This window comes from Myxocyprinus asiaticus, chromosome 19 (genome assembly GCF_019703515.2).
Source record: "Myxocyprinus asiaticus isolate MX2 ecotype Aquarium Trade chromosome 19, UBuf_Myxa_2, whole genome shotgun sequence".
Lineage (NCBI taxonomy): Eukaryota > Metazoa > Chordata > Actinopteri > Cypriniformes > Catostomidae > Myxocyprinus > Myxocyprinus asiaticus.
The window spans coordinates 12,044,724-12,116,812 of record NC_059362.1 but is presented as its reverse complement, the minus strand read 5'-3'; the positions used below and the strand labels follow the sequence as shown (position 1 = coordinate 12,116,812).

At 40.9% G+C, this 72,089-nt stretch overlaps 2 protein-coding genes across 5 annotated transcripts; both read left to right on the top strand.

Annotated features, from left to right (window-relative positions):
* Positions 1 to 42,412: 42,412 nt before the first annotated feature.
* LOC127410121 (actin, alpha cardiac muscle 1) lies at positions 42,413 to 46,714 on the top strand. 4 transcript variants are annotated; one of them, XM_051645185.1, is made up of 7 exons: positions 42,413 to 42,541; positions 42,777 to 42,887; positions 43,011 to 43,095; positions 43,193 to 43,354; positions 43,463 to 43,654; positions 46,237 to 46,418; positions 46,558 to 46,714. In XM_051645185.1, exons 1-7 carry the CDS (start codon positions 42,413 to 42,415, stop codon positions 46,699 to 46,701), a joined length of 1,005 nt encoding a protein of 334 aa, XP_051501145.1. In that variant the 3' UTR covers positions 46,702 to 46,714. The 4 variants fall into 4 exon arrangements, with proteins under 4 accessions (XP_051501145.1, XP_051501144.1, XP_051501143.1 ...); XM_051645184.1 differs by lacking the exon at positions 42,777 to 42,887 and adding an exon at positions 42,648 to 42,774 and having other exon boundaries at positions 43,009 to 43,095; XM_051645183.1 differs by having other exon boundaries at positions 42,648 to 42,887.
* A 1,154-nt stretch (positions 46,715 to 47,868) lies between these two features.
* On the top strand, positions 47,869 to 51,478 carry LOC127410127 (gap junction delta-2 protein). The gene is made up of 2 exons (XM_051645195.1): positions 47,869 to 48,170; positions 48,651 to 51,478. Exons 1-2 carry the CDS (start codon positions 48,100 to 48,102, stop codon positions 49,492 to 49,494), a joined length of 915 nt encoding a protein of 304 aa, XP_051501155.1. The 5' UTR covers positions 47,869 to 48,099; the 3' UTR covers positions 49,495 to 51,478.
* Positions 51,479 to 72,089: the final 20,611 nt, after the last annotated feature.

Sequence of the window (72,089 nt, the reverse complement as noted above, 5' to 3'; positions counted from 1 at the left end):
AAATTATTTTTTTTTTTTCCCTTTTCTCCTCAATTTGGAATGCCCAATTCCCAATGCGCTCTAAGTCCTCGTGGTGGTGTAGTGACTCGCCTCAATCCAGGTGGCGGAGGAAGAATCTCAGTTGCCTCCATGTCTGAGACCTTGTATCTTATCACGTGGATTGTTGAGCGTGTTACCGTGGAGACATAACGCGTGTGGAGGCTTCACGCTATTCTCCGTGGCATCCACGCGGAGAATATATATGCGTGTACACATACAGTACATATTATACATGCTATTTCTTACTCGAGGTGGCACTGATGTGCCAGTGATTGACTTGATTTACATTTGACATTGCTATTTGATGAATAATCAATGTGGAAGTAAACTATAGCAAGTGTAACACATGAACAGTATGATATAACTATTGTCATTTGGGTGTACTACTGAAATTATGTAAATTGTGCATCTATTTAGACTCAAAAATTGCCTGATAAAATTCTGTATGTACTGATGCTTTTATTTGATATTTTGTATTTGAGTGAAACATTATTTCTTGTATTCTATTCGAGACCTTTACGATCTGTATGATCTTTTAACTGTATTGTCACGGCCTGGTCATCTTATCAGGCTGACATTCTACCTGACTGGACCGTGGCAGTATCGGGCCGCCTTTGTGTTTTGTGTTCCCCCTTTGTGTGAGCGCACAGGTCCGGTTGTTTGGGACCGCCCTCTCTGATGATGTCATGGTCCTCTCAACCGGTCAGGTTGGGTTTTGTCTGACGAGGACCACGAGGTCCCCTGTCTGTCTTGTGTTTCATGTTTGTGCTTTGTGTGGGTGCACGGGTCCAGCGGTTGTTATTGCAGTGCGCGAGTGCCCTGGTCCAGTCAGGTAGAACCTCAACCTGATAAGGTGACCGGGCCGTGACAATATGGTTAAAAGATCATATAGATCGTAAAGATCTTGAATAGAATACAACAAATTTAGTTCTGGTCCTTGCCAGGTTGTGTTCGTCTGTGGAGGACCGTGGCATCAACGTTCCTTGTCTGTTTTGTCGAAGCTTGTATACGTTTTGTCCTCGTGTGTTCAGGTGTCGCTGGCATGCTGAATCAGTGTTTCCATGGGAACCCTGATTGTTTCCATGGGAACGCTGATCATTAATACCATCAGCTGTGAGCGACATCTGCCCCTTTTTTGTTTCTCTTATTTAACCCCTGCATGTGTCATGTCCGATGTCGGATCATTGTCTACTGTCGTTGTGACTGTTACTGTTGTGTTTGCAACGTTCACTGTGTGTGTAACTGTACTCTGTTATAGTTGGAGTCTGCTCTTGTTGAGTAGTTACCTTCTCGTTGGCCACAGCCTTCAGTATCCCTGTGGTGGAGGATTCCTCAGTTCTCTGCCCGGGTCTCGGGAGAGAGAGTTCCTGGGCTTGACTTTGTTTGAAAAAAGAACTTTTGTGTTTGTTTAATAAATCCACTTGACTTAATTCCTCTGCTCTTGGGTCCCGTCTTCCGTTCGTGACAGAATGATCCAACCATACACGGACCCAGCGGAGGGATCATCTCTACGCCCCGCCCTCTTGCAGCGAGAGGTCCAGTTGTGGCAGCACCAGATCCAGATCTCCACTACGAGCCTCATTCTGGGGAGGGTGGCATCGCAGCTGGTGGAGCTCACCGCGGCGGAGCTCACCGCGGCGGAGCTCACAGCGGCGGTTCAACGGCTCCGCCAATCATCTGGTCCTGGCTCGTCTCAGGACACGCCCCCATTCGGTACATGTATCATTTGTGATAGATATACATGCCGGATCTCTAAAGACCTGAGTATGTAATAATGTTTGGCAAAACACCCATGCATTTAAGGGTTAAAAACGAGTTCTTCAAAGAATCTGAACACGTTAAAATTTAGATAAATATTATTTGTTATACAAGTTGTACATATACTGCATGCTTGCCCTTAAGTCGCTTAAATAATAATACATCAATATTCTGGCATACTTAGACGCACCGTGTCGAAATTTTTTGTATTTTTTTATTATTATAACAACTTGCTTGACCAACCCAAAATGTGTGTCATTTTAAAGCTTAGAAGCTGGACTTTACGATGCATAAAGGCAATATAACCAACTCTTAACAGGTGCTTTTTAATATGCTGACAAATTAGAAGTAGAAGTGTTCTGTTTTCTTAATGAAATATGATTATTTACTGTACACCATACTGTCAAACATACGGTTAAAAGATCATACAGATCATAAATGTCTCGAATAGAATACAATCAATATTGTTTCACTCAGCTACAAAATATTAAATAAAAGCCTCAAGAAAAAAGCACAGAGATTACAGTTATAAACAGAAGTGACTTTTTGTCTTGTACCTTCATCTAATATTAACTAAATTTAAAAACAGCAGATGCTCCAAATATGATCCCAAATACAATGTGATAGGATGCATAGATCTTAAAATAGTTTTGGAGGAAATTCAACGCTACCTTAGATATATTTTTATCATCCTGGGGGATGGTCTGTAGTTACAAAGTGGACCAATCATAGCTGTTGTGGCCTGCACTGATGCAATGTGTGGTTTGCAAGTTTGACGCAGAAGTACAAATCGGCTTTAACATTCTGCCAGACATCTTCTGTTGTATTCCATGGTTGAAAGAAAGTCATACAGGTATGGAACCACATGAGGGTGAGTAAATGATGACATAATTTTAAATTTGCACATACAGAATTTTGTTCCTCGCCGCACAAGAACATTTCCGTACACACAGACACAAAAAACACACTCTCACACACACATCCTGAGGACAGACTATGGTAATTCAGCTCTCCATGTGGAGAATTACATCAGTATGGGTGTGTGGTGCAGATTCTGTATAAGTGGATGTGCCAGAGGATGATGAATGACTGAGTAAATACCCAGCATCCCAAGAGCCCTGATACAACCAGCCCAAACCCCCATCTATCTGAGCCTGGTCCGCATCACCTCATTTGTCAAGGAAAACCATTTTCTGTGCAGCCGAGCAGCCAGTTTGGGGTTACCGCTCGCTCCCTTATTACAACCGAGGGGATACGTGGAGGTCTCCTGCACTTCTCAGGAATTCCTTTCATGATTCTATGCAGCGTTTCTGTACGAGACTCGAAAAAATTGCATTTTTGTTTAATCGGTAGACATCCCTCGGTCCCTACTTATCAGTTTGCTTTAGCCACTTGAAAATGATATAGGCCTGCAGGTGCTACTACTGTATACTATGCACATGTGCATGTGTTTGTGTGTGAGTTGGGGCAAAAAAAAAAAAAAGATAAAGAATAAAGGCATTTGTGGCATAATGTTGATTACAATAAAAATCTATTTAAACTCGTTCCTCCTTTTCTTAAAAAAAAAAAAAAAAGCAAAAATTGAGGTTACAGTGAAGCACTTACAACGGAAGTGAATGGGGCCAATTTTTGAAAGGTTAAAAGGCAGAAATGTGAAGCTAATAATTTTATGAAAGCACTTCTGTTAAAATCCATGAGCTGTAAAGTTCTGTAAATTGACATTTTAGGGTTTGTTGACATTACATCGTCATGGTAACGAAGTTGTAAAATGGGCTGTAACTTTACACAGAAAAGGTCAGTAAGTGATTTTATCACTCTAAAATCATGTTAACACACATGTCGTGTGGTTATACTTTTGAAAATGTATTTTTAATGTTAATAAACTTGGCCCCCATACACTTCCATTGTAAGTGCCTCACTGTAACCTCGATTTTTATTTTTATTATTATTATTTTTTTTTTTTTAAAGAAAAAGAGGAAGGAGTCGAAATTAATTTTTGTGGTAATCAACATTATGCCACAAATGCTTTCGATTGAGCTTAACCTTTGAACCCGGAACATTCATTTAAGGGAATATTCTGGGTTCAATACAAGTCAGGCTTTTCTTTATAAAAAAAAAAAAAAAAAATAGAGGTTACAGTGAGGCACTTACAATGGAAGTGAATGGGGACAATTTAAGGTTTAAAGGCAGAAATGTGAAGCTTCTAATTTTAGAAAAGCACTTAAAAGTAATTCTTCTGTTAAAACTCGTGTTATTTGTGCTGTAAAGTTGTTTAAATTGTCGTTTTAGGGTTTATGGCAACTTTACACAGAAAAGGTTAGTATAGGCGATTTTATGACACTAAAAGCATTTTAAAATGTATATTGTTTATGTCTTGTGTCTATACTTTTGAAACAGTAAATATTTGAATGTGGACGGATTGGCCCCATTCACTTCTGTTGTAAGTGCATCACTGTTACCTCGTGTTATTTTATTATTATTATTATTATTTATTTTTTTAAGAAGGGAAAAGAAATAGCACACTTCTCCTCATAAAAAGCCGAACGATTGCGGTTTTATACACGTAGGCTACGTTTAATACCTGGATTATGGCGTGTTTACATTTGCGTCTGTTAGGCCTAATAAGCTAATAATATGCTTTGCTTACCAAATACCACTAATGTTATGACAGGATTTTACATTTATAAATGAAATAAACTATATTTCAGTGTAATTTCCTGGGAAGAATAAGGATGCAGGGTTTCAACTGTTCTCTTACAGTCTGTATGTATGTGGTTTTATCATAAAGTCTGGGTTTGTGTGAATGGTATTTGGGCACAGCTCGACACAAGCGCAGAGAAACAAAGACTGAGAGCCGTCGTCATTAATCTTAGTCAGTGGCCGGTGCTGGCGCAATCTGCATGACCGGGGCAGTGACAAATGCCACTATGTGACTGCAGCGTCCAATCTCCCCAGCTTCGTCTCCCGTTAATGTCACATCCATCAGAGGCGAGCCGCTCGCGCCATGTCGCAGAAAATTAAACTGCTTACAGATAAGGGCTAATTGCATGGACAAGCGCGCGATGATGGGCTGATTGCACAAACGGTGCTCTTCTTGCATGTGCCTTCTTTGAAATATGCACTTGCCAGTTATTTTGGGGGTGGTTTAAAAACAGCAGGATTCTCAAAGTGCGAGTTGTGTGATTACACCCTGAATATATATATATATATAGGGTTGGGAGGGTTACTTTTGAATGTATAAATGTTTTCCATCTGAAAGGACTAAATCTAAAATGAAACAAATGACAATAAAATGCAAAGTAATCTCTTCAGTAATCAAAATACTTTTTGAATGTAACTGTATTCTAATTACCAATTATTTAAATTGTAACTATAGTGGAATACAGTTACTTATATTTTGTATTTTAAATATGTAATCCCGTTACATGTATTCCGTTACTCCCCAACCCTGTATATCTTTCAAATTAAGTATTAAATTCAACGTTGTTTTAAGCAAATTGTGGATATTACACAATAGCTCATTTATTATGTCCATTAATATATATATCTATCTATCATATATATATATATATATATATATATATATATATATATATATATATATATATATATGGTGCTTTTGTTCCAGGTCTAAAACGGATAGCGTTATATTTGTTTAAACCCAATCCACTTTTTGCAGGGTGACACTAATGTATAGACAGTAGGCATACACAATCGCTGATTATGTCCATAAATATTTGTTTTGTTTGTTTGTTTGTTTGTTTTTGTTTTTTATGACTAAGACGGATAGTGTTAGTTGTAACAATATTTTTCTTTAAACCCTGTCCACCTTATGCAGAGTGTAGTTATAATTCATGTTGTCGCCTTTAGCCTGTCATGCACTGCGCCACTGCTGTATAACACTGCCATCTGGTGGTTAAGCACCAATTAGTTAGTTTCATCACCTCACTGTTTAGAATTTTTGTTTGAAGTTTCAATAACCTCATTGCTGTTTTGGGAAAAAAAATATATAATATATAGAACCATATGAATTCGCTGAATAATAGTAAAATGACTTTGAAGAATAACACACATTTCTTGATTGCCCCAGTTTGATTGCCACAATTAAAGTTACTACAGTTATTGTTAGTACAATACATCAGTGGTGACTTGATATTAGCCACTACTGTCATAAAAAAAATTAAAAAATTAAAAAATAAACTTGACTTTAATGAACAACAACAGAATTACAAATTGTTTCTGAGAGCTCCTACTTTGTTTGAGGGAGAGCCCACATGAATTTATTGATTTAACAAATGTAGCAGTAACTTTAGTAGCCAACCTATATCATTCTGGCAGAAACTATGCCACAATAATTGTCACCAATCTGTAATAATAGATATTATATTATATTATATTATTGTTGTTATTAGATTTTAGTTATCATCATGATGTGTGTTGGTGCCACTGGGGGTCAGCAGCGTGTTTGAGCGCATACTGTAGGAACCAGTGGTGGGAGAGAACCATTGGGAAGAAATGTTTCCTGATATCTGTATTTCAGTTTTTGAACAGGACTATTGGAGACAGTAGAGCATGTGCTGTTACAGTGCATTGGATATAATAATTAAAGAGCCCAGCTTGCAGAAGAAGTTAAGTCCTTAGGTTTAAGTGGTATAACAGTACAAAGAACCACCCTCCCCATAGAACCACCCTCACGTCTTTACAGATGCATCAAATGATCCAGAGAAAGGGTAGGTGGGAATTTCTTATACTATCCCAAAGATGAGAGTGGCAGAAGGTTATCTGATCATGTTTCAGTGTTGACAGGAGAACTTTTAGCCATTATAATAGCTATACAAACAATATATGAAAGGGGCTCAATTCATGCTCTCATCTATTCAGATTCTTGTTTGGCTCTACTAAGTCTGGATGTCCAACAGTCTGACACAAGACAGGATATTGTGGAGATCCTTCCGATCTTATATATAATGCATCAGTCAAACACAGAAGTTCGGTTTTTGTGGGTTCCGCTCATATTGGAGTGGAGGGGAATGAGGAGGCAGACAGGTTGGCAAAAGAAGCTATGATGAAGCATGACATTGCAAATAATGTATAGCAGATCAGAACTCAAATAAATAATTAGAAAGAAAACAAATAAAAAATGGCAATAATATTGGGATAATGAAGAAAAGAGAAGACATTTACATTCAAGAATGGTGGGAAGAGGAAGGACTTCGGGTAGAACAGAAGAGAAGAATGTATAATTTCAAGACCCAGATTGGGACATACAGGATTTAATATAACGCTGCATTTAATAGGAAAACATCCAACAGGATTATGTGATTGGTGTGGGGTCAGTGAATCTGTAGAGCATGTAATAATGCTGTGCAGAAGGTTTACAGAGTAAAGACCTAAACTATTAAAAGAATTACGGAAGGAGAACAACAAATAACATTAAAGAGTCTTTTAAATCCAGTAATGGGAAGCAGTATATCACCACTGATACAGTTCCTGAAAAGTACACATCTGATTGATAGAATATAGGTAGAAGTTAGACAAGTAATCAATGAAGGAATGAATAAGATTAGGTATATAGTATAGAACAGATAGTATGGAACAAACTATATAGGAATCCATTAAATTATATATATACAGGGTTGGGGAGTAACGGAATACATGAAATGGGATTACGTATTTAAAATACTAAATATTAGGTTTTAGAATACAGTTACATTCAAAAAGTATTTTGATTACTGAAGAGATTACTTTGCATTTTATTGTCATTTGTTTCATTTAATATTTAGTCCTTTCAGATGGAAAACATTTATATATATAAATGATGTGATCCAAAGTGCATTTGAACAGCGGTGAAACACTTTCTTATGATGTGTGACATTCATACGAGCAGACAGAGAAGTACGTTTGAAGTTTGTTTGGAGCAGAAGAAATAGAAATAAACCTTGTGTAAATTGTCAGCTTTACGCTAAGCTAAAATGCTATTTCTAGCCATTTTACATCCACGTTACCAGGCACGATCATATTTTTTTATCAAGAAAATTCATATTAGATCATACTTTCTTTTTTCTAGTAAGACCTTTGATATTTGGGCAAAAATCGTATTCTTGATAATAAATTTTGTATTGTTTTCCTGTAAAAATATCTAAAAATCCTTAAAACAAAATCAATTTGATTGATCTTGTTTTAGAAACAACACTGCATAAGATATTTAGGTTTTTCAAAGAATGTATTTTTAACGTGTATTTTGTCTTACTGTACTGGCAGAGTTTTTATAGTCAAAAGAAGTGAAAAAATCTACCAGTGCTGAAGAAGTAATCCAAAGTATTTAGAATACGTTACTGACCTTGAGTAATCTAATGGAATACTTTACAAATTAAATATTACAGCATGTATTCTGTAATCTGTAGTGGAATACATTCCAAAAGGAGCCCTCCCAACCCTGTATGTATATATATATATATATATATATATATATATATCCCCTTTCTTTCAGGGCTGAGAGGGGCTTGGAGAAAACGATGGAGGAGCTGAACACGCAGCGCCAGCGGTGGCTTTAGCCCTGATAGGTCCAGAGGAGGGGTTTAAAAGAGGGATAGTCTCTGATTCAATGCTTACAGTAGATAATGCACTCAGTTTCAGCACTCAACCTCAGTTTGCGAACCGCCATTAAAAAACTAAAGAAGTAGAAGTGGTAGTTTTGGAACAGGAACCTGTCCAAAATTACCACAAATTTAACAGCCTTCTCTCGATTTATCTTTACAGAATTTGTGGGGTAAGGTGAGTATTGTTAAGCTATAAATCATAGTATAATTTCCATTTGGATTTACATTTCAATAGGAACTGTTCCGATTAAAGAGCCGTAAATATGAATGAGAACTTTTGTGTTATATGTTATTATATAAATGTATTAACGATGTCATTTATAATTATTTATAGCTATTTTAACTTTGCTAGTGGAATAATTGAACAGTGCTGACCATGTGTAAGTCCATCACTAATACATAAATTATCCACAAGCCTATTTGGATTTCCCTTTTAAGAGATATGATGCACCAGAGTGTTTGGTCGTGGCCACGGCCAATCATCAGTGTCCTACTTGACTGAAACTATGTGAATTTCACTCAAAACATTAGCTTCATCATCTCATTCACTCTGGAAAGAGGCCCTTCACCTGTTCAGTGTGCAATAAAGCTTTGAGCTTTGTTCTTGCTTCCATAGGTAGCCTAGTTAACTTCCTGAATTCAAGACCTAACACTTTACAGTGGATATTATAATCTCAGTGACTCTGAGCTGGTTAAATTACCAGAACACTGACCAGGCTAATTGAAATATGTGGCATAGAGGGCTAGAATTTGGAATAACTACAGGTGGACACTGGATGGTTGATGCTACAACACATGTTGGAAAGGGTTTCCTTGAGAACTTCCCACATGATAAGGCCTTTTTGAAGACATGCTAACGAATGGATGTTATACTGATCTGTCTTTGCAGCGCATGAAAATGCTTAACCTTTTAAATGGAATGCCAACTGAAATGTGGCTTGTGTTCGGTCCTGTAAAACAGGAGACATTTACCAATAATGAACAACAAACCCAATCAGAGAGCAAGGCAGACTGTAACACTTCAAGAAAGTAAGCTCTAGAAAACATTAACACATCAAAAAACCACCAGTGTTTAACATGCCTGAAATGTTTTTCTGCACCATTAAAACTTAGACGGCATGTTCTTACTCATACTAATCATAGGCCCTTTGGTTGCAGGTTCTGTGCCAAGACTTTCCGTCAGTTACCCCACCTGAAAGTTCACTTGGCAACTCATTTATCTCAAAGTGCAGACAAAATGTGTCCCGTATTTCAATAAAACCCATGTAGTAGCTTAAATCCACAACTCCATTCCACAACTCCCTCCGAGGCTCAGTGGTTGGAGGAAAACCAAGAGTTTGAGGAGATACAAGACCCATGTGTCACAAAAGAAAATGCAGACAATGATGTAAATGTGAATGTGTATTCCATATCAGAGATGAAGCAAAGTGTTACTAAGAATCAAAATGGAAAGAAAAGCGTTTATGATTGCCCAGTGTGCCTTAAACAGTTTGGTGCACCATATATATTAAAAAGACATTGCCTTATTCACACGGATCAAAGACCCTTTCAGTGTTTCATATGCTGCCATGCTTTTAGGCAACTATCGAATCTTAAAGTACACATCAGAACTCATACTGACAGCAAGAAGAGGACAGCATCTCTCCAGAGCCATAGTTCCAACAGTCTACCTCTTCCCACGTATTCAGCATCCAAATCTAGGCTAAAAAACACTACATTTAATCAACTTGGCAGAACATTTCATACTCTCCAAAAAATCTTCCTCTCAAACAAAGCAACACATGTTCAACAGATAAACAAAGTTCAGCTGCAACAAACTTAATCAAAACTGAATCTGTTACTGCAAGCATCACAGTCTGTAAAAATGTTTCAGAAAGGGGCTTAAAAATGCTAAAATATCAACAATATCGATGCCATTTTTGGTCAAAATGATTTAAGGCGCCATCAAAGCTCTAACCTCATATTTTGATCCATACAAGGCAAAAATCTTTCAAGTGCACAATGTGCGCCAAAGCTTTCCAACAAAAATCATACTTGAAAATTCACAAGTGTATGGAAGAATTTAGACCAAAACGCTACTCCAGTTTGAGTGACGTTCAGCTAACAGAGAGCACAGTAAAGCAGAGCCCTTGTGTTCAAAATGCTGAAGAAGTTGTTGATAAAACTGGAGATCAGGGCAGCACCACAGTTGAGGACACAAATGTTCACATTAGCTGTTTTACACTAAAACTGAGATCTTTCCCATCTTTTCAGTCAAACCTGCTGAAAAGAGAGTACCTCCAATATTTGAATTTTCCAATCTCTTGTGTACATATCAATTCAAAAAGAATGGTGGACATCATTGTAGCATATGCTTGAAGATATTCCGATTTCCCTCTAAACTAACTCGATATCTATTCATTCGTACTGACATTAAGCCTTACACCTGCATCATCTGCAGGATGTCACTGAGGCAGCTCTGTCATCTCCAAAAGCACTTCAAGGTTCATATGGCAAAAATATAAAATCCTCTTAGCTTAGACGAAGACACTGAGAAGTACAGAACCAAATCACCAACACCTGCAGATATTGCAGAGATGTCTGAAGCTTTCAATGGTACAAAGAACTGCAAACAGGATAGGGGAAGTATTCCCTTACCTCAGATATTGGACTTTATCTTAACAGAGACCAAAAAATACAAACTTCTTGACCAAAAGCTTGACTAAATTGTCCCCTCACAATTGTTGGCCTTGACAGAGCTATCTGAGCCATGTACCACAAGGATTAAGAGCCCCAGATGCGTTAAGAAATGACAAAGCACAGATCATAACCTTCAGCACAATGTACATTAAACTAAAAGGTAAAGGTGTGAATCAGTGCAGTGTCTGTCTGAAGAATTTTAAGTTTCCTTCGAAGCTCTCCAGACATATATTGAGCCACACAGGTACTAGATCATTTAAGTTCCAAATGTGCTCAAAATCATTTCAACAGCAATGCAATTTGCAATGCCACCAGAGAGTACACAAAAAAAGAGGCCGAAACATAATTGCTGGTAAACATTTGGAGCAGCAAAGTGTGAATCCTTTGGTAATGATAAGATATCTGAAGACCAAGTTTTTGTGCTTTGCCTTTACCAAGAGGGAGAGGTAGACTTTACCGAGGACCACCAAGATCAAAATTTGGTTGCACAGAATACACTATCTCAAAACATTATTCATAAGTTGTTTAATCAAAGTGGTGACTGCAGTGATTTAAGTGGTACTAGACTTTTAGAGAATGTTGAGATCAAGTCAGAGGTAATTTTTCGATGCAATGACAAATCTGTTTGTAAGCCTCTGAGGCATAAATCTGACATCTCCTTGCTTGTTGAGAAAAAGACATCTGACATTATGCCTCTTGACAGGGTGAGTGACGGTCCACCCATAACAGACTCATCTATTAAATCGCCCTCTGATCCACTTGCTGTTCCGGTTGCTGCCGGCAAGCTGCACAAGTGTTTTCAGCTTGCTAGCCTGCTTAGCATTGCTTATTCTTATACATTCATCGTTTTATTCTTTGCCATTTTACCACGTGCATCGGGTTTGTCCGCTTTTCTACTGTTTCAACTGCATATATTTTACTGCGTGCATCCGTTTTCTCTCTTTTTTCTTTTCCCGCTTGTTTACATCTCACATCTCGACTGCGTGCATTCATTTTCTCCACTGTGTTTTACAAACCCTCAAACCCTCACCGCTCAAGAACAACCATAACAACAACAACAACAAATAATTGCGGTGAGTCATGGCATCTGTTCTTGTTATTTCTTCCTACATTGCATGCCACATGTTTTCTATAGCTTCTTCCGTCAGCAGTGAGGCATTTACATGTGTTTAATGTAAGGAATTATTCAGGCTGACGGAAAAGGTTAATGAGTTAGAGGCACGTTCCTGTTAGGGTTTCCAATCGATTCTCCCCACTCAGTGATGCACCCACTGAGAATCATGTTGAAAGAGCCGTAATAATTGGTGATTCTATTGTAAGGAACGTGGAAATAGAGACTGCGGTCACCATCATTAAATGCATTTCTGGGGCTCGAGCGTCTGAAATCCGATGAAATTTACAAGTGCTGGCTAATGCTAAAAGTAGATTTTCTAAAATTGTTATTCATGTCTGCACTAACGATGTCCAGCTTTGCCAGTTGGAGATCACTAAAGATAATGTTAATGAGGTGTGTGAACTTGCAAAAGCGATGTCAGATACTGTAATATGCTCTGGCTCCCTCCCTGCTTGTCATGGTGACTAGGTTTAGAGTTGATTAGTGTCACTGAACAGCTGGATGTCTGAGTGGTGTCTGGAGAATAGCATAGGATTTATAGACAATTGGAAGAGTTTTTGGGGTAGAACTGATCTGCTAAAGAGAGACGGACTCCATCCCTCCAGGGAAGGTGCTGCCCTCCTCTCTAGTAATTTGGCTCATAGTCTTAATAGTGATAGTATTTTATAATTGGGGCCCAGGTCAGGAAGCAGACAAACTGGTTAATCCGAACGTCTGCTAGCTGCCTTGAGATGTCACACAGGTCACATAAACCACAACACAGAGACTGTATCACCTAGATATCATTTAGAGACTGTGTCTGTTCCCCAAACTACCAAACACAAACCCCTCACTAAATCATTTAGAAAACAATGTGATTCAATGAATCTGCTCCCTCAGGTTGTTGTTATAAACATGTGCCTCACCTGAAGGGCCGAGGGGGAGGTGTTGCTACAATTTACATGTAGTTTTTGGTGTTACGCAGTTACTCAAAGTCTTTTGAACTAATAATACTTAATGTGACACCGTCTGATATAAATAAAAATCCCCGGGCCGTACTCAGATTTCCTTGGTGAAGTTGATAATTTTCTATAAGATCTAGTAGTTAATGTAGATATAGAATTAATTGCTGGTGACTTCAACATTCACATAGATAATGAAAATGACGCATTGGGATTAGCATTTATTGATATTCTCAACTCTCTTGGAGTCAGACAAAATGTGACGGGACCAACTCATCGCCATAATCATACACTAGATTTAATTCTGTCATACGGAGTTGATGTTGATACTATAGATATTCTACCGCAGGGCAATGACATCTCAGATCATTACCTCGTCTCTTATTTACTGCGATCAGCTAATGTCACTCAATCTACACCACACTATTGTTCAGGTAGAACTATTCTTTCGACCACTAAAGATAGCTTTACTAATTATCTTCCAGAATTGTCTTGCATACTCAGTTAGCCAAAAAGTCTAGAAGAACTTGATGTAATAACAGAAAATATACAGTCTTCTCTAGCACTCTTGATAGTGTCGGCCCCCTTTGATTAAAGAAAATGAAAGATAAAAGCTGCGCACCATGGCACAATGATCACACTCATGCTCTCAAAGAGCAGCTCGGAAAATGGAGCGCAAGTGGAAGAGTAAAAAATTTGAGGTATTTCGTGGTGCATGGAAGGATAGTGTCTGTAGCTACAGACAGGCACTAAAAGCTGCCAGGTCAGCATATTTTAGCAAACTCATAGAAAATAACCACAATTATCTGCATCAATAAAGCATCGACTGAACCAGATATTCTGTCGCAGCACAATAGTAATGACTTCAAGAATTTCTTTGCTGATAAAATTGAAATAATCAGAAATAAAATTGGAACTATACAATCAACTGTCACAGCACTTAAGAAAACAGTGTCTCATAACTTTCCTCACGAGCAACTTCAATCCTTCGCTGTCATAGGTCATGAAGAGCTAACAAAACTTATCAAAAAATCAAAAGCCACAACATGTATGTTAGATCCAATACCAACTAACCTCTTAAAAGAGGTATTACCTGTAATCTCAGAACCTCTTCTTAATATTATTAACTCCTCGCTATCCTTAGGACATATCCCAAGAAACTTTAAACAAGCAGTTATGAAACTGCTTATTAAGAAGCCACAGCTTGATCCTGGACAATTGGCTAATTACAGACCGATTTCAAATCTACCATTTATGTCGAAAATACTAGAAAAGGTAGTGTCCTCCTAATTTCTACAGAGAAATGGTATATATGAGCAATTTCAATCAGGATTTAGGCCCCATTACAGTACAGAGACTGCACTTATCAGAGTTACAACTGACTTGCTCTTATTATCTGATCGCGGTTGCATTTTCTTCTAGTGCTTTTAGATCTTAGTGCTGCCTTCAACACGATAGATCACGACATTCTCTTGAATAGGCTATAGAATTATGTTGACATTAGTGGGCTTGCATTAGCATGGTTTAGGTCCTATTTATCAGGCCGCTACCACTTTGTATGTGTAAACAAGGAATTGTCAAATCAAACAAAATTTAAGTAGGGAGTGCTACAGGGATCAGTTATAGGGCCTCTGCTTTTCTCCTTATATATGCTTACCCTGGGAGATATTATCAGGAATCATGGAATAAGTTTCCACTGTTATGCCGACGATACCCAACTTTATATTTCTTCTAAACCCAACGAAAATTCACAGTTCTCCAAATTAGCAGAGTGTATCAATGAAATAAAATATTGGATGGCCAGAAATGTCCTTCTACTGAATTCCGACAAAATAGAGGTACTAATTATTGAACCAAAAACCTCTAAAAATAAGCCACTAAACTATAATTTGACTCTCGATGGGTGTACTGTTACATCGTCTTCTACAGCGAAGAACTTGTGTGTTATATTTGATACCAATCTGTGCTTTGAAAATCTAATTTCCAATGTTTGTAGAACAGCATTCTTCCACCTCAGAAATATTGCTAAGTTATGACACATGCTCTCTGTTGCTGATGCTGAAAAACTAATTAATGCGTCCATAACCTCAAGACTAGATTATTGTAATGCATTACTGGAAGGATGTCCAGCAAGTTCAATAAATAAACTTCAATTAGTTCAAAATGCAGCTGCCAGAGTGCTGACCAGAACCAAGAAATGTGATCATATTAGCCCCATTATATCATCATTATATTGGCTACTTATTAAATTTTGTATTCATTTTAAAATTTTGTTAACTACATACAAAGTTTTGAATGGTCTAGCTCCACAATCCTTAAGTGACCTTCTAGCACGCTATATTCCATCACGTTCATTACGATCACAAAATTCTGGCCTGTTAATAGTTCCTAGTATATTAAAATCCTCCCTAACACTGTTCAGGACGCAGACACACTCACTCAGTTTAAGTCTAGACTAAAGACTCATCTATTTAGCAAGGCATACACCTAATTTATCCATCAACTCACAATTAGGCTGCTTTAGTTAGGTCTGCCGGAACCAGAAACATCTATTATGATCTATAACTCTGCATAAAATTGAATGGCATCTACGCTAATATTATTCTATGTTTCCATGTCTCAATCTTGGGATTCATATCCCGAGGTTACCAGAGCCAGCCAGATCCAGCTCCATTCCTGCTTGGTGTCGGACTCCACTGCTATGTGTCTCTGAGTGATGATGACTAAATGCAGCCGGTGCTAGCCAGACATCACTTCAGTCTTTTACGATGCACTTCAGAGGATGAACTGATGCTGACTCCAACTGTAAGACATCGGATGCTTCATATACCACTGTCTGAACCTTGGATTTAGGATGGACCCCACATCACCTTTGTCTATTGATGGACTACACTCTTGAAATGGAATACATAGACTATCATTTAATTGCCAACAAAAGCCTTCATCAGCCAACTAACAAAGGACAATGCATATATGTGAACTTCTGCAGTTAATCCAGGATGGACTTCAAAGACATTAGTCATTAAACTTACAGTTCATAAAAAATCTTTTTTTTTAAACACTGGACCTTAACACTTACTTAGTTTACTAATCTTAAACCATGACCTGTACTGCACATAAATAACTAACATTGGCATCATATTAATGCTGGTTAGCCAGAGGGGAACTGGCCCCCACAGTGAGCCTGGTTTCTCCCAAGGTTATTTTCTCCGTTAACCAACATCTTATGGAGTTTTGTGTTCATTGCCACAGTCGCCTACAGCTTGCTCACAGGGGTTCCTACAATTATTATTTAATTATTTATTTTTTATACACAATTTACAATCATATTTAATCAAACTACACAATGATCACTCTAAGACTTTATAGATATTACAGTTTCATTTATTTTGTTAATGCATGGTTTTCTGTAAAGCTGCTTTGAAACGATGTCTGTTGTGAAAAGCGCTATACATATAAAAATGACTTGACTTTTGAACAGAGAACCGAGGAAGAATGTTTTCAAGACATGGATGACACAATTAAATACAGTATGTCCCTGATAGTTATGTGCCTGGTTTTGATCAGTATAATCAAATCAAACTATCTCAAGTCCCTGGGCTAAAAAACAAAGTGGTTCAGGAGCATTTTGACTCCCATGTTCCAACTGGACTTTTGGTTGAACTACCAAAGGACCTCCCCAATTGCCCTGGCTCTAGTCAGTGTTTCCCCACATTAAAGACATTACATGCACATAAATGTGCCATCTAATGCCCTCAAAAGACAATTAAGAAATTCTACCAGTGTGACATCTGCTTCAAAGTCTTTGGGGCACCATCCAAACTGAAGAGACACTGTGTTATTCACACAGGCAAGAAGCCATTCCAGTGCACACAGTGTCTGAAGAGCTTTATACAGTCCAGTAATCTGAAAAGACACATGATGTCCCACAGGTGTAAGGGTTACCTGAAGAGTTGCCTACAGGAATGATCCACCTCAAGGGCTTTGACTGTAAATCAGTTGTAATCTCTGTGGTTTTTATATACTTTCTAAAATTACTAAGAATTACAAAGAAAACCAGAAGTAGCTTGCTTTTTTGTTTGGGTTTACCTTGTGATTTTTGTTAAGAAGATGATTTTATGTTTTGCATTTGACAGTTATGTAAAAATGTGAATGAACTACAAATATAGTTTGGTCATGAAACAGCTGTTAGTTTGCATATTCTGATTAACACTGTTTCAGATAAAAAAAGACAAATAATAATAAAATTGAAAACATTTCCAGCTTTGGAAAAAGTTTATGTCCAAGATCATTGCAACCACACTCAAGTTGTTGCAACTCGTTTGACCATCTATTTCTAATTTTACATACCTGGTAGCTAAGTCTTGACTTTATTCAGCCTGTACCTGGTAGTAATTTTAATATTCCGATATCTACGCAATGCCGGTGTTATGGTTATACCGTTGAAATAAAGTGTGGTATTATTTGTATTAGTTCCATTTATATCCACTAGATGGTACAATTTACTTTCTCACTTTTAAAACTTGATTATCAGAGTTCAAGGGAAAATTATGGAGCACTGTAAATGTTTACAGCACTATAATGATACATCAGTATAGCATTTACAGATTTAGCAGTCAGATTCCCCAAAAAATATGGTTAAAATTAAAAGCTACATAATCTCCGAAACTGAATTTCATTTTCTTTTAGATGCACATGTTGCTTCTTTGAGTCCTCAGTTCACCTCCATACAGGTCATGCGAGTTGAAACTTTGCTACCTTCTCTGTCATCAGAGTTCATGTAGGAAAGCGGGGGAAAATGTATCCTATGATTCATTTTTTTTTTCATTTTGACAATCTAACCAAAAATGTTCTGGAATGAGAAGTGTTTATTTATTAACTTATTTCATCACAGCAACCCAAAGTCCAATCAGAGTTATACCAAATCGCTAACAGCAGAGCACTGAGTGTACCTTTTCACTTTATCCAAATTTAATGACTGTCTGCTGTACTAGGGAACACATTCATCGCACAGGGCACACTGAATTATACCATGTCAAGTATTAATGCCATATATTAAGTTCTGATTGGTTCTATGATTTAAAAAAAAAATCTTACTTTTAATTTAAGGGAGAGTGGGGTAACATGAGCCTGTGGGTAAGTTGACCCACCCCTTGTATCTGTTCCTGGAGGGGGCACATTTTGTGTATCTCCCTTTTCGGACACATCCAGTTCAGTTCTTGGAGTCTCTACTAACGAGCTGATGAGTTGAATCAGATGTGTTTGATTAAGGAGCTATCCAAAATGTGTAGTGTTGGGGAGGGGGCTCTAGTGTGTGTGTGTGTGTGTGTGTATACATATATATATATATATATATATATATATATATATATATATATATATATATATATATATATATACTGTATGGAGAAAGTTGAGCCATTGGTTTTTACTGAATTTTTTTTATTTTTTTTTTTGTTCTAATAACTAACTGTTCTATTTATAATGTTTGCATTTAAAAGAGGTCCTAATGGAGTGGGTTTTTTTTTTTTTTTTTACTAATTATCTTTTTTTTTTCTCTCTCTCTCTCTCTCTGGCAAAGACTTTAGGTGTTTACTGTAGGCTATGCTAAGTGATTGATCCAAATAATTTACATGCAATAACAATCCTCAGTGTTAAAGGAAACAAGAGTAAAGTATGGAATTATAATTAATAAATACATTGATTATAGATTATAAATTATAGATACAAAATAATTTGTGGAATTGTATTCAGTGTATCACTGGAAAAATTCAACTAGTCAACTTACCCCCATATGGCTCATCTTACCCACTAACCAGGAGCAACTTACCACTAACCTGTGGCAAGTTGACCCAATGGATCACATTTTTTTTAAAGGCCAGTTGTTTGTGTCTTTCTGTCACAGACAAATTTTTATGATATCAAGTGATAGCAGACACCTTGAAATTAAGGTAGCTCTATTTATTTTACCTGTCTAATTTTTCCTTGTAAAGGAGACAACATATGTAAAAATCGGCTCGTCTTACCCCACTCTCCCCTACTTAATTGTTGTTGATGTTTGTGCATGTTTTATTATGAATTAACGTAAGTCTGTAAGAATTTACGCATACTAAATATATCTTCACAATACCCTTTTTTCTCAACAGACCTTAGTCAGAGTACATGGCATATTTAATTTTTCGCAATTGAAAATAAGGCTGTGAGGGGATGTAGGGTATAATGGAGCTAAAGTCACCACTTAAGGAAAGTATGCATTTTTATAATCAAGATCATGTAACAAGATTTAAAGGAGCAACATTATTTGTGTGAAAAAAAAATTATGGAAGTTTGTTTTTTTATTAAAATTTATCTTTAAATTAAAGGTGGCCTTTAGCCCCTGCAACAAGTGAGCTTTTACCCCAAATACTGTCTTTTCATTGAAAACATTTTTTATTTAATTACCTTGAACAAAACTAAAAATGCCAAATATGTATTTTGTCTTAAAATAAATTTGAACGTTGCATGGATTCCCACAAGCTTCATACATTTTAAAATGATTCAGTGTTAGAACAAATTACCTCAAAATCAGCATTTAGACATTGCACTCAGTAACATTATGGGTAAGGAAGATTTTGCCATGTATAGTGACAAAAATGTTTAGGAAAGTGCTGTGGTAGTTTTGTTGCAATTTAGTGTTTTGGGAGAAAGTTTAATAAAAAGTCCCTTTGCCCTTTTCTACCCTATTCATTAGGTGTAGAACAACCTAATCCTTTACAAGGTATCATAAACTTGAAATTTCATATCAAAAATCTGTTGTGGCATAGTTCACACTCGCCATATCAAGCTTGACAAAATCAAGTAAAATTCTAGGTCAATCACAGATTAAGCTTTGTTCTCATCATTTACTTTTCTCTTGAGGAGGTTGACACAAGGTCTAATCCAATGAAAATCTCTATTTGGTATGAGGACTCTGATAGAATCATGGAATCATTTAGGTCAAATGCATTGTTAAATGTCGGCTAATGATGTGTTGAGGCAAAGGGATTTCGTTTATCCCAACAAATGCTTCCATGCTGCCACAAATATGACCTGTTCAGCTGCCATTATTTCATAGTTTGGTAGGGATATTGCTTTCCTGCTCTTTAATGCATGACCCAGACCAGTGAATGGATATTGTCCTGCCAAGCAGATAAACATATAACATGCAACCCACAACTGGCAGGTCACTAAAGCAACAGCAAATGGCTTCAAACACTAATACCCACTGTTTCAGCTTGTGGTATTTTCAAACAGAGTGCTTTGGTTTTAAGACTAATTCTTGTTAAAATTCTTGACTATAATACAGTATTAAAATCATGTAGTAGTATTAAAGTACTATTCACAATCATAAAGTCGAAACCTCTGAATGGCTTACTTATAGTTGCCTGCATATTAAGCTGGGATTGAAAACAGAATTTTAACACTGAAAAAGTTACATACTGCAGCTTTTGTGAAATTATTTTTTCTGACATCCTCAGATCATGGTAGGATAACATGGATCATCACGTTTTGTAAAACTTTGAACAACTTTTGGATTCTACAGTATGCCAGTTGGGGTTTTCAACTCTGCAGATATGCCGACAGGTCCAAAAGGGGGTGCTATGTCGTGAAAAAAGTCTCCATGTGGTATCGTTTGAAAGCTTAGAATCTGAACTTTTCTTAGGTAATCACTTGTGTATTTGTGTTTGTATACATAAGATAACAAAATAAGGCCTGAAAAAATTTGCGTCACAAGAAATTTCTTCAAGAGGGACTGAAATCTTCAAATCATATATCAAATGAAAGCTCTCATTCACAGGAATACAACTGTAAGCACTAAAAACTAGCTAAAATAGCTAAAAACTTGATCTTCTTTTACCATAGGCAGTTTTCTAAAAATGAGCCATTGTTTACTTGTCTGTGAGCTTGCTTGTGTAAATAATTAAATGTTATATCTTAGATGTTCAGAACAACATGCTAAACAAATCATCAGAAATACTGTATATGTTATCGACTATTGATGATAAAATGTTATATATCATTGCAAAGGGGAGGATCTCATCTTTCTAATGACACCTAGATATTCAAAGAAACAATGGGGCGGTGCACGAACTGAAAATTAGACTGAATGTCTATGGGCAAGCACATCTTTGAGGGCTAAAATATGTTAAGAGCACCACCTACATTCCAGATCTGCATTTTGTGATGGAAGGTGTTAGAGCAAAAAGCTGGGTTTCCATCCAACGATTTTTATGTGCATTTCGAAATTGCACATTAGAAATCCTGAATTGAAGTGCTAATGCGATGGCATGCGAATAAACTCTCAAAATTCCCTTAAAATGTAATGCGGCAGGAGGTGGTGTATTTTGCAGAGTTTCACATAGTTAAAATGTGTATTAAGGTGAAGGAAACAGTTTATTCGCAAAACAATTATGTGTTTTGACCAGTTGTGCACATATTAATTGATGTGACTGGCCTAATAAAAAGGTCTGACCTTGGCACACAATTCTTCGAACATAGCCCTCGACACTCAGAAATGTTTAACCCACAGCTGGTCTTTAAAGTGGGTCCTTACAATCTGCCAGAACAGTTTTGAGCTCAGCCTCTCACAGGTATAGGGAGGTTGGCGGCTTGTGGACATAGCAGCCATTTCATCACTCGTTATATCAGATATTACATTTTTCTGTGGCGTATCATGTCAGCATTAAATAAAACGAGGTACAACTGCTCCAATCCTGTAAATAAAGGTAATTCAGCTGATCCATCAAGACAAGGCCCCTTACAAATATCAAAACTAGCAGCAAACTTGCCACAAATTCGCAGCTCGTTATTTTCACAGGCAAATGAGCTTTTGATTTGTCGAAAATATTTGCCAGAAGTTTGCAGCTCTTCACCGGTAGTGGTGAACATCCGGCAAACCTTTGGCAACAATGGACAATTTGCCACAAGTTTGCCGTAAAGCTCATTTGCATGTGAATATTATCAGTGCTGAATTTGCGGCAAGTTTGCGGCAAATTTGCCACGAACTCTCGATTTTCATAAGGGCTCCTGCAAGGTAATGCGCATGATGTAGTGGATGGAAACACGCAGCGATTCGTGTTTTTTTTTAGTCAAATTTTAAGAAATGCACTTAAAAATGCGAAACATTTCAATGAAAACTCATCTTAACATGTGTGCATCAATGCAAACAGAATGAATGACCAGGATCCATTTTAGAAGAAACAACAGTCACTGGTGGTCAGTTGGGACCATTTCTCAGACTCTATAATTGAAGTGAGCAGCTGAATGCTGTGAGGTTTTTCCTTGTGTTGAGAGCAGTTGGTAAGCACTGGCAGTATTTATTCATTTGCATCTGCTAACATGACCAAATGTTGTGACTCAGTCAGGACTGTAGGTGAAGGATGGACAAATGAAGTAATAATCTGTCCATTGTTTAGATCTGATAATCACCATTTATATTTTTGTCATTAGACTTAATGTCTTCAGTTGTAGCAAAGGTAATCATGATGTGCTACAGGGCTGTGAGTAGTTTAAACAGGTGTAATGTATCCCATAGTAGCCTTAAGAGGTACCTTTATACAAAATTGCTGCCTGTTAAGTCATTGACTCACTAGGGAGCAAGGCAGCAGTGGAAGATTAGCAAGCAATACATTTTGAATTTTAAAATGAGAAGTTTTAATTTTTTTGAAAAAATTGTCTAGAGTGGTAACTTCAGATCCTACTAATTTTCTGCACAAGTCATTTGAAAAAAGCCCTTTCTTTAAACAGACAATTTTTTTTAATCAAATATTCATTCAGCCAAAATCCCTAGAGCTCAGATGTTCTTATTTTCCTTGTTTGCCCAGTTGTGCAGACATGTTCAACTGCTCCCCCTAAAATACAGTTGAAGTTGGACATTTACATACACTTAGGTTGAAGTAATTAAAACTCATTTTTTAACCACCCCACAAATTTTATATTAGCAAACTATAATTTTGGCAAGTTGTTTAGGATATCTACTTAAGTAATTTTTCAGACAATTGTTTACAGACAGATTGTTTCACTTTTAATTGACTATATCACAATTCCAGTGGGTCAGAAGTTTACATACACTAAGTTAAATGTGCCTTTAAGCAGCTTGGAAAATTCCAGAAAATGATGTCTGATAGGAGGTATCCTAAATTGGAGGTGTACCTGTGGATGTATTTTAAGGCCTTCCTTCACACTCAGTGACTCTTTGGGGGCTTGGGTAGCTCAGCGAGTATTGACGCTGACTACCACCCCTGGAGTCGCGAGTTCAAATACAGAGCGTGCTGAGTGACTCCAACCAGGTCTCCTAAGCAACCAAATTGGCCCTGGTTGCTAGGGAGGGTAGAGTCACATGGGGTAACCTCCTTGTGGTCGCGATTAGTGGTTCTCGCTCTCAATGGGGTGCGTGGTAAGTTGTGAGTGGATCACGGAGGGTAGCATGAGCCTCCACATGCGGAGTCTCCGCAGTGTCATGCTCAACGAGCCACGTGATAAGATGCATGGATTGACAGTCTCAAAAATGGAGGCAACTGAGACTTGTTCTCCACCACCCAGATTGAGGTGAGTAACCACACCACCACGAGGACCTACTAAGTAGTGGGAATTGGGCATTCCAAATTGGGAGAAGAGGGGATAAAAAATAAAAAAATAAAATAAAAATAAAAACTCAGTGCCTCTTTGCTTGACATCATGGGAAAATCAAAGGAAATCAGCCAAGGCCTCAGAATAAAAATTGTGGACCTCCACAAGTCTGGTTCATCCTTGGGAGCCTGAAGGTACCACGTTCATCTATACAAACAATAGTACGCAAGTATAAACACCATGGTACCGAGCAGCCATCATACCACTCAGGAAGGAGACATATTCTGTCTCCTAGAGATGAACGTAGTTTGGTGCAAAAAGTGCAAATCAATCCCAGAACCACAGCAAAGGACCTTGTGAAGATGCTGGATGAAACAGGTAGACAAGTATCTATATCCACAGTAAAACGAGTCCTATATCGACATAACCTTAAAGGCTGCACAGCAAGGAAGAAGCCACTGCTCCAAAACCACCATAAAAAAGCCAGACTACAGTTTGAAAGTGCACATGGGTACAAAGATATTACTTTTGGAGAAATGTCCTCTGGTTTAATAAAACAAAAATTGAACTGTTTGGCCATAATGACCATTGTTATGTTTGGAGGAAAAAGAGTGAGGCTTGCAAGCCGAAGAACACAATCCCAACCGTGAAGCATGGGGGTGGCAGCATCATGTTGTGGGGGTGCTTTGCTGCAGGAGGGACTAGTGCACTTCACAAAATAGATGGCATCATGAATAAGGAAAATTATGTGGATATATTGAAGCAACATCTCAAGACATCAGCCAAGAAGTTAAAGCTTGGTTGCAAATGGGTCTTCCAAATGGACAATGAGCCCAAGCATACCTCCAAAGTTGTGGCAAAATGGCTTAAGGACAACAAAGTCAAGGTATTGGAGTGGTCATCACAAAGCCCTGACCTCAGTCCGGGCAGAACTAAAAAAGCGTGTGCAAGCAAGGAGGCCTACAATCCTGACTCAGTTACACCAGTTCTCTCTGGAGGAATGGGCCAAAATTCCAGCAACTTATTGTGAGAAGCTTGTGGAAGGCTACCCAAAACATTTTACCCAATTTAAACAAATTAAAAGCAATACTACCAAATAATAACCAATTGTATGTGAACTTCTGACCCACTGGGGATGTGATGAAAGAAATAAAAGCTGAAATAAATAATTCTCTCTACTATTATTCTGACATTTCACATTCTTAAAATAAAGTAGTGATCCTAACTGACCTAAGACTTTCTTTGATTAAATGTCAGGAATTGTGAAAAACTGAGTTTAAATGTATTTGGCTAAGGTGTATGTAAACCTCTGACTGTATGAGGATCTCCTTTCAAATCCCCCAATCCCCTTTCATTCAGGGGCTCAGTGTCAATAAGACTGTTCCATAATATCCTCAGACAGTGAGCGTGAAGGTTATATGTATTTATTATGGGTCTGTAAAAGATGTCAGGCAAGTACACCTCTCAGCAGGGCTCTGCCACACTTGGTTTAAGAAGCGGTGACAATGTCAAACTCCCTGCAGGTGACTGAATTGCATAGCTTTAATTTCCTTTCAGTAGGCCCAGTCATACAGAATAGATGGAAACAATATAACTGCAAATAAAAAAGTCTGATGACTATTTTTAGTGGTGCTTACCTGTACAAAGCTCACCACCACAATACTAGGGTGGTTGCAACTGCATTTCTTGCATTGTGTATTTTCTATGGATTTGCTAGGGTGTTCTGTGTGTTTAGCACATTGCTATGCAGTTGCCAGGATGTTCTGTGTTTTTTGCACATTGCTATGCAGTTGTTGGTGTGTTCTGTTTTTTTTTTTTTTGTTTGTTTTGTTTTTTTTAGCACATTGGAGTTGTTAGGATGCTCTGAGTGTTTAAAGTGCATTGCTATGCAGTTACTAAGGTGTTCTGGGTGTTTTCAGCACATTGCTATGCTGCTAGGGTGTTCTGGGTATTTGTAGCACATTGCTATGCAGTTGCTAGGGTGTTCTCTGTGTTTTTAGCAAATTACTATGCAGTTGCTAAGGTGTTCTGGGTGTTTTTGCACATTTCTATGCAGTTTTTAGGATGTTCTGGTGTTTTTAGCACATAGTTATGCAGATGCTAGTGTGTTCTTGGTGTTTTTAGTGCATTACTATGCAGTTGCTAAGGTGTTATTTTTAGGGCAGTGATATGCAGTGGCTAGGGTGTTAAGGGTGTTTTTAGTGCATTGCTATGCAGTTGCTAAAGGGTTCTTGGTGTTTTGGGGATTCTTATGCAGTTGTTAGGATGTTCTGGGTGTTTTTAGCACATTGCTATGCAGTTGCAAGGGTGTTCTGTGTGTTTTAGTGCATTGCTATGCAGTTGCTTACTTTGGTTACTTACTGGACGAAGTCAAAAGAACCCACACCCCAGTCTCTATTATATGATGGACCCTTGATACAGCTCAGGTCCCTCTTTCAAGTCCAATCTTTAGCAAGCACCACTAATAATGAAGTCCTTAGAAATAGACATAGTAGCCGCATTTCCACTATCGGGACAAAAGGGGGCATTCTAGTACATTCCCACTCTGACTTCTGGGGCTTCATCATGCCACTTCGGGGCTTTCTCGCCGATTACCCTTGGGCCAGACAAGGCCAACCATGGATTGAGGCGGGTTCAATGACAAAGCCAGAGTTTCAGGGAACTTCCCAGGTTGTGTATCCAGTGCACAATGGTAAAGGTTCTGGAAAATAAAAAATAAAAATTTTAAATAAAAAATGCAGGCACAGTACAAATCCATTAAAATGCCTAATGGACAAAGCGGTGCCAAAAGAAATTACTTTCCATGGTTCGGTGAACTTTCATAGAGGGTGTGCTGGGACATCGTTACAGTCGGTAAGTTCTCAAAGCTAAGCTGTTTACATTCGATATATACTCAATATTCTATATAACTGCATACATATACCTCAGCTTGAGCTTCCCTCTTGCTTGTGAAATGGTTGGGGTGTGTGACGTTGGCACGCAGCGGCATATTAAGGCAGGGTTTTTGGAAAACACTGAGTTATTGGCCCAATGGTGGGAACGCAGATCGACTTTGGTTTTGCGGCTCAAGATCCAAGGCTATTGGCCCCGGCTGGCCAGTTGATATCCCTGGCTCGCACTGGCCCAATAGTGAAAGAGTGGCTAGTGTAGACCCTTGTTGCAAGACTTGTTTTGGCATCCCTTTTAGAGTTGGACTTACACATCTATATTTATCAGTTACTGATACAGTTACTATGAAACCAGGATCATGAAATGAGTGACATCCATCCCATTTGTCATGTTATAATGTCTGCTCTCTGCAGCAAGATAAAGAGACTTATCTCCCCTTAGGATTGGCACCATATAAAGGTGCTCCTTCCACTACCTCACTCCACATCCGTTGTGACCTTGTCCCTATCCTGAAGACTCCCACCCACCCAGCCAAGCCCGGGATGAAGTTACACTCGTAGGCATTCCAGTGGTCTGAAGCCACTAGAGTCTCTCTCAGCCGAAGCCACCTGAGGCCATCTGCTGGCCCCAAGCTGTGTGTTTATGTTGGTGGTATTAATAGAAGGTTAAGTGTGTGATGATGAGTGAGACAATCTTTGGAACAGGGGTGAGAATGAGAAGCATCTGTGATGGGAATATATTTTGGCGAGGCCAGGCCAGGGTCTTTCACTTCAGCTGTGAGGGTTCTGGTTTCAAGGCCATCTCCTCCTCAAAGCAAAGAAACCCTACACCACAAGAATTTACATAATGTGACTCAGCTCCTCAACATCAGTGAAGACCATAGTGGGTCAGGTATTCAAGACTGGGTTGTCATACAATTGTTTGGATCTATGTGCTTTTTTACTGTTAGCTGATTGGTTGTTTTATTTGTATTTTTTATTGAACTTAATTATTAGGGATTTGGTAATTAATTAGTGGTGCTTGGTTAGGCAAGGATGACTCATGCATAGTTAGGAATTTGAACAAACCCCTAACCCTGTATCCCAAATTCTGTCATAATTTTTAAATCCTCATATTATTCCAGACACATGACTTTCTTTCATCTACGGAACACAAAAGGAGAAATTTTAATAAATATTCCAGTTAATTTTTTTTTTTTTAAATGGCAGTTGATAATGACTAGTGTTTGAACTGTGTCAGAGTTCTGAGCCAGTGTTAATGACAGGAAATTTAGATTTAGATTTAATCATATACTCATTGGTCTAAGAAAAAAAGAAAAGAAAGAAAAGAAAAGAAAACAGGGCCATTTTTATGCTTATAGTATTCTAATTAAAAAAAAAATAAAACAAAAACAAAACAAGGAACTCTCCAATTTTTGCCCTTATGGGGAGTCTGGGTAATGTTCCAGTGAAAATCTTGATATCCTTTACATGTTATTTTATTCATGACTTCCCTCATAGAAATGCACTGGAAAACTATGAATAAAATAACATGTAAAGGATATCAAGATTTTTCTTGACACCTCCTGCCTTCAGAATAATGTTGTTATACATGCACAGACAAAGGAAAATACTGTTCCCTATCTGTCACTCACTCGACGTTGTGTTGATGTAGTGACAATAGGGGTCACTCTTGGGAGCCCGAGACACCTCTGGTCTCTGATAAAAGGCCAATGAAAATTGGCGAGTGGTATTTGCATGCCACTCCCCCGGACATACGGGTATAAAAGGAGCTGATATGCAACCACTCATTCAGATTTTCTCTTCGGAGCTGAACGGTCATGCTCACTGAGCTGAATTCTCATGACTGTTCATTCACCTCTGCTGGATCTGACAGCGCATTCTGTGGCTTCTCCCTCCTCTGCACTGGTGCACTGCAGAGAACGCCCCTGGGTGCTTCGACAGAAAATAAAAGAGAGTATATTTTCCTGAAAGAGTATATTTCTCTAAAAGAGCGGCACACACGGAACGTCTTTTTAAAGACGCGTCTTTTTAAAGATGCCTTTCCGATTGTGTGTTATTCCTGGTTGCGGTTGTTACCTCTCAGCTTCAGATGGTCACGATCGCTGTCTTTCATGTCTGGGTGCAACCCACATGGAGGCAGCGTTCATGGATGGTTCATGTTCTAACTGCGAGAACATGACCATGGCAACGTTGCGGTCGCGGCTTGCTTTCGTAAGAGATTACGCGATTCGTAAGAAAGCAAGCCACCCCAGTGGCTCCCCGCCTCGGTCCTTCTACCTACGGGTTTGAGGCCAGCGCGGCTAGCACTGGGGGTGATTTGGGGACCCAAATGGGACCACCACCTCTGCTGGGTATCCCCCCCGCGGACCTCCCATTCCCCAGCATGCTCGTCTGCCCCGACTGGGCTTCCGGATGAGTCCGCCGGCTCGTCTCACGGCGAGTTCGACCTCTTGTTTGGAGCCTGCGAAGCTGATGAGCTCTCGAGCGCAGCATCGGAGAGCGGGCTTGTCCAGTCGGACGCAGAAGCCTCAGCTGGGCTCCCCATTTCGGGGACGATTTCCCAGTCACAGGCTGATGCAGAGATGATGGACATGCTTTCCAGGGCAGCTGCGAGCGTCAGGCTAGAGTGGAACCCTCCGATCTCCCCTGAACCCTCGCGGCTCGATGATTGGTTCCTGGGCTCTCCACGCTGCTCAAAGCAGCCATGCCCCACTCCGGTGCCTTTCTTCCTGGAAGTGCACGAGGGGCTGACAAAATCGTGGGAGGCACCTTTTTCTGCCCGGTCCCAATTTCTCAGTTCCCTCACTACCCTCAGTGGCCAGGGGCTATACGGTGATTTCCCCGGTGGATAAGGTACTTGCGGTGCACCTATGCCCGCAGAAAGCCACCACCTGGTATGGACGCCCAAAGATCCCATCCAAGCTCTGTAGGTTCACGTCGTCCCTGACGGCCAAAGCCTACAGCGCTGCTGGACAAGCCACCTCTGCCCTGCACACCATGGCTCTCCTGCAGGTCCACGAAGCCAAGGTGCTGAAAGAACTGCACAAGGGTAGTTCTGCCCCAGATCTGATGTAGGAACTGCGCTCGGCGACCAACCTCGCTCTCTGAGCAACGAAGGTCACGGCACGGACTCTCAGGCAGATGATGTCCACATTAGTGGTCCAGGAGCACCAGCTTTGGCTCAACCTGGTCAAGATGGGTGAGGCCGACAAGACACGGTTCCTTGCTGCCCCCATCTCCCAGGCTGGCCTATTCGACGACACCGTCGAGGACTTTGCCCAGCAGTTCTTGACGATGAAGCAGCAGACAGAGTCTATCTGGCATATCCTGCCCCGGCGCGGCTCAAGATCCCGCATCCCGTCTGCTCGTCACCAAGGGAGTCCCCCTGCGGTGACTGCACTGGCTATGCCGCAGCCCGCCCCTTCGGCCCGGCCCCGCCATGGAGCCCATCGCAGGAAGCAGACGCCACCCGTCTCGCGGCCGGCTGCCAAGAACCCATGAAGGTCGTCAAAACGCCCCTGAGACAGGCGACCCAGGGTCAACAGAACCCACTGCACTGGAGCTGGTAGTAAGACCACTCCATCCCCCGGTGGAGAGCCGGGGGCAGAATCTTTTGTTGCCTTTTAATTTGATTTTGCTGCATGCCCAAGTGGCTACGATACCCAACAGTTCAGCAAAAGAGTGGTTTCCTCCTTCCCTGGGTCACATACCCGGTGTGCACGGTCATCATCACAACCACCGTCCACCTTTTTTCCCTTGCAGGATTGGCATTCCAGCGGCGGTCTCCCTGCCCCTGAGCACCCAGCTATGGCACACATGTGACAGTCTCCACGGGTTGTGAGGACAGGCCTCTTCCTCCCCCATCCCAGGCTGTTCCGGGGGTGTTCACAAGGAGCCAGGTAAGTGCTTCGATGTCCCTAGACTCAGCACGGACACGACATGGTGTGGCACCTCGAGCTCCACCCTGCCGCGAAACCCCACCTGCCGGTATGTCCGACGACATTGTCCCTTTGGTCCCCCTCGCATGGAACTTGGATGCGTGACTTGCGCTTTCCAATCCATCACGATGGCTGGTTCAGCGGTATCCACTTCACCTTGGTGAAGGACGAAAATGCTGCTACCTTGCGCGCGGAGATTGCCACCCTCCTACGGAACCTGTCCCTCCGGCCGAGATGAAGAAGGGGTTTTACAGCCCCTACTTCATCGTACCGAAAAAAGGCGGTGGGTGGCGGCCAATCTTGGAACTGCGAGTACTGAACCGGGCTTTACACAGACTCCCGTTCAAGATGCTGATGCAAAAATGCATTCTGGCAAGCGTTCACGGCAGTAGACCTGAAGGACGTGTACTTTCACATCTCGATTCTACCTCGACACAGACCCTTCCTGCGGTTTGCATTTGAGGGTCAGGTGTATCAGTACAAGGTCCTCCCTTTTGGCCTGTCCTTGTCCCCTCATGTCTTCACGAAGGTCACAGAGGCAGCTCTTGCCCAGTTAAGGGAAGTGGACATTCGCATTCTCAATCTCAACGATTGGCTAATCCTAGCTCACTCTCGGGACATGTTGTGTGACACAGGGACTTGGTGCTCTCACATCTCAGCCAATTAAGGCTTCGGGTCAACTGGGAAAAGAGCAAGCTCCTCCTGGTTCAGAGCATCTCTTTTATCGGTTTGGAGTTGGACTCAGTCTCATGGACAGCGTGCCTCACGAACAAGTGCACACAGTGGGTGCTGACCTGTTTGAAGGTGTTCAAACAGAAAACAGCAGTTCCACTGAAACTCTTTCAGAGGCTCCTGGAGCATATGGCATCCTCAGTGGTGGCCACCCTGCTCGGGTTGATGCATATGAGACCGCTTCAGCACTGGCTTCAGACTCGAGTCCCGAGATGGGCATGGCGCCGCGGGACACATCACGTGGCCATCACGCCGGTCTGTTACCGTCTCTTCAGCCCTTGGACCGACCTCTCGTTTCTATGGGCAGGTGTTCCCCTAGAGCAGGTCTCCAGGCATGTCGTGATCATGACAGACGCCTCCAAAACAGGCTGGGGCACTGTTTGCAATGGTAAACAGCGACCACCCGACGGGAAGACCCCCAGAGATGCGCAGTCAGATCGGTGCTTTCCTTCTTGCAGGAAAGGTTGGAAGGGCGGCTGTCCCCTTCCACCTTGAAGGTGTACGTTCCTGCTTTAGCAGCACACCATGACACAGTGGACGGTAAGTCCTTAGGGAAGCACGACCTGATCATCAGGTTCCTGAGAGGCACCAGGAGGCTGAACCCCTCCAGACCGCACCTTGTTCCCTCATGGGACCTCTCTGTAGTTCTTCAGGGTCTACATAGAGCCCCCTTTGAGCCTTTGCAGTCAGCTGAGCTTAAGGCACTCTCCTTGAAGACTGCCCTCCTGACTGCACTCACTTCCATCAAGAGGGTAGGAGACCTGCAAGCGTTCTCTGTCAGCGAAACATGCCTGGAGTTCGGTCCGGGCTACTCTCACATGATCTTGAGACCCCGACCGGGCTATGTGCCCAAGGTTCCCACGACCCCTTTTAGGGACCAGGTGGTGAACCTGCGAGCGCTGCCCCAGGAGGAGGCAGACCCAGTCCTGTTGTTGCTGTGTCCTGTGCGTGCTTTACGCATCTATTTGGATCTCTGAGCAGCTCTTTGTCTGCTTTGGTGCACAGTGGAAAGGAAGCACTGTCTCCAAGCAGAGGATCACCCACTGGCTCATTGACACCATAGCTGTGGCATATCACGGCCAGGACGTGCCGCCAACGGTAGGGCTATGAGCTCATTCTACCAGGGGTGTAGAGGCCTCCTGGGCCCTGGCCAGGGGTGCCTCTCTAACAGACATTTGCAGAGCAGCGGGCTGAGCAATACCCAACACCTTTGCAAGGTTCTACAACCTCCGGGTGGAACCGGTTTTGTCACAGGTAGTGGCACGCAATACAATCGGATAAGCCTGGGATAGCCAGCCGGGTGTATTGCTTGCACATAGCGCCTTTCACCTCCTCTGAGCTGAAGACGTGTGCCATTAATTCCCAGTAGTGTTCACAAACTATGTTCCCTGGATGACTTCCTCCGAGCCCTGCGGCAGAGACTCGCTGCCGGCCCAGTACATGTGCTAACTAAGAGCCCTGTTCTGGGGTAGGTGCTCTGCATATGGAGGTTCCTTGTAAGGTAACCTCATGCGATGTATATCTTCCACTAATTTGTTTCCCTGTTGGCAAACTGCGTCTTCCTTGGGCAGAGCCCCCTCTGCCACAGTCTCCATGTTTGTAGTAACTCCTCCCCCATTGGGTAGGATCTGCCATGAGACTTCTCCACATGGTCGGCAAGACCATGTGACGTATTTTCCACTTAAACCCCCCCCCCCGGGTGAGGTGTGGTCTCTGCGGTGTCCTCTCCTTGGGAGGGACACCCCCCCGACTAGACCTGGCAGCCCAGTCGGATAATCCCCCTTGTTTTTTAGGGAGTGGAAAAAAAGAAGGGGGAAAGAGGCCACGACTGGGCTAGACTGTCTCTATCTTTTGGGTAGTCGACTTGTCCCCAAAGGGCCGTTCGACACTCATAACTATGTTGGGGGAGGTTACGTGTTGGCCTGGTGCACTGGCTACGAGGCACACAGTTGTCTGCCCGTCACACACCGCTAGTTCACATAACACAGTTCAGCCAGTTGCGGGGTTTTGTATTGGGACCCTTAGTGTCACTACATCGACACAACGTCGAGTGAGTGACAGATAGGGAACATCCTGGTTACTTGCTTAACCTCTGTTCTCTGATGGAGGGATCGAGACATTGTCTCAGCTCCTCAACATAAAACCTGAATGAGTGGTTGCCTACCAGCTCCTTTTATACCCATATGTCTGGGGGAGTGGCATGCAAATACCACTTGCCAATTTTCATTTATTATTATTATTATTATTATTATTATTATTATTATTAGGCTATTATTATGAAAAGGCATATACAAGGCATATTTTATTAATAGAATACAGAGACAGATACAGATAATTTTGCCATATGAACAGATACAGATACAAAATACAGATAATGGCTTCGCTGTACACCCCTACTAGCTAGAAAGTCTGTTCTCTTTTGAAGAACTCCTAGTGTTAAGATAAAAATCTTTGTGAATATGGGCCCAGACTTCCAATTTTGCCTGGTGGACAATAAAATGAGAGAAAAAAATGCCATAGGTGCTAGAAAATCATAGACATTTGGGCATGTGTTTCTGATTTGAGACCAGGGTCAGAAATGAAGGGGGGATCTCGGCAAAAATTGCCACTGAAAATGACAAAAATATAAATAAAATGCCACTGCAAGTGACAAAACAAATGCCCCTGCGATTTTATAACATCTGTTATAGTTCTTAATAGTCTATTATAGTCTTAGTTCCCCTCATAAACATAAAAAAATGCCCTGAAAATCATGTTCTGGGGGCAAATATTGCCCTTTCATGTAAAAGTTAATTTCTCTCATTGTTTAAGACTGCACAGTATATGTACATTTACATTTAGTAATTTATATGTAACCACCAGAACACCCTAGAAACATGGCGGCAAATTTTACAAGGGCAAGCAAGCACCACTTGCAAGGTTTTATCTTCCGTCATTGTTGGGGGGACTGTGAATTATAAAGGATTTCCTCAGTAACGGCCTTTCAATGGACCTTCGTGTGTGTGGTCTAGACACTTCATAGGAAAGAATTGTCACCATTTTGAGGACCTGTAAACAAACAACTAAGTGTGCACCTCTTAAGTCTTGGTGTTTTACAGTGCATGATAATTAGCTCTGTCAGACAGGTGTGTGTGTGTGTGTGTGTGTGTGTGTGTGTGTGTGTGTGTGTGTGTGTGTGTGTGTGTGTGTGTGCGTGTGTGTGTGTGTGTGTGTTAAGAATGGGGTTGTGAGTTAATATGGAAGATGCCCTCCTGCATCTGTCACTCTGCAAACACCCCAGCAGCTGTTCTTTAAAATCATTATTTCACTTCAGATGGTGTAGATATTCTTTGGTTTAGATATTACAACATAGTATGTCTTTATTCTCTGAATGTTGAATGTTTGGAGCTGATAAATGTCATGTTTTCTTCATGTTTGTATGTTTTTATCATCTGCAGTGACACATATATTGGCTTACATGAAGGAAAAGTTTCAAGGAAAAGATAAGAGAGAGAGAGAAGAAAGAGACAGTAGGTTATGAGTCCAGCTCTCCACACACAGAAAGAGATCACAGCGAGGGTTTGGATTCAACATTCCACACTTCAATATGAAATGTCTGACTCTCACCCAGCCTCTATTTAAGATTACATTTGACACAGACTGCTTAATTCCCCATCCATCAAACTAGTATCATATATTATCAATTTAAAAATATTGGTTAATGTTAATTTATGAAAATGCAACTGTTTGTTCTAGTTAATTCATAATACATGAACTAATGTTTACTTTTAATGTTAAAAAATGTATAAGTGGTAACACATTACAATAAGGTTTCTAATCCCTATTATTAATTAATACATTAGGTATTATTAACCAACAGTAAATGAACCAAAACAAACCATATGCATGGCATTATAAGTTCAACCCTGTTCTATCAGACAGAACATTAAACCCTCATCTAAATTATACAATTAAACAAAAGTATGCAGAGAGGCCAAACCTGCCACCATACAAATATTTTGCAAGGAAACACCTTTAACCAAACCACACAAGGATGCCATGCTCCTTGTAGAGTGGGCCCAAATACTCATAGGCGAAGGCAAACTGTGTGCCTCATAATCACTCAGAATTGTATCCACAAGCCAATGGGATAACTATTGGGATAGCCTCTGCTGCGGCCACCAAAACAAATAAACAGCTGCTCTGACTTGCGCCATTGGCTAGTGCAGTCAACATACTCTCACAAAGCTCTAACAGGGCACAGCATATGCAACCTCTCACTCTCATCTGACTCAAATGGGTAAAGAGTGAAGGACTGAAAGGTAATAACCTGCAAGCAAAACGAAGTAGAAACGGCCTTGGGTAAATAATCCACACCACCTTCGACAAACCTGGTAATATCGTACAGTCCCCATTGAGCAGTTTAAATTAAAATGTGAATGAAAAACGTCCTTTATTTGTCTTTAGGCCCCAGTGAGCATGCCAAAGGCGAAGGCAACTGTGGCAAGGAACCCAAACTCCATAAGATGTAGTTAATGGAGAAAAAAAAAAACCTTGGGAGAAACCAGGCTCAGCTGGGGGAGCCAGTTTCCCTCTGGCAATACAGCATGAATATCAGGACGATATTAATTATCTATGTGTAATACAAACATCTATTAATAGAGTAAACTAAGTAGAGGTTGGTGGCCAATGTTTAAAATGAAAGAATATTGACTGAACTGTTAGATTATTGATTAAGTGTCTTTGAAGTCCATCCCGAATTGACTATGGAAGTGCGAGTAGATGCAGTGCAATTTTTAATTAGCAAAATTTTAACATTAATACGAAACTCATCAGCCATTGTAGTGGCTGATAAAATTGGGCTGATATGATCATTAGGCTCGGGATCGATGCCTTTTTAACGCATCGATAATCAGAAAATTTTCCCAATGATTATAAATATATTTTGGCATTTTTCTGATATAAACAGTGTTCCTTGCACAATAGTCTTTGTCTCTTTAAACATATTTCTCAACACAACTTTGGTAAAGTGTGAGTGGCAAGGGTAACTTAAAGGGAGTCGCACACGGGACGCATCTGGCATACGACATGGCGCGTTCTAAAATTCGAAACAAATATTTTCTTATGAAGGTACGCACACATTGCTGCTGCCACTTGCCGTCTCCGGAGGCTGCTCAAAATTCTGCAGCACCACGGACCTAAACTCGCATAGTTTTCCATTAAATTCAACCCAAATTATTATCAAAGGTTTGACAGCTTAAATGAAACCTCTTCAAGGTTACATACAGAGAAATTGCATAATAATTTTGCAGTTACACCAGTTTCATACTCTAATCTGCAAACTCATCAACGTCACTTTGTTCATTCTTGAAGGACAAAAACCTTTGTAATGTTTGTGTGTATAGTGACTAGATCCACAACTAAGTTTGGACTATGCCTTGTCCTACCCACGACCAGCTTCAGTAAAAGTTATATCACCTTCTTGTTGTCTCCCAACGCTGTTACGCCAAACTACATTAAACAAGGCCAACTGACAGTTAATTGGAAAGCACACAAATTGGGCTTCTAATTTAATGTCGGTTAATATTAATATTTCAGTGCCTCAAAAATGTATCGATAAAATAACTTGTGATCAATAATTGATATATCGATATTTTATGACATGCCTAATGATCATATTTCTAGTCAGCACTTTAGCTGCTGTAAATTACCAGAAATTTTTACTCTGACTTTCTGCGGTCATTAAAAATTCCTGGACACTCCTTGAAAAGAGTAGTGGGTGTAGCCCTGGTGTCCTGACCAAATTCCCCCTATTGGGCCTTATCAATCATGGCCTCCTAATTAACCCCTTTCATGAATTGGCTCTATCATTCCACTCTCTCCTCTTCACCAACAGCTGGTGAGTGTACTGGTGCACTATGGCTGCTGTTGCATCATCCAGGTGGATGCTGCACACTGGTGGTGGTTGAGGAGAGTCCCCTGTTCACTGTGTGAAGCACTTTGAGTGTAATGTTCATGCATTCATTCATTCATAACTATCCAGAGAATGTGACCCTTGAATAAAAAAATGTCTCTACTCAGTGGAAACCACAACTCATCTGAAGACTTATGACCTTGAGGCTTTCTTTTAAAGCAACTAATAACCACATGATTTCTTTAAAGGGAAAAGGACACATCACCCAAATTTCCAAAAGGTGTTGTGACAGAATCCATTTGCATATCCTTTTAAGATTAGCTAGACCCATGTTGAGAACAAAAGTTAACTGTAATTTAGGGAAAAACCATGCAGAGATGCCTTCAACGTGAAAGTTAAACACAGTTTTGAAGTGTGAGTGGATTATTGGGTTTCTTATGAAGAGCTGTGGTTGAAACAGCTACATTAAGCACAACTGCTGGCCCCTTACAGGCTGTTTTGGTGCTTAAAGGGATTAAAGCTTACTGTAAGTTCAAAGCAAGTGTATTGCAGAGGAAAGCAATTTGTGAATACTCAACTCTCAGCCGCCAAAGTCACACAGAAATGAAGAATATTTTTGATGATTGCAAACCTTTTTGAAGCACTTCTCTTTCTAGGAAATCTGTCTAAATATACACTTCCAAACATTGACACTTTTGCGCTTGTGTGTTTCGAGCAAATATCAAGGTTATTTTTGTAGCACTAAAATAACCCTTAACACAGCCACGGGTTCACATAGAGGAAACCTTAAGCCGCTGCCAGCTGACAGATGCTCAGACAGAGAATGTTGGGGATTATGCAAAAAGCAGCACGTTACACCACTCAGCTGGGTCACATGAATTTAACATTATGAGAGGAACCGTCATTACTGTTAGACACTGTTCCACAAATTAACACTGTACCACAAATGAGCACATGTTCCCTTTTCAACAATCTTTTGACCCCTATACATTCAGGAATGGGGCATAACGCTGATTCTGGAAAGGTGAGGTGAACTGAGCGGGATGATAACGCCACAATTTAGCATTTGGGATTAAATACTTTAATACAGTGCACACCAGCAGTGGTCAGTCTGACTTCCACAATCCCTATTTAACAATCCAATATTCTCTGACTACCACCCCTGGAGTTTGCAAGTTCGAATCCCAGGGCGTGCTGAGTGACTCCAGCCAGGTCTCCTAAGCAACCAAATTGGACTGGTTGCTAGGGAGGGTAGAGTCATATGGGGTAACCTCCTCGTGGTCGCTATAATGTGGTTTGCTCTCGGTGGGGCTAGTGGTGAGTTGTGCGTGGATGCCGCCATGGATGGCATGAAGCCTCCACACATGCTACAGTATGTCTCCGTGGTAATGCACTCAACAAGCCATGTGATAAGATGCGTGGATTGATGGTCTCAGATGCAGAGGCAACTGAGATTCATCCTCCGCCACCCGGTTTGAGGCGAGTCACTACGCCATCACGAGGTCTTAGAATGCATTGGGAATTGGGCATTCCAAATTGGGCAGAAAAAGGGGAGAAGATCCACAAAAAAACCCCAAAAAAACAATCCAATATTCTCATCATCATAACTGTGCTGACCTGAGGGAGTTGGGTCTTTTATTACTTATTTCTTTGAATGACTTGGGTTTTCAAGCAGACAGATAACCCTACATCAGTTTTGCACTCTACCCTTCATCTCGCTAAGGCTCAAATGTTTCAGCTAGGATATACACTGGTGGCCAAATGTTTGGAATAATGTACATATTTTGCTGTTTCAGAAGGAAATTGGTACTTTAATTCACCAAAGTGACATTCAACTGATCACAAAGTATAGTCAGGGCATTACTGATGTAAAAAACAGACTTTTTATTTGAAAAAAGTCGTTTCTGATCAAATCTAGACAAGCCCCATTTCCAGCAGCCATCACTCCAACACCTTATCCTTGAGTAATCATGCTAAATTGCTAATTTGGTACTACAATATCACTTGTCATTATATGAAACACTGCTGAAAGCTATTTGGTTCATTAAATGAAGCCAAACATTTTCTTTGTGTTTGTTTTTGAGTTGCCACAGTATGCAATAGACTGGCATGTCTTAAGGTCAATATTATGTCAAAACTGGCAAAAAAATAACAGCTTTCTCTAGAAACTCGTCAGTCAATCATTGTTTTGGGGAATAAAGGATATACAATGCTTGAAATTGCCAAAAAACTGAAGATTTCATACAAAGGTGTACACTACAGTCTTCAAAGACAAAGGACAACTGGCTCTAACAAGGACAGAAAGAGATGTGGAAGGCCCAGATAAAACTAAACAAGAGGATAAGTACATCAGAGTCTCTAGTTTGAGAAATAGATGCCTCACATGTCCTCAGCTGACAGCTTCATTGAATTCTACCTGCTCAACACTAGTTTCATGTACAACAGTAAAGAGAAGACTCAGGGGTGCAGGCCTCATGGGAAGAATTGCAAAGAAAAAGCCACTTTTGAAACAGAAAAACAAAAAGAAAAGGTTAGAGTGGGCCAAGAAACACAGACATTGCACAACAGATAATTGGAAAAGAGTGTTATGGATCTTAACCCCATTGCGCATTTGTGGGATCAGTTAGACTGTAAGGTGTGTGAGAAGTGCCCGACAAGACAGCCACATCTATGGCAAGTGCTACAGGAAGAGTGGGGTGAAATGTCACCTGAGTATCTGGACAAACTGACAGCTAGAATGCCAAGGATCTGCATAGCTGTCATTGCTGCATGTGGAGGATTTTTGGATGAGAACTCTTTGAAGTAGTTTAAGAAGTTCTGAAAAAAATTTCAAATTGTAATAGTAATTTTTCACATTATTAATGTCCTGACTATACATTGTGATCAGTTGAATGCCACTTTGGTGAATAAAAGTACCAATTTCTTTCCATAAGAGCAAACATCTGTACATTATTCCAAACTTTTGGCCGCCAGTGTAAACGGAGACAAATGGCAGGGATGTGTCAGATGAAAGGGTTGCAGTGAATGGGGGATGGAATACAAAAGAGAACAATAGGATTTTGGGTGTCCTGTCTTGTCTATTCGGTCTTCAGGATTTCACTCTGCACACTCAAATTAAATTACACAAATGACCATCCACCCAGATAAATATATGCTGTCACTTCACTCTTTATAGACTATTATCCTTGACATTTAATCAACAAAGACTAATCTCTGATTTTAATTCAAAGTCAATTGGATGGTCTTGAGTTTGTTTACTGTATTATTATGCACTGTAAAAAAAAAAAAAATAATAAAAACAAAATTCTAAATTGTAATTAAATCTGACTAAATCAACCTGAAACATTAGGTTACACCAGTGAATGTAATTTGTGTAAGTAGATAAGGTAAAAATAGATCCTTGATGAAGCAATTACAGGTTACCACTTTTTTCAGTGTGGTTAAAGTTTTAAAGTCTTATTTCAGTTGTATAAATGTTCTAAACTGCATATTATTATGTAGCATTTTCTTGGATTTGACAGGTGATCTGTTTTTGACTGTGATTAATATGTGATAAGCTCATCAATATATTCATCCAAAATGTATTATATTTTTAAAAGGATAGGGGATAACAGTAAGCATATTCTCTCAGTAAAAGGCTAGAACCAGCAATTGTATACATTTTCCATGTTGTCATTCAGTTTTTCTTATTTATTGATAAATTGATGGTTTTAAAAAAAAACATTGCATAAGCACACGCATGGCTACACAATGTCATTGCACATAACATGTTTTCAGTCACATAATATGCTCATTTTCTTTTAAATTTTTGTTTTCAACAGAAAAAACAGGCACATTCATACTTTTTTTTTTTTTTTTTTTTTTTTTTAATGAAACTATCTAAACCTTAATGTGGAAATGACATTATCAGGTAGGCTATGAATGTCGATGTATTATTTATTGTTTGAAGAGAAAACTTTCTTATTGTTGTCTTAATTAAGATTCGGTATGTAACTTGAGTCAGACATAAAAACTTTAGGGATGACTTTGATTTTATCGGTACTTCAAAGAGATGTGACGTACTGAAAATCGTGGAATACAATCACTCCCCGCGGACTGTTCCCATACAAGGGCGTCTACCGAATGCCTCGCGGGGGTCTCTCTCCAGCGTGCTCTTCCAATCCACTCTCAATGGTGCTCGGGCTACCAAATAAGGAGAGGGAAGTCCACTTGTGGAGTATAAATTGGCTTCAGCTCAAGGCGCTTTCTACCACTCGCTCTCCAAGGGATCCAGCTCCTGGTGCTGATCTGGTGAGTACAGCTAAAGCTTTCGTGTCCGTCTGACTTCATTTAATTGCATGGATCTTCTGAACGCAAGGATTTAAACTAGGTCAATTCTAGTGCAAGGTCAGTGGAATTACAATGGGTAATTACAATGGAACACAATTAAAATAGTTTATTAAACATTCTGGAGACTTCAGAGATGCTTATAGTTTATAGTTAAGGTTTGCTGACTTTGGGGGGGGGGGGGGGGGTTAACGATGTTCTTAATTTTGATTTGACAAATAAGGTTGTCCAAGATGATAACAATGAGGAATCTCTTAAAATTAGAGTTTCAAAGACATGTATCAAGCTCGTAGACATTAAATATTTGTGACCATGTTAGTTTCATACATTTTTGAAAAATATTTATCACAATTTTCCAAAATAAAAAATAAAAATATAATTAATTAATTAATGATTTATTGACTTCATATTTTGAATATTAAAATGTAATATTAAAATACTTTTCTTGCACCTTAAATAAATGTGTGTGTACACAACTTGTTCAAAAATTTTAAAAAGTTTTCAAACAGTTTCTAGGTAATTATATTTATTTATTTATTTTACAAATATCATGAATTTTTTAATCACAAACGTCAGTACGTTTTCTTAGTTTTACACCATTTGACATGAAAATAAAAATGCCAAAATATATGATTTTTTTTTTTTTTAAACACAGTCATGAGGGTCTAAATGGGTCTTCTCTTCTTTTTTTTTATGTTTTAATCTTTTTTTTATTATTATTATGATTATTTTTTAGCTACCTGCATGTTGGTTACACAACCTGGCTTTGATTTGGTGGACACGTCAGCATCTTATGACATTAATCTTTGGAGAAGAAATGAAATTGTGATAGAATTGTGATAGACAAACAAAATGACTTGTTAGCAGTATACTTAGACATGTGTTAGATCCTCCCTCAGAACCCCAGCTGACACCATGTGTGACGATGATGAGACCACCGCTCTTGTGTGTGACAATGGCTCCGGCCTGGTGAAGGCTGGCTTTGCCGGAGATGATGCACCTCGAGCTGTCTTCCCCTCCATCGTTGGTCGCCCTCGCCACCAGGTACAATGCACAGTTTGCTAACGTTTGAATACGGTATTTGCAAAATTGGGTTATATGCAGTATATGACTGAACTGATTATTTTCATCTATTATCTAATCTCTCTAGGGTGTCATGGTAGGCATGGGTCAGAAAGACTCATACGTGGGTGATGAGGCTCAGAGCAAGAGAGGTATCTTGACCTTAAAGTACCCAATAGAGCACGGTATTATCACAAACTGGGATGATATGGAGAAGATCTGGCACCACACCTTCTACAATGAGCTCCGTGTGGCCCCTGAGGAACACCCCACCCTCCTTACCGAGGCTCCTCTCAACCCCAAAGCCAACAGAGAGAAGATGACACAGGTAAACGTATTTAAACAACACCAAATAGTGCACATTCACCAATGATGTGTCTACAAGATTATGCCTTACTGTTACATGTGCTATCACAAATGTTACAAATGCCTGGCATTCTTTAATTTGCAGATCATGTTTGAGACCTTCAATGTTCCCGCCATGTATGTAGCTATCCAGGCTGTGCTGTCACTGTACGCCTCTGGCCGTACCACTGGTGAGTGTGGTGCCTTACTGTTTGTGAATGTATGTATTGAAATAATTTGTGTAGATTTCTCTTGTACTTAACAAATGTTTTGTTGTTTATACTGTAGGTATCGTGCTGGACTCTGGTGATGGCGTGACCCACAACGTCCCCATCTATGAGGGTTATGCTTTGCCCCACGCCATCATGCGTCTGGATCTGGCCGGTCGTGACCTGACCGACTACCTGATGAAGATCCTGACTGAGCGTGGCTACTCTTTTGTGACCACTGGTATGCACATTATGCCATGAAACTTTGTCGTCCCATTTATTAAGAATACTACCACTTTTTAGGCCCAATTTGTAATGTTTTGTTAATACTCATGTTATATTCACACAGCTGAGCGTGAGATTGTGCGCGACATCAAGGAGAAGCTTTGCTACGTTGCTCTGGACTTTGAGAATGAAATGGCCACTGCTGCTTCCTCCTCTTCTCTGGAGAAGTCCTACGAGTTGCCTGATGGCCAGGTCATCACCATCGGAAATGAGCGTTTCCGCTGTCCTGAAACCCTTTTCCAGCCCTCCTTCATTGGTGAGTAGTGGAGTGATATCATCTTTCATTAGTCCAGCATCCAAATTTCTATCAAAGACTTGCAAGTTGCTCTATAGCAAAAATTAAGCTCCTACAACAGTGTATTTACTTATAAATTACTCAAAAAGTAATCCAAAACAAATGGCTAATTACTTATATAAAATTGTAATCAGATTACTTCATCACTTTACTTTTAAGTTACTTTCTAAAACAAGTCAAGTCATTTTATTTGTATAGCGCTTTTCACAACACACATCTTTTTAAAGCAGCTTTACTGAAAATCATGCATTAACAGAAAATGAAACTGTAATATCTATATAGTCTTAGAGTCATCATTGTGTAGTTTGATTAAATATGATTGTAAATTTTGTATAAAAATAAATAATTAAATAATAATTGTATTTAGAACCCCACTTTTTTTTGGTTTGCTCAGCAAATTCAAAAGAATCTGTCGTCTATGGGTCTGTTCCAAACCTAGTGAGCTTCCTTCGGAGGTAGCATTTTACAGCATCATATGTGCTCTACCAACATGAGGGCTGTTCCAAATGGTAGGTATCTTAATTATGCTGCCTCGTAATATATCTCATTTTGGCAAAATTCTAAGGTATCACAGTATGTATCCTTCCCCGGGTAGGCGATCCAAGAATAGACCGTGATGAGCTTGGTGGAAAAATAAATCCAAGATGGTGGATGAATCAAGATAAATTTCCATTATAAATATACTTATAATCCATTCAATACTGAAATTTGTCCTTAAAGAATAGTTTAATATCACTGAAAATGGACTTTTACCCAAAATGTGTGTGTACTTTGCATATTTATGTTCATTAGATGATCCCGTCAGTCATCTCACCTCACCTGTATGGACGCTTTTCACAGACTGTGATGACATAACGTTTCCGCCTCATTTAGAAGTGTAAATCTAGCAAACTTTTTTATACTTGCAATTTTTTCAATTATTTAGTGTAAATATATAACTTTATACTTAGTATTATATTAACCTGGAATTCATTAGAAAAGACGAGTTACCACAGATGCAATGAGATTTCTCATACAGCTGCTGAGGGAGTGACCGCTAATTTGCCATCTTCTCTCTTCTGACTGCCATAATCCATGAATCAAAGTTTACCCTGCAATCATTTACTTCCGCATTCCAAAACCTGGAAGTGTGAAAAGGGTCCATCGAAATCAGTTGCGAGTCGAGTCGAGTCTCGCACTGCGCGTGCGCTGCATATGAGAAGTGCTATTTGAACAGGCTTGTTCAAGATGCCAAACGGTTTGCCTTGAAAGTAGATGAGAGAAGAGGCGGCTGCAGTCAGGAGAGGAGTGAAATAGAGCAGTCAAGTCAGACAGTTCTCACTTCTCGTAGTAGATCAGACACCTACGAGATCAAAGGCAGATATTGCAGGATTCACATTCATGCGCTGTTGCTTCTTCTGTTTTATTGGCAGATCACTTCACTTCACAGTGCATTACCGCCACCTGCTGTAAAAATGGATATAATTTAAATACTGTTTCTTTAAATTGAAAATAAATATGATAAAAGACACTCAGTGTACATGTTGTTTAATTTCGCCAATAATACATGTCTTTCCATCCATTTTTAGTAGAATAAAGACACGTATTTTAGATATTTCAGAAATATGATAACAATCACACCTCCCCATACAGAGATTGAAATGTCAGAGTGTTTGGAATATTTTATTTACATAAAAACATTATATTAGAAATAAAAAAATCAAACATTTTAGAAGCAAAAACATTGAGGTTGTTTAAGCCAATGAGCATTAACCTGTGTCGCCAGCAAGTCGTTTCCCATCATGCCTTTTGTCAGCGCAGTCAGGGGAGAGCAACTGCGCTCGACTGTGCCACCTGGCACAGCTGCCTCGCCATTGTGAGAGTTTTTTGGCATATGTCAGCATGACATCAGAGGAAGTCAGAGCACACTTGGCATGCACCTCACAGTGATCACCGGTGATTGGTGCTGTGCAGATATTGCTCATCTCGAACGAGCCTAGTGACGGAGCTGCCGCCTATGTAGAGCATTCCAAATTGGTCATGAGGCATCATTTCACTAAGGATGCTATGTAGGCAGGAGACAGCTCACTATGTTTTGGAACAGACCCTATATTTCCTGCTTGTTCATTGTCACATGAAAGTCATACACTCAGCACCATACATTTTGACTTATTGGGGGCGTATGCTCTTGAGCTTTCACAGAAATGCAATGAGAAGTACATATGAATATAATTTATTTTAAACAATAGTTTTGTTAAAAAATGTGTTACCCAACTAATGTACTTAAAAGTAATTAACATAATTGAAAATCAGTAACTGTAATCTGATTACTAGTATTGAAAATGTAATGTGTAACAGTATGTTTTGATTTTAAATTACATTCGAATTTAGATTCAATTGCATTAAGATTGCAGTGCTAATTAGCCTAATTCGCTATCAGATTACAAACAAAACTGCTGATTAGTGTGCCACATGACATGAGCTGTTCTTTTAACACCACTTCTCTAATGACCAGTGCCCTTCTCCTGCATATTGTTCTAAATTGGTTCCCATTTTTACCAAAGGTATGGAGTCCGCTGGTATCCATGAGACCACCTATAACAGCATCATGAAGTGCGACATTGACATTCGTAAGGACTTGTATGCCAACAACGTCCTGTCTGGTGGAACCACCATGTACCCAGGTATTGCTGACCGTATGCAGAAGGAAATCACTGCTCTGGCCCCCAGCACCATGAAGATCAAGGTAGAATATTTATTCATTCATTCAGCTTTACTTTAAACAGTGTCTTTTTTTTTTTTTTTTTTTTACTTGAAAAAGTTTAATGAGTTAAGTTCTGTAATTACAATAGATGTTTAACCAACACGTGTCTTCCTTCTCATAGATCATCGCCCCTCCAGAGCGCAAGTACTCCGTTTGGATTGGAGGCTCCATCCTGGCTTCCCTGTCCACCTTCCAGCAAATGTGGATCAGCAAGCAGGAGTACGATGAGGCTGGCCCATCCATCGTCCACAGGAAGTGCTTCTAAGTGTGGGGATACACATTTTACACTGCTGATCATGGATGCAAAGATACAAAATTCTTAACATTACCTCCGCCTGTTAAGCATGCAGACAGATTTTGCCTTTGCTTTTCTTGTACAGTATATTTACACCAAAGTGCAATTTATTCATAGTTATTGATTGGTTCAGAAATACATTTGTAAGTGGATATTTATTGGTTTTTAAATAAAAAAAGACCGGGAACGTGTATAGAAATCATTTCCCCCTCAAAAGCATGACTGTTTTTATTTGTCTTTGGTTGCGGATCTTCATTATTTACTACAAAGCATGCAAGCACCCACTTTCTTTGTTAATGCAGTCAATATAGTATTCCATAAAAGCCATCTGTGATGGATTCAAATTTGCAACTTCAATTAGCACCCAGTGTAAAAACAGTTGCCGCTCTTTAGGAGGCAAAGTGAGATTAGAGAAGAACACTGTCAAGATGCCCTCTTCAGGCCTATAATAATTTTTATTTGTATCTTACTTACATTATAAATAATGACAAGCATTTATTGACCAGTGTTGAGATTTACAACTATAAGTTTCTAGGAGGGATGTCCCATGTTACTGTTTTTAATTCTGGAACCTTGTGGGTAGACCTAATGCGATTACTCACTGTGTTCCCACTGTAAATTCACCACAGGCATTGCCATAAATAGGCCTACCTCACCATCACCTGCAGGAGAGTGTAAGTGAGGGTTAAGGAACTGATGTGTGTTCAGTTTAAGCCAACTTATTCAACTGTTTACAGTCTTTATGTTTATATACTTTGCAGAATCACTACAGATTTCTAATAGCTTATCAAAACCGCGCGATACGTAGCTGTCATCACTTTCACTTAGCTATAATCGCAGGCGCGCGCGCGCACCGACTCTTAAATCTAATCTAATCACGGTACTGGGTGCGTGTGTGTTTCACCGGAGCCAGACATCCCCGGTGATTTGAGTTTATCGCCTATGATTTTATTACGGATTAATCAGTGCATCTCCGGCATATTCGGAGAATAATGAAACGGAGAAATCCTGCTGTACTGATTTCTCTCCAACAACCTGTCTGCGCGTGACGCAGAGGTAGTGGAGGAGGAGGGGGCAGTCTACTTAAAGCGGGATTAGCACGAGCCAAACATTATACTCGCTTCCAGCGACCTGTCGTCCTGCTCGCGAGACAGAAAATAGGAGGGCTTTGGACTAATCAGTATTTGAGGCTTGCGCGAGCAAGCGTCAGAGTGGACGAGCGCGCGCTCTGGAGCGAGGCGTGGACGACAAGGTGGACGGCAGCGACAAGTCAGTGCATTCACCCGATACCACACGAGCGATAGACGCGAAACAGTAGCTCACATATTTGATTTTGCACGGTCCAATATAGTCTCCGAATGAACAGCCATGGGGGAATGGACAATTCTCGAGCGTCTCCTGGAGGCGGCTGTCCAGCAGCACTCTACTATGATCGGCAGGTGAGGATAAAAAGTGGAAATGTTTACTGATTGCTTGCTACATAAATATATATATATATATATATATATATATATATATATATATATATATATATATATATATATATATATATATATATATATATATTGAGGTCATTATGCAGTGACCCCGCTAAATAGGCGCGAGCGAGTGGCCATTGGAGCTTAATCTGTCCATTGCCGAGGACATGGAGGTGTTAGAAGGATTGATCAAATACTTTTGCTGGACAACAAAGCTGTTCGTGCAATTTGTGAGATGGTTGTTTCATATGTAAGATATTATTGAGACTACTTTTACTCGCGTGCGCCTGTGGCGAGAGTTTCAGCACTGGACAGCTCCCCGCTCGGAGCTTCAGTTAAAACCGCCAAGTGTTCCCCCACTTGCTTTTATTGACTTTCCCAACTGTTCTGTGACTGGAACACACACTGTACACTAAATAATGTTTGTTTGTTTACGTTTAGGATCCTACTGACAGTAGTGGTGATCTTCCGGATTCTAATCGTGGCGATAGTAGGGGAGACCGTGTACGACGACGAGCAGTCCATGTTCGTGTGTAACACCTTACAGCCGGGCTGTAACCAAGCTTGTTACGACAAAGCGTTCCCTATATCTCACATCAGATACTGGGTGTTCCAGATCATCATGGTGTGCACCCCGAGTCTTTGCTTCATCACATATTCGGTGCATCAGTCCGCCAAACAGAAGGAGCGGAGATACTCCACAGTCTACCTCTCCCTAGATAGAGATCCTGAATCGATGAAACGAGACAACAGCAAAAAGATCAAAAACACCCTCGTGAACGGAGTACTTCAGAACACGGAAAATTCCACCAAAGAGTCCGAGCCCGACTGCTTGGAAGTGAAAGAGATCCCCAGTTCGGCTATGAGAACTACCAAATCTAAAATGAGAAGGCAAGAGGGCATCTCGCGCTTTTACATCATTCAGGTGGTTTTTAGGAACGCGCTGGAGATCGGCTTCCTGGTGGGTCAATATTTCTTGTACGGATTCAACGTGCCCGCGGTGTACGAGTGCGACCGGTACCCTTGCATCAAAGACGTCGAGTGCTACGTTTCGAGACCCACGGAGAAAACCGTGTTCCTCGTCTTCATGTTCGCGGTCAGTGGGCTTTGCGTAGTGCTCAACCTAGCCGAACTCAATCACCTGGGCTGGAGGAAAATTAAAACGGCGGTGAGGGGGGTGCAGGCCAGGAGGAAGTCCATATATGAGATCAGAAACAAGGACTTGCCGCGGATGAGTATGCCGAATTTCGGCCGCACCCAGTCAAGTGACTCCGCCTACGTCTAACGCTCCCATCGTATAGATTCATTCGATTATATATATAGAAGAAAAGTTACGTTATGAACTATTCATCTCACCTGTTTCATGGTGGGGTAGATGGATTTTATTTGTCTGTTATGGACAACCAAATCAAACGGACCAAACGTTTGTTTCTTATCAGTTACTGAAGAGCACTGATGCAACTTTTTAGCATTGTTAATATTTGTATTGGTCCGGACGGAAAGCTTACAATATGTTTTATTTGTCCACATGATCAGATGAACCCGAATATGTTTTGCACTAAATATACATTTTAAGAAGCCAAACGAACCCGATTTGTGCTGTGTAGTTTTATATATAAATAGCCTATATACTCACCGTATATAGCCTATAGGTAGGGTACAACGGGGCTTAAGAAAATTTTGTCACAAAATGCATCAAAAATAATAATATTTTTATTGAATATCTATGGAGCAACATCATTTGTGTGACAAAAAATAAGAACGGAAGGTTGTTTTGATTAAAATTCAGTTTTTAAGAAAAGGTGGTATGGGAGCCTTTTAACCCACACACTTGAGGTAAAAGTCCCACACACTTGAGGTAAAAGTCCCACACACTTGGGGTAAAAGTCCCACACACTTGGGGTAAAAGTCCCACACACTTGGGGTAAAAGGCCCTAGGGGGTTTAAAGTGATATTGTGTAGATAGAAGAGCAATAGTTAGCCTAAAATGCACAATTTGTAAACTAATGCAAATAATATTTAGACAGCAAGATGACTTTTTGAGTAACAAAGTAAGACATAAATACTTCAGAAAAGGCTGCACGATTTCCTGTTAATTTTAAACACATTTGGCATTTTATAACATCAAGTATTCTATAAACAAATTCGTCTCGATTGGACAGTTAATAAAAAAAACTTTGGATTTAATGACCTTGAACAAAACTGAAAATGATAAATAAGTATTTTGTCTCAAAATAAATGTGTTAAATTTCATAAATTTGCAACATTTTAAAAAATATAAAAAATTAGATCAAATTGCCTCCAAATCAACCTTTAGACACCACACGCAAAGATCTCATGGATCAGTAATTTTTTTGCAGTGCATACTGCATAGTGACAAACAGTACTGTGGTAGTTTGTGGTGCTATTTAGTGTTTTGGGAGAAAATAAAATCAAAGGAGCCTTTTACCCCGTTGTACCATATATATTTATAGCATAGCTGTATATAGATATTCTCATTCTCAAAAAATACTCTGGTTTCAGATAGTAGCACATACAATAGTTTGTTTACTCACAAATAGTTAGAGCGCAGTTTATAAATGTTTATCCATACTAAATGAATCATATCTCTCTGTTAGCTTAGATCAAATAGATTGCCATCTTTAATAATTTGGTTGCCTGTGCTTGCACCACTGACCTTAACGTAAGTTATCGTTCCGTTGTGTTCAAACTGACTTGCAGATAAGTAGCCAGTGAACTGGCCAATGCTGCATAACGCTTAACTGTCTATCTTTTTCATTTGTTTTGTTTTATTTGTTTGTTTGTTTGTTTGATTGTTTGTTTGTTTGTTTTTGACACCAAAGCGCCCATTGCTTTCATTTGTGGGAAACTGATCTCTTGCTTTTATGTATTCAAGTGCCATATATGTACATAGATATATAAATATTATAGTATATTGTAATACTTATTGTGAGAAATGAATTCCATGAGCTCTTTGCATAGACTGTTCCAAAGGACGTCCTATACTGTATCCCTTTAATGTGAGATGTTGGGGAATGGAAGAGTGAGCAAACATCCATACATATTTTGCATTCATGAAAAGTATGATAATGCATTTAAAGCACAGTTGAGTTAAAAAGTGAATAAGGGGTTGAGATTCATTTCCCCTGGTGCTTCTATTTCTAAAAAAAAAAAAAAAAAAAAAGTGATGTTAGCAGATTATGTGAGATGAAATGAAAAAACAAAAAAAACAAAAAACAAAAACGAATTTAAAAATAAAATGATGGAATTCATGATAACCACAGCTGTGTGATTTGCATTGCTTTATGGTACTTTGGAACATCCTTATTTGAAATGTCCTCTACTAGCATGGTATGGCAGGTAATTTTGGTAGAATTCATAAATTCAAAACCATTTTCCTGTGGGATTGCTCTCCCAATGCAATGTCACCGTAATTTTCCTCCATGAATCAACTCCCTGCAGTGAGTTAAAATGCTTGCATGTAGTTTTTTTGAGCAGTTCAGCATCACAGTGCTTAAATTTGATCCTGGTGCTTTAGTTCTACCTGTCCAGCTTTAGTTGTGCTGACACAATGACAGCAGCTTCCTTGTGTACAGCATCACAGAGTTCGGGTCCCTGCAGATGCCACAATGGCCCCTGTGCCAAGGTCAGAGAGAAAGTGCTGAACACTGCAGCTGGTGGCCTCAAACCGGGATTTCTCTTTGCTGACAGACTGGGAGAAGCCTGAGACTCGCAAGAGTGCCAAGATGACTCTTCAGCTTAGATCAATTTGGAATTCAGCAGGGACCTGAGATACCTATTTGACAACACAAACAGCAGAGGTCCAACTTGACAGGACATCAGTGGAAGCTATTTCTATGTGCATGTGTATGTCTTGTGCAACTTCAGTCCCTCTCCTCTTATCTAGCCCCTCTGATTAGTTCCTTCCTTTCACTCTCCAAAAGTCATAGTTTCATGTACTTTGTCGCATTTGAAGGGATTTGAAGCTTTTTTTCTCCTAAATAATATATTGGAATCTATTTTCATGTATTGGCCCCGTATCATATATATATATATAAAAAAAACAGAAACTCCAAGACTGATTTTGAGCAACATACTGTATAAATAGTCAATTTAATGTCCCAATTAGCTCTCATAAATATTCATTCCACTAAAGTGTTGCTCCAATGGCCCAAACTTTACTTTGTTTGATTATTCAGTATATAATTTCCCCCAAGACAAATACATCACCTACATATTAACGTTTAAAATGTTGAACATTTAAGAAATTCAAAGGATTGTGTGTTGGTTTATTTTTAGCTCTCATCCTGACTGAGGACTGTTCAATGCTTAGAAAGTGTTTTGAATAATTCAAGCTTAATGTACTGGCACAAGCTGTAATTCTCTAAAGCAGGTTAAAGGGAATTCTTAGAACCCCCCAAACCACCAACACCCCCCAAATATGAAGCTTAGTAAAAGATTAAGGCAAAAGAGAACCAAAGCAAACCATGACACTAATATCTATACTAATGACCTTGAGATTTGTAAAGTAGGGTACAATGGGGCTTCAATTAGTGTGTAAATTAATATGAGGTACTGAAAACTGCAAGTATAATAATCACAGGGTAACACTTTACAGTAAGATTCTATTTGTTCAGTAAATGCATTATGTATCATGAACTAACAATACCAATATAATTTTTCAGCATTTATTCATCTTGGTTAATGTTAATTTATAAAAAAAATACAATTGTTCATTGTTTGTTCATGTTGGTTCATATTGCATTAGTTAATGTTAACAAATACAACCATATTGTAAAGTCTTACCAACTGCAATAAGAAACATTTGTTTAAAATAGTTTTAGATGAAGGAAGTATGTCACAACACAGAACACTGCTGACAATGCTTGAAATTTCAGAGTTACCGTGCGCAAATGTTTATTTAGTGCAAAACAATCAATGAAAACAAAAAGTTGGCCAACATATGTGCAAAAGTGATTAAAAGTTCAAACATCAAGTAAAAAAACAAAAAAATAAATCAGGTAGCTACAGCAATGTCAGAAAAAATATTGTATGCTCTAAAATGGATTGGCTATTTGCTCTAGGTGTAAATAGCACCTGCCATACAGTGCTGTTATTTGCACTCATATAGTCTGGTGGGAACACAAAAACTGAAGACTGTTTTCTGTTTCCACTCTTAATATGTCCTTTAATACTACTTCTAATAATAAATAAAAATGAATCTAAAGGCTGATTTTCTCACAGTGATTTCATGGTGACGGTCTCAGAGTTGAGAGAAAGCTTTGATCTGTGTTAAATTAACCATGGTTTTACTATAGTAATATTGAAGTTACCATGTTTTTTTTTTGGAAGAAGTTTTAATGCAATAACCATGGTGTTACTACAGTAATATGGTATTAATATAGAAACCATGTTTAATTTTGTGGTTACTATAATTTTTCTACAAAATACCATGGTGACACTATGGTTAATTATTTAAGGTTAGGTTTAGGGGCAGGGGGTGTCTGTGGGACTCTAAATAAGCACAATAAACACACTGCAGTGATGCCCCTATACTGTATGTTAGAATTTAATTAGGAGTGCAAATTGTGCAAAGAAGATTCTTTTTGTTGCTATTTACACTGTGTAAATACAGTAGCATCTATTGCTATTTGCACTTAGTTCATGTTTTTGTTGAAGCCCACACACTGTCATCAGTGCAATAGGTGAAATTAAAGGCATTTACACATACAGGGTTGCTGCCTGGGCAATTAGCCCACTAGACACCCACATGTGTGCCTATCATGGTTTCATAAAACAGGGAGATCTGAGCCCATGCCAGTATACTGGCATTATGATGACCATAACAATTCACGGCATCTACAATAGAGTTCAAATAGTGCCATCTCAACACACCCAAACCATCAGTGTAAATGGGGGCATCAAAAAACTAGTCTAGTCTGAGATGCCGTCATCAGCCGTCAGTCACAGGGATTTCCGGCAAAGTCATCGGAATCACAAAGTCAAAGTCAGCAAGAACAGCTGTCAGAGCACAACAGTGAGAACAACATAGACATTTTCAATCGTTTTAGTAAGTCCCAGACATCTCTCCAAGTACTTGCACTGTGACATACTCTGAAACTAGACATTGTTACTCAGAAAAAGCAAGGTATTTATTTTCTGGGTGGTAAAAATAACTCCAATGGAGGTGATGTTGCTTAGTAGTTAGAGAACTGGACTGGAAACCCAGATGAGACAAGGCAATTTGTGATCTAAGAACATTGTGCTCTTAACCACAGGTTGCTCCAACCAAACTCTCCCTGTAATAATAACTCTAGAGTTAATAAAAATTGAGAGTTCATTGCTTTGCGGGAAACTTACAGCAAATTGTCCATTGTTGCCAAAGGTTTGCTGCAGGTTCACCACTACCGGTGAAGATCTGCAAACATCACAAGCTCTTTTGCATGTGAAAATAAGGAGTGGCAATTTTGCGGCAAGTTTGCCAATACTTCGCCAGAATTCTAGATTTTTTGCAAGGGTTGCTTTGGATGAGAACAACATGATTACACAGGAACTTTATATATTGCTAGTGAACATCCTGACATCTACCCCATTCTGCCGAGTTACTGATGGGTGCCATCTCATATCAGACATCTTTGCATCAATTCAAATGTGTTTACCTTTGCCTGTGGTTCTACTGATAGCGACTTGCAAGAGCAGCTTCAGAAAAATGGGTTTGGGTCGCATGGAAATCAGGAGGTAATCATATTCACATAAACAATGGTGAGTGCAATTTTAAAGGTTGCATTTACCCTCGAAGATTATATTTTTCTCCACCTACTGTTAGGTTTGTGGTTGGGGTTTGAGTAAGAATGTATGGTTAATAAAATATGCATTCCTGTTGACTGAATTACATAATTTATAACTAAAAATACAATTCGCTTTACAACTCGCTTTTGGGCCACTTTGTGGACATTTCACCTGTAAACTGGAGCTCACACGTGCCAATAAATTCAACAACACTTCCAGCTTCACTTGGGGCAGCTATTCGAATTTTGATTAACACAGACAAAGATTTTAGCTAAAGAACTTCTGATAAGAAAGCATAATCTTAGAAGAACAATACACCCTAACCCCAACTCTAGACCTATCCATCAGTGGATTAAAAATGTAATCTCTGAGCATAAATGCAACCTCCAAATTCAGCTCATCATTGCTTATGTTAACACGATTACTTCCTGGTTTTCATGAGACTAATGGCACTTTTCCACTGCACGTTATGATTCGACTCGACTCGACTCTGCTCGCTTTGCTTTTCTGAGCTTGCTTTTCCACTACAGTTTAGTGAAGCCTCAACGTGGGTGGGATTACAGACTGATCATCATAGTTGCATCGCCCCATCCAGCTCTCGTTGGATCTTCTCCTCGGCTACTAATGAGAGGAATGTCTGTACCTCATTTATTGACCTCGGCGTGGTTTTGCGCACAGCCATTTCTTTTTACAATTCGAAAGTCGCATGAACAAATGATACTGCTATCGCTGTTGCTAACTTTAAAACTAGCGGGTAGATGTCCCGTGTCGCAAAGCCAGTGGATGCTGGTAGTGACAATTCTCTCTGACCAATCAGTGATCTGCAGGGTTTTGACGTTACATTTAGTATAGGCTCGGTTCGCTTGGAACCTCGACCGAGGTGGTTAAAAAATGTACCAGGTACCAGGTACTATCCACAGTGGAAAACCCCCAAAAAGTGAGCAGAGTCGAGTCGAGTCGAGCCGTATCGTGCAGTGGAAAAGCCCCATAAAATCTATGTCTCTGAGGCTACAGAGTAGCTCCAGTAGCTCCACCAGAAAAGCTAAAACACATTTGAATTGATGCAAAAGGTCTGATGGGGGATGGCGCTGGTCAGTAACTTGGCAGAATGGGGTCGATGTCAGGGTACTGGAACATTCGGTAGCAACATGGCGAGTTCCCATGTGATCATGTTGGAAGAGTAATAAAAGTAAAAAAATATGATTCAATACAGAAAATCCAGTCAGAAGAAGAGCAGAAAAGCTACTGAAAGTGAGGTATCAGTTTATAAAATCTAAGAGAAATGGACAGCTTAATTTGCCAATATTCACTCCACCTGTTTAAGATCACTTTCTCGGATTTCTGGTTTTCATGACACAGCTCAAGCGAGTTGCCAACTCCTGCTAGTAAAATCTCATTAGAATCCCACAAATCTCATTGGAACACAATGACTGGGCCCTAAGTCACCTGCCAAAACACTGGTACAAGCACAAGGGGATTAGAATGTCTTGCAGCGACTTAAGCCTGTGGGCCTTTTCCAACCCACACCATCCTGCATTACCAGAGCCTTCATTCAAAGTACATCCCTTAAAGACTCTATGTTTTCACAGTGGGGTAGCATATTCTTTCTGTGTAAGATGTAGGGATCAAAGGCATTACCTCTATTAGTAGACTTTGAGATGACATTGAAGCTCCCGTCAAGTCATCTGGTGTGTGAGAAATGATTGGTTAGTGGTTGCCAAACCAATCAAAAAGAAAGTCCTTGATATTGTTAAGAATTGTGCTCATTAGCCAAGAAGCACCTGAGCCTCTTAGAATGCAGGTTTGAAGAGCTCTGGCAAGGCTGGATTTATAGCAAGGGTGTAAACCATTTAAAGACACCTACCGTGCCACGGAATTGCATTAACAGAAACCAGGAGATAATATTGCTCTGCAGTTTTTAAAATTACCTGAATGAAATTTCTAAGAGTGTAGGAATTGCTACTGCTTATTAGAAAACAGCTCTATCATTGCATGTGCTATTTTAAAGCAGTACAAATGCCTAGTTTACTGTCACATCTTGAAAGATGTTCTACATGCTATGTGTGAAAAACGCTGTTTGGATTTTTGATTGTTTGGGTTTCATCCTCTTCAGCACATTGCCAGGCTAACCTATAAGCTACTTATGTAATCAGTCTGGTAGCTAAGGCTAAGTTGCTCTAAGTAAAATATGATTTGTAGGATAGCACAGTAATATTATTATAATAATATAATATTACTAATAAAGAAATATCACACTGGCAAGAGTGCAGTATTTCCAGCTATCAGCATGGCTGTGATTCGTCCGTAGTCACAGTAATCACAGCCGTGTTGATGGATGGACAATACAGAATGACTGAGAATGTGATATTACTTTTATACAACAGTTCAACGAACAAGTCAATAAATAAATAGGGAAAAACGTCTCGGTTACTGTTGTAACCTCCGTTCCCTGATGAGGGAATGAGACGTTGTGTCGATGTAGTAACACTAGGGGTCGCTCTTGGGAGCCCCAAACACCTCTAATCTTTGAGAAAAGGCCAATGAGAATTGGCGAGTAGAATTTGCATGCCACTCCCCCGGACATACGGGTGTAAAAGGAACTGGCTCGCAACCACTCATTCAGGTTTTGTGCTGAGGAGCCGAGACAAGGTCCGGCCATTTCAGCAGATAGTACAGCGTTGTGGCAAGAGGGACACAACATCTGGTTCCCTCCATCATGGAACGGAGGTTACAACAGTAACCGAGACGTTCCCCTTCTGTCACTCACCCTATAGAAAAACGCCACAACAGCTGGACCATGTTACGTGAACTGCTGATGCAGGTGCAAGCAAGCTGCTGCGTGCGTAATAGCAGGTGCATCAGTCCGCCAGCCGCGGGCTTTTCTCTCTATGTTTTCTCTCCACAGAGTATTAGATTCGGCTAGGGCCATCTAACGCTATTACATGCGCCGGTGGAAGGTGTTCTTTATCATTACTATTCTTTCAGGGGAAAAGACCCCGCAGAGACCACATCCTCCCTGAAGGGGAGGTAACATGTGGAAATACGTCACGTGGGCTCACCAGCCGCACATGGAAGAGGCGCGGTGGTAGGTCCTGCCTGGAATGGGAGGAGCTCTACAAACACAGCGACTGGGGGCAGAGAGGGCTAGGGAGCCACAGGGCTAGGGAGGAAGGACATCCAGGGGTCACGGTTCGTGAACTCGCATGGGAGAAGAAGCGCACGTCTTCACGTCAAGGAAGGGAAAGGTGCTATATGCAAGCAATACATCCGGCCAGCTGTTCCAAATTACCAAACTTACCTGTTCAAAACATGGGACGATACCGGCTCAACCCGGAGATTGTAAAATCTCGCAGAGGTATTGGGTGTTGCCCAGCCTGCTGCTCTGCAGATATCTGCTAGAGAGGTGCCATTGGCCAGTGCCCACGAGGATGCAAGACTACTTGTATAGTGTGCTCATATTCCCAAAGGGGTGGGCACGGCCTGGGCCTGGTATGCCAGAGCGATGGCATCCACGATCCAGTGGGCAAGCCTCTGTTTGGAGACAGCGTTCCCTTTACGCTGTCCGCCGAAGCAGACAAAGCGCTGCTCAGAGCATCTAAAGCTCTGCGTGCCATCCAAGTAAATGTACAAACATGCACCAGACACAGCAACGACAGGGCTGGGTCTGCCTCCTCCCAGGGCTGCGCTTGCAGGCTCACCACCTGATCCCTGAAGGGGGTCATGGGAACCTTGGGCACATAGCCCGGCCAGGGTCTCAGGACCACGTGAGAGTCTACCGGACCGAACTCCAGGCAGGTATCACTGACAGAGAATGCCTGCAGTTCCCCAACCCTCTTGATGGAGGTGAGCGCAATCAGGAGGGCCGTCTTCAAAGAGAGGGCTTTCAGCTTGACTGACTCTAGTGGCTCAAACGGGGCTCTCCGAAGGCCCAGGAGGACCACGGAGAGATCCCATGAGGGAAAGAGGCATGGCCTAGGAGGATTCAGCCTCCGGACACCTCTCAGGAACCTGATAATCAGGTCGTGCTTCCCTAAGGACTTACCATCCACTGCGTCATGGTGTGCCACTATTGCGGCCACATACACCTTCAGGGTGGAGGGGGACAGCTGCCCCTCCAGCCTCTCCTGCAGGAAGGAAAGCACTGACCCGACTGCGCATCTCTGGTGGTCTTCACCTCAGGAAGAACACCAACTCGCGAACAAACGCCACTTCAGGGAATAAAACTGCCTCGTAGAGGGATCCCTGGCCTGACTGATCATGTCTACCACTACTGGTGGCAGGCCACTTAGGTCTTCTGCATCCCATCCAAGGGCCAGATGTGGAGGTTCGAGAGGTCTGGGCACGGGTGCCAGATGGTGCCCCGTCCCTGAGAGAGGAGGTCCTTCCTCAGGGGAATCTGCCAGGGAGGGGCTGTTGCAAAGAGCGTGAGATCCGAAAACCAAGTGAGTGGGCCAGTACGGCGCCACGAGGGTGACTTGTTCCTTGTCCTCCCTGACCTTGCACAGGGTCTCACTGGGGGGAACGCGTATTTGTGCAGCCCCCGGGGCCAGTTGTGTGCCAGCACTTCTGTCCTGAGGGGGGCTCCCGTCAGAGAATACTAGAGCAGGCAGTGGGAGGATTCCCGGGAAGCAAACAGGTCTACCTGTGCTTTGCCGAATCAATTCCAAATCAGCTGGACCACCTGGGGGTGGAGTCTCCACTCTCTGCTGAGCATCACCTGCCACTGTGGCATTGAGGCTGCCCAGGATATGAGTGGCCCACAGTGACCTCAGCCGCTGCTGACTCCAGAGGAGGAGATGGCAGGCGAGTTGCGACATGCGACAAGAGCGTAGGCTGTCTTGGCAATTTATATATGCTACTGTCGCTGTGTTGTCCGACCGGACCAACACATGCTTGCACCGGATTAACCGCAATGGTCCTGTCCAGGAGCCAGTGGCTGCATGCCCATTGCACACGGTGCCCCAGCCCAATATGGAGGCGTCTGTGGAGACCATGACGCATGGACACTTGCTGTAGGGGGACTCCTGCCTGCAGAAATGCAAGGTCTGTCCAAGGGATGAATAAGTGGCGGCAGAGTGGCATGATAGCCACGCGATGTGTGCCGCAGCGTCATGCCCATCTCAGGACTCGAGTCTGAAGCCAGTGCTGAAGCGGTCTCATATGCATCAACCCGAGAGGCGTGACCGCCACCGAGCATGTTACATGCCCCAGGAGCCTCTGAAAGCGTTTCAGTGGAACCATTGTCCTCCACCTGAATGACTTCAGGCAGTTCAGGACCGACTGTGTGCACTTGCTTGTGAGGTGCGCTATCATCGAGACCGAGTCTAACTCCATGCCGAGAAAAGAGATGCTCTGAACCGGGGAGAGCTTGCTCTTTTCCCAGTTGACCCAAAGCCCTAGACGGCTGAGGTGCCTGAGCACCAGATCCCTGTGTGCACACAGCAACTCTTGAGAGTGTGCTAGAATCAGCCAGTAGTCGAGGTAGTTGAGTTTGTGGATGCCCACTTCCCTTAACGGGGCAAGAGCTGCCTCTGCGACCTTCGTGAAGATGTGAGGGGACAGTACTGATTCACCCGGCCATCGAAAGCAAACCGTAGGAAGGGTCTGTGATGAGGTAAAACCGAGACGTGAAAGTACGCATCCTTCAGGTCTACCGCCGCAAACCAATCTTGAAGCCAGATGCACACAAAAATGCGCTTCTGCATGAGCATCTTGAATGGGAGTTTGTGTAAGGCCCGGTTCAAAACTCGCAGGTCCAAGACTGGCCGCAACCCACCGCCTTTCCTTGGCACGATGAAGTAAGGGCTGTAGAACCCTTTCCTCATCTCGGCTGGAGGGACAGGCTCTATCGCGCCCTTGCGCATAAGGGTCGCGATCTCCACACGCAGGGTGGCAGCATTCTCGCCCTGCACCGAGGTGAAGCGGACGCTGCTGAACCGGGGCGGGCGCCTGGTGAACTGAATCGCGTAGCCGAGTCGGATGGTCCTGGCCAGCCATTGCGACGGGTTGGAAAGCGCTAACCACGCGTCCAAGCTCCAGACGAGGGGCACTAAGGGGACAATCACGCCTATTGTGCCTGTGGGTGGGGCCTCACGGCGGGGAGAGCAGGGGAAGCCACGTCGAGGAGCTTTGCTTCGTCTTGAACTCTTGGCTGCACTGAGGGGGCCCTCGAAGCACTTACTTTGCTCCATGTACCCGGCGTCAGGGGGGGTCAGCAACTTTTTGACCATCCTCGTAGCTCGTCACAACCGCCTGGCCGTGGGTGTGGTGCGGTCGGGCGCGCAAAGGTGGGGGGCCTACGTTCACGGCGTCCTAGTTGCAGGTGCTCAGTGTCCGATCGCCGTGATAACGTCAGTCGTAAACACCGACTGTGTGATCCAAGGAGTGAGGAAACCGCTCTTTTTTTGAAAATGTGGGTACCGCAGCCCATTTGGGGATTTATCTCCCGGCCCTCCATCGGGGTACGGAGTGGTCTAGATACCAGTTCCATGGTAGCAGCGGACATCTCCCTCCCTGGGTCATCCGTCTCAGGGGTGCTTAGGAGCCTTCCGGGTCCTTGCGCCCGGTCGTGAGGCAAGGGGCATAGCTTCCTGCAGGGGGCTCTATGCTGGTGCTGAGAACTGGGCTCGGGCTGTGGCGGAGCCGCCTGGGCTTTTGCAGGGGGACGCCCTCAGTGAGCAGATGGGGTACAGGATCTTGAGCCATGCCGGGGCAAAATGTGCTGTATTGCCTCAGTCTGCTTCTTCACCGCCGAGAACTGCTGGGCAAAGTCCTCGACAGTATCGCCGAATAGGCCAATCCGGGAGATGGGAGCATTGAGAAAGCGAGCCTTGTCGGTGTCCCTCATCTCAACCAGATTCAGCCACAGGTGGCACTCCAGGACCACCAAGGTGGACATCGCCTGCCCGAGTGCTCACGCCATGACCTTCGTCGCCCGGAGGGTGAGGTCGGTCACCGAGCACAGCTCCTGCATCACATCGGGATCAGGACTACCCACGTGCAGCTCTTTCAGTGCCTTGGCTTGGTGTACTTGCAGGAGGGCCATGGCATGTCCAGCGGCACTGTAAGCTTTGGTCACCAGAGACAACGTAGTCCTACAGGCCCTGGAGGGGAGCGCCGGACAATCCTGCCAGGTGGCGGCGTTTTGCGGGCAGAGATGCACCGCAACCGCCTTATCCACCTGAGGGATCACCGCGTACCCGTGGGCCACCCCGCCGTCAAGGGTAGTGAGAGCCGATGAGCTGGGAAGTCGGGTTCGGGCAGAAAAAGGTGCCCTCCACGACCTCGTCAGCTTGTCGTGCACTTCCGGGAATAAGGGGACCGGGTGGGGGGGTTGATACTGTGAGTGGTGCCCTGAGCCCAGGAACCAGTCAGCTAGCCATGAGGGCTCAGGGGAGGGTGGAGGGTTCCAGTCCAACCCGACACTCGTGGTGGCCCGGGTAAGCATGGCGGTCAGCTCTGTATTGGCCTCAGACTGGGCGGGCAGGAAGGTGGTAGCCCAGTCGAGTCCTCAGCATTCGACATCACCAGTGCGCTCTCCGACGCAGCGATCAAAGACTCATCCTACGAGCCCCGAAAGAGATGTTAAGCTGGCCATGAGGCGAGCTGGTCTCATCTCGGAACTCGACGGGGGCAGACGAGCGTGCTGGGGAACGTGAGGTCTGCGGGGAATTACCCGGCAAGACCTCGCCAATTGAAATCTCCAAATCGCCTCCAGTGCCAGCCAGGCTGGCCACGTACCCGTAGGTAGAAGGCGCAGTGTTGGGGGGCGGCTGGAGTGGCTTTCCCTCGGAGGAAGGAAAGCCGCGACCGCAACGTTGCCATGGTCATGTTCTCGCAATGAGAACACGAACCATCCACGAATGCTGCCTCAGTGTGAGCGTGGCCCAGATACATGAGGCAGCTCCCGTGGCAGTCGGAGGCGGAGAGATAACGACCGCATCCAGGTATCACACAAAGACGGAAAGGCATTTTTAAGAAGACGCGTCTTTTAAAAGATGTTCACGTCAATGTGTTGCTCTGATAGAGGAAAATATACTCTTTGCAGAAATATATACTCTCTTAGTAGCGCTGTCGAAGCGCCCATAGTCTGCACAAAGCATGCAGGAGAGAAAGTCACTAAAATGTGCCGTATATCCAACAGCATACACTTCTTTCTGAGGTGAATGGACCAGCAGTTGAATTCAGCTCGCTGACACACAGCCGTTCGGCTTTGAAGAATAAATCTGAATGAGTGGTTGCGAGTCAGCTCCTTTTATACCCGTATGTCCGGGGAAGTGGCATGCAAATCAATTTGAGTTTTTTATAGTCAAAACAAGTGAAAATATCTACCAGTGCTGAAGTAGTAATCCAAAGTATTTAGAATACGTTACTGACCTTGAGTAATCTAATGGAATACATAACAAATTACATTTTACAGCATGTATTCTGTAATCTGTAGTGGAATACATTTCAAAAGTAACCCTCCCAACCCTGGCTATAGTGTAGTAGTAATCCAAGGGATCATGAAGTGAGTGACAATTGTGGATGACTTCAAAGAAAATCTTGCTCACAGCATACACAAATGGTCTTTTGCTGCCACCTGCTGGCTCAAATCTTTAATGTCATAGGGATGAATAAAAATGAAAATACAAATTCACACATCTAGCTGCTGCTCTTACATGTTTGGAATGCCACGAATACAAGCGGAGTGAAACAAACAGTTAAGTCCCAGTGCTGATGGTCTGTGCTATCAGCACTCTTGGAACACCTCTCGTCCAATCAGATTCAATGACCAGAACTAACTGTTGTATAATAAGGTATATCATTCACACTTTTTCTTGTTTAGAGTGGTTAAGTTTGGGTCTGAATGTGGTTAGTTTAGAGAGCCTACATAACACTTTCCTTATTATATAGTTTAAATTGATCACTGTACTATAGTTTCATGCTTCTTAGGACACTAAATTTGAATGCATAAACAAGAAAGATATCACCAGTAGTGTCACACTTGTTTGTCTTTTGAAACTGGTCTGTAACAGAGATAGCTAAGACTAGCTAAGGAAAGATATCAAATATGTGAGCAGGTGGGATGAAACCATTGAAGCATCTACGATGTTAACATACTGCATGAATAGGAAACCACCTAGAAAAAGAGCACTGTAATTATAGTATATCTATTTTCGTAAACTGCACTTGTTCTCATACTACTATTGCTTATACATAGAGATAAGTATTTTGAACAATCTACTAACTTTAAGTGTTAAACTTTGGTGCAGTGATTTGAATTTCGGTAAGTACAGACCAATTTCAGCTGAATAACTTTCGACCTACGGTCGCCGATTTCACAGTGAAATCAGTCTGGCCATATCTAGGAACCAGAATATCATATAGAGTTTGGTGTGGGCTTTTTTTACGTGGAGCAGTAAGCAACCACCTAGCATCTAGTTTGATTTAATGTTTTATAAAATTATGCTAGATTTTTGTCTCCAAAATGTTTAAGTAATTTTTTTGTCTTTTGGTGCTCTATTTTTCCATGTCTCTAAAATTCTCTAAAAATTGCTTTTCCATCCCACAAGCACATCACAGGAATGCAACTCACAGGAGTGCAACATAATTACTCCTCTTGAAGAACTATTGTGACAGGCGCATTAATTTTCATAAAGCCTGACATATTTAATCCACTCATGTTTCTGAAAGTCCCTCTGTGACAGCACTTATCCTGGGAGACTTCCTGTTTTTGCTGTAATTACCCTGCAGTGGATAGCTGGAATATCATAGTGACTGAGTGTCTGAACAAATGAACAACTGCACCAATGGGAGCTCAGCGCAGCGAGAGCTTCCTTTTGCTCTGTATCTCCCAGCAACTCTAAAGGGAAACCTGGAGGGGCAGTCGTCATTCTGTCATAGTGCAGCTGTCCAAGCCTGTCTGTTTCCTTTCTAATCCCCTACACATGCCGTCATAATGCAGCTGGTCACATGACTAGACTCTCTCTCTCATTCACTCTGTCTGCTTTATCTACAATAAATGGGGGATTGAAAGGGACTCATCTGCATTGGTACATCAATCACTCATTAAAAACCTCTTATCACAGTCCTCTTACTATCAGTTTCATAGCTCTCATTCATTTACACTGCAAAAAATCATTTTCTAATTAGTATTTTTGTCTTGTTTTCCAGTAAAAAAAAAAGAAATCTAAATATTCTTAAAACAAGATATATTTACTTGACAAGCAAAATGGCATAAGATATTATGTCTTGTTTTCAGAGAAATCTGACAAAATTGAGTAAACTTTTGTCAGAGCCACATTTTTAAAAAGCTTACATTTTTTGTTTTTTTAAATTAAGTGGAACTTTTGAAAAAATGTGTCTCTAGACCCCCTGCTTCTTTTTCATCCTGTTGTGCTCTGTTTAGCTGTTTTTGAACATGGGCCGTTCACACAAGAAAAGCTCTTATGTCCATATGCAATGTATTTTAATAGTTTTTCTATGTAAACATATGCTAGACGGGTGACTCTGACCATTTAGCTGTTTTTTCAGTGTCTTGCCAAATGAGCGGCATGTTTTTAAGTAAAGTTTAAAAGAGGTTAAACTTTTTAAACTCATCTCATGACCCCAGTGTTCTTTTCCATTCTGTTGTGCTCCATGTATCTGTTTGTTTAATTTGTAGAGGCCATTCACACAGGTCGCATTCTTGTGTCCATCTGTTCTGTATTTTAATTGTTTTACCTTGTAAACATGCACTAGATGTCGTCTTTGACCGTTTCACTGTTTTTTTAAGTGTCTCATGAAATGAACGTTGCATTTTTAAAATGCTAAATGCATTTTAAGATGCTCACATTTAAGAAGTTTCAACTTTTAAAAATGCGTCTCCAGCCCCCTGCATCTGTTTTATTCTGTTGTGCCCTGTCTACCTGTTTTTGAATGCAAGAATGCATTCTGTGTGAACAACCCCTAAAAGTGGTTTATAGACTTGTCCCTGAGAGTGGATAGAGAATAGAGATATATGACAAGGGTCTCCCAGATAAAGTTCTGCTTTTGTTTTAGGGGCAGAACTGGTGTCTGATTACTGCACCGTGTTTCTGTGTGCTATTGTTATCCTGTGTGACCTTTTTGGCCTCCATAGAAAAAGACAGGAGCGAGTGTTTTCTGAAACAATTCCTGGCAGACAGGCTTGTGGCATACTGTACAGAAAGCCCTTAAAGGTATAGTTAACCCCAAAATGAAAATTCTGTCATCATTCACACACCCTCATTTGTTCCAAACACATATGCCTTTCTTTCTTCTGTGGTAAACATCTCCTCTTGTGTTCCACAGAAAAAAAAATAATAGGTTTGGAACATAAGGGTGGAACATAACATAATGATGACAGAATTTTTATTTTGGGATTAACTATCTCTTTAAGAGGCCAACAAAGAGACAGACCTTAATGATTTACGGTGTTGTTGCTGTCATGTTACCCAATCGTATTAGCCCTGGAGCTGTCTCGTGCCCGAGCACACTTTACTACTGTATCACTGCGCCACCTGGGCAAGTAAGGACAGATAGTTTCTATCTCTGCTATGCCAAGAAAAGACTCAGCACGGGTTAATCCCAATTGAGCCTCACCACTAAGTGGATTATTAATTAAGATGTCACATCTTGATACGTCATGATTCACAACCACTCTTTCCCCCGCATGTTTTCCCTTTTCTTTCTTAATGTAAGACCATAGGCTATGCAAGATTAACCCAGATTAACTGTCTCCTCTTGTTTGTTTAGGTTTTGATGCATGTACAGTAGCCTAAATGTTTGTGTGTGTGTGTGTGTGTGTGTGTGTGTGTGTGTGTGTGTGTGTGTGTGTGTCAGATTTTCATCACATCACCTTTCTAAGCCTTAGTAACAACAACAACGTGCTTCTTTGGACAGTGTGTGTACACTAAAGGCGGTCACACACCGGTCGAGAAGCGCCACGCCTCGGACACAGGAGGCACGTCGATGCAGTTCAGGCTGCAGAAAGGTTTTTCCCTTCTTCAAGAATGAAGTACCTTCACTGAAAACAGTTGTTTCGAATTTTAGAACGCGCCATGTTGTCCACCAGATGCATCCGGTGTGCAACTCCCTTTACTGTACACACTGAATAGTACAGTATGCAAGTATCAAATACAAAACTGAATAGAAAATTATTGCTCATAAAATTATAAATTTAATTTGCTTAGAAATGTATGAAAATGATTATGTTTTGTTGGATGTTTCTCCATCTGTAATACAGTATTAACTATTTGAAGATGCAATTTAATGCAGTTTAAATTTATTTAAATATATTTAAATAATAATGCAAAAGGAAGTGGAAAAAAAAAAGCAAAACCATCTAAAACATCATATCAAAATGATCATAATACAATTAAAATACAATGTAAAACATTAAAAAAAATAAAAGAAAGTAACACAATTATCATACTACCTTTAAAAAGCAATCAAATTACTTAAAATACAGATGATTAAAAAAATATAGCAAAGAGAAAACATTGTACAATAATAATAATATTATACCACCTATACTGTTAAAGTAATATTCCAGGTTTAGTACAAGTTAAGCTCAATCAACAGAATTTGTGGCATAATGTTGATTACCACAAAAATAATTACTCCTTTTCTTTAAAATAAGTAAAAATGGAGGTTACAGTGAGGCACTTACAATGGAAGTGAATGGGGCCAATTTTTTGAGGGTTTAAAGGCAACAATGTGAAGCTTATCATTTTATAAAAGCATTTACATACATTTTCTGTTAAAACTCATATTAATGTGAGCTGTAAAGTTGTTTAAATCATAATTTTTACCGTCATTTTAGGGTTTGTTGACATTATATCGTCATGACTAAGAAGTTTTAAAATTGTCTATAACTTTACACAGAAAAGTTTAGTAAGCGATTTTATCACACTAAAATCATGTTAACACACCTATTTTTTACGTTTTGTGGCTAATATTTTGAAAAAGATAGTATTTTAATGTTAACAGATTAGCTCCATTTACTTCTAATTGCCTCACTGGAACCCATATTTTTGCTTTTTTTAAATACAAGGAGGGACAAGTCAAAATTAATTTATGTAGTAATCAACATTATGCCACAAATGCGGTCGACTGAGCTTAACTTGTATTGAACCTGAATATTCCTTTAACTTATTTTTGTACCAAATGTTTAATCTTAAATAATGTAGGAGCAACTGAAACTGATGAATGTATCATCAGATGTAGTTGTCGGAGCCTCTCCATCTCTGAGGATGGATGGTCAGAGTTAAAGCAGCCACTGTAGATCACATTTTATTGGGCTACATTTCCAATCCAAGGTGAGATTCAGTGAGGTGATACAATACATTTTTGAGTTATTCACATGGTAGTCTTCTGCTCAGAAAAGAAGAACAGTATGATGGCAGCTCAAACTATTCTCTCTATAAAAGAGGAATAAAGGAAAGCATAAAAATAAGAGATAACACTTTACATTAATGTTCCCTATGTTAAGGGTTTATAAATGGGTTCATTAACAACCAATAAATCCTTTAAAATGCATTATAAATTATTGATTTGTAACAACATGTAAAAAAGGTGAAATTTTCATGCAATACCTGGCATATAGTGAGCCATTTTAAACTCACATGTAATAAATGCTTAATAAATATACTTATTCATACTTGAATCAACAACATGAAGTGCAATAATTTATGATTTATGTCATGATGCAGCAAAATTGGTTGCTATTTGGCAAGAACTGCATGAAAGATCCTTTTTTTATGCATGTTGTTATAATGCATTTATACATTAATTATTAGTGATTAATTAATCAGTTTATAAACCCTTAACAAAGGAAACATTAATGTAAAGTGAAAAAGTTAATTTACTATATATCCCTGTTGCTTAATGGTGGAAACTTCAGCTAACAGCTTGCTTTCAGAGGGTGGGAGGCTGTCATTGCTCTGAATTACAACCTCTAACACAAAGATTTATTGGTGATTTATAGGTCCCCTCCATGACCAAGCCCTGATGAAAATAAGTAATCAATAAGATAATAGCACCCCAACCAACACACAAGGCAGGATTTATGGAGGCACAATAACTCCTGTTGAGTATATGCGTGACAGCTCACTCCAAATAGAAGTGTGTGAGGCAGGTTCATATTATCAGCATGTATCTCAACATGTAATTCATTTTCATGTGCTGACAATGGAGAGGTACAGAGAAACAGTAATGGATAAAATCTTTGTTTTGTAAAAGGAATATTCCAGGTTTATAACAAGTTGAAGGGAAAGTTCACCAAAAATGTAATTTACTCATTTGCTCCAAACCCCGGTGACTTTTCTTTTCAAATACAACTTGAGAAATTTTGAAAAAGGTAGAAGAAAAAGTCATAAACTCTTGTAAAATTATGGTGAAAAACAATAATTGGGCGTTCCCAGAAGTCCTGGGAAGCTTGACCAATCACATTTCATTATAATTTATGGGAATAGTTATATTTCTTCTTATTTTCAATATCAGTTATGGGGCGTTCTGTGCTATATTTTATGTAGTTTAGTTAATGTTTTATGTGGTTTACTTAAAATGACTTTAGTGTCACATATTTTTTTTGTTGTTGTCCTAAGCATGTAATTCTGGTTCTGTTCACTCCATCTCCCACCAAAGTCTTATTTTGTTCCACTAGATGGTAGCAAGTACTAGAAAAACAAAATGCCGATCTGAAATGTAGGTGCGCTCTGATGCATTTTAGCCCTCACAGATGTGCTCGTCCATTGACATTCAGTCTAATTTTCAGAGACGTTTGTATTCGATTTCTTACAAATATCAGATTTCATTTTGTGATTCTTTTGAAAATCTTACAAACTGTGGTTTTAGGGCAACAAAATAAACTGTACATCCACTTTCCTGAAAATAAGAGCAGTCATTTGATATATGATTTGTCTATTTAAGTGCTATTAGAAAGAATGATATATTCCAATTAATGTTTCTATCACATGACCTCTAGGTGGCGCTGATTTGCAGCACAAATGATTTCAGTGCTTATTTTGTTATTTTATGTAACATAAATGCAGAAGCGAAGAAAATCTATGAAAAGTACAGATTCTAAGCTTTGAAACGATACCCCATATGCCTACCTTATTTTTTCGGAGACTTGACCATTGTTACGAAGCCAAGACAAGGAGTTGAAACCAGAGGCAGTTTATTACAAACTCAGGAGTAAACTGAGAGAAAACAGGGAAAACCACAGATTAAATCCGAATATAAAGTAACTAGGTTGACCAAAGACTAACTGGTAAATTACTCATGAAGGATTCAAAGAGAGTTGTACACACTAGTAGCAGGTCCATACGAGACAAGACAATGACTGAGGGAAAGTGGTGAGACTTTATACTGTTCTGGTTGATTGTTTGATGGGGAGCAGGTGGAAGTAATTAATAATCAGGGGAGTGAGAGGAGTTTGGAGGAGCAGAGGCTGAAGAGGATATGACAGTACCCCCCACATGGGCAGCTCCTGCAGACCGGAACACTCCACATCTTGGGCTAAATGGTATGTGACAGGGTTAACTTTTTTTATGATGGTGAATGGGCCGATGAAATGAGGACTTAACTTTCGACAGGGGATTTTGAGATGAATGTCCTTGGTGGAAAGCCAGACTTTCTTCCCTGGATGGTACTTGGGTGTCGTAGAGCATCTGGTGTCAGCTTGGATCTTCTGGCGGCTGAAGGTGGATGTAAGTGGCATTCCAAATCCGTTCGCTGTTGCGGAACCAGTGTTCCACAGACGTAAGCGGCATTCCAAATCTGTTCGCTGTTGTGGAACCAGTGATCCACAGCTGGCACTTCGGAGGGTTCTCCTGACCAGGGAAACAGGGTGGTTGGTAACCAAGGACACATTGAAATGAAGTGAGACCAGTGGAAGGGTGATGGAGAGAGTTCTGTGCATATTCCACCCAGGGCAGGTAGCGGCTCCACTCCTGCTGGTTGGTATGGCAGTAGGTACGGAGGACCGTCCTATCTCCTGGATCTTTCTCTCCGTCTGACCATTGGACTGAGGATGATAACTTGAGGAGAGACTAATTGAGACACCTAGATGGTTAAAGAAGGCCTTCCATACCCTTGAGATGAACTGAGGTCCCCTGTCTGATACTATATCCTCAGGCAGCCCAAAGTTCCTGAATACATGTTGAAAAAGTACCTCAGCGGTTTCCATGGCCGTGGGTAGACCTTTAGGAGGCACCAGCCGGCAAAATTTAGAAAACCGGTCTACTGCCACAAGGATACAAGTAAACCCTTAGGAAGGAGGAAGGTCAGAAACAAAGTCTACCCCAATGTGGGACCAAGGACGGTGTGTAATGGGGAGAGGTACGAGCTTACCCGCCGGGAGATGTCAAGGTGCCTTAGCCATGGCACAGTCAGAGCAGGAGTGGATGAAATTGGTAATGTCCCGGACTAGATGAGGCCACCAGTACTTGGTGACTGTAAAGTGAAAACATGTGAAGAACAGTGCCCATCTTGCTTGACGTGGGTTTAGGCATTTAGCGGATTGAAGATATTCGAGGTTACGGTGGTCGGTTATAACAGTAAAAGGGTGCTGAGCGCCCTCCAGCCTGTGGCGCCATTCCTCGAGTGCCAGTTTACTGGCCAGTAGTTCTCGGTTCCCAACGTCATAGTTTGTCTCGGCTGGAGAAAGTTTCTTGGAATAGAAGGCGCAAGGGAACAGTTTGGGAGGGTTACCTTGACGCTGGGAGAGTATGGCCCCCACCCCTGAGGTTGAAGCATCTACCTCGATGACAAAGGGAAGGTCTGGGTTGGGATGTCTGAGAATGGGCGCTGTAGTAAAGGAAGTCTTTAACAGCTGGAAGGCTTTAGTGGCTTGTGGGGACCAAGAGAGAGTTTTGGGTTTACCTCTTAGAAGACTGGTGAAAGGGGCGACCACAGTGCTGAAGTTCCAGATAAATCTCCGGTAAAAGTTGGCAAAACCAAGGAACCTCTGTAACTCCTTAAAGGTGGTAGGATGGGGCCAGGTAGTTATGGCCTGCACCTTGGATGTGTCCATCTGAACTCTGCTGGAACTGATGAGGTAACCCAGAAATTGAATGGAGTACTAGTGGAAGAGGCATTTTTCAG

Coding starts and splice junctions, on each gene's coding strand:
- LOC127410121 (XM_051645183.1), top strand. CDS start 42,413: ATGTGTGACGATGATGAGACCACCGCTCTTGTGTGTGACAATGGCTCC. Junction 42,542..42,647: donor TTGGTCGCCCTCGCCACCAG/GTACAATGCACA, acceptor TAATCTCTCTAG/GGTGTCATGGTAGGCATGGG. Junction 43,655..46,236: donor TTTCCAGCCCTCCTTCATTG/GTGAGTAGTGGA, acceptor TTTTTACCAAAG/GTATGGAGTCCGCTGGTATC.
- LOC127410127 (XM_051645195.1), top strand. CDS start 48,100: ATGGGGGAATGGACAATTCTCGAGCGTCTCCTGGAGGCGGCTGTCCAG. Junction 48,171..48,650: donor CACTCTACTATGATCGGCAG/GTGAGGATAAAA, acceptor GTTTACGTTTAG/GATCCTACTGACAGTAGTGG.